This window comes from Mytilus californianus, unplaced genomic scaffold (genome assembly GCF_021869535.1).
Source record: "Mytilus californianus isolate M0D057914Y unplaced genomic scaffold, xbMytCali1.0.p SCAF_33, whole genome shotgun sequence".
Taxonomy (NCBI): Eukaryota; Metazoa; Mollusca; class Bivalvia; order Mytilida; family Mytilidae; genus Mytilus; species Mytilus californianus.
The window spans coordinates 2,299,718-2,371,806 of record NW_026262683.1 but is presented as its reverse complement, the minus strand read 5'-3'; the positions used below and the strand labels follow the sequence as shown (position 1 = coordinate 2,371,806).

Here is a 72,089-nt window from a genome sequence, read left to right as displayed (position 1 = left end):
AACAGTAAGCAAATCAATAAAACTAAAAATCAATATAAAAATCAACATACTAATGAAATCATAGCGTTTCTTTGTTTACATTGAAAATGACGTCACAACTAAAATCCCTAACAACAGGACCAACATCGGAAACGTTTTCGTATTTCCGTTTCCTTTTTAACAGATTCTGGAGTTAAAATATGCTTTAAGGTAGATTCATGGTATACCGCCATCTTGGATTGTACAATCGCAGTACACAATCGGTCTAGTTATTTGCCCAAATCTGCAAATTAGGAGACAGATTTGCAATTTATTTGTCACACTGTTTATTTATTTAAAGAAAACTTGGTGATTTATTGTATTATTCAAAATATTCCAACAAATAAAATAAAATAAATTTTGTGTTTTGGAATCATTTTTTTCAACTAAGCCATTTAAGGGGAGATAACTCTTTTAGTAAAAATTACACTGGCTTGATAGGGAAATTTTTAATTTTTACTATTAGCAAGAAAACAAGTTCGGTGACACCATTTTTTCTTTTTATTTTCTTAAAACATGTTATAAAACCTATCTTCTCACAATTTATTTCAAAATTCTATCTCATAGATTTCTTTTTATGCATACAAATGAGTTTTTTCATGAACAATCTAAATAGATTTAGGCAAGTTTCAACGACTCATAGCTTGAAAAATAGCACGGTGACCCATACTTTTTATTATATTTTTGAAAAAAGCATAGTAAAATCTTCATTTTGGCAAAGTATAAGAAAATTCTATCTCAAAAAATATATACCGATGATCTACCTTAAGGTAGATAGGGTGTCTTCCTCCATCTTGGATTTTGTAATACATGAAAACAATCGGTCTAGATCTTTAATAGAATGTGCAAATTTTTAGAGTAGTAGGTAATTCATGTGTAAGAATTTTCATTTCAATATAGAAAATGACATGTTTTATCATATTTATGGTTGTATTTTACAAAAAACAGAAAACTTTTGTTTTCATTCAATTTTCCCAACTTTGCCACATAAGGGGAGGCAACTCAAATGTAAGGGCAGATAATTCAGATAAGGGTACTTTTACAAAAGAATGTGTTAGGAATTTACCTATTTTATTATGTAGCAAGAAAACGGGTCCGGTGACCCCATTTTTTCTTTTTCTTATCTGAAAGCATACTATTAAAGCTATCTTCTCATATTTTATCTCAAAATTCTATGGTGTAGTTTTCGTTTTATGGCAGAAAATTGGGTTTTCCATGCATAATCTATACAAAATCTGTTAATTTTGAACAACCTGTAGCGTGAAAATAAGCCCCAACTAAAATGCCTAACAACAGCATCAACATCGGAAACGTTTCCGTTTTTCTGTTTCTTTTTCAACAGATTCTGAAGTTAAAATAAGCTAGGCTGGGTTCCAGCTATGTATAATCACCTTGTTCTATAAAATTGAGAATGGAAATACATATATATGTTACAGTGAATTAGTATAATCAGGGATTCTGTAGAATCCCTAAAATTGTCAGGGATTATGTAGAATCACTGGTTAGTTTAGGGATTATATATAATCACTAAAATTTTCAGGGATTATGTATAAACACTAGAAAAAACGTTAGGAATTAAACATAATAACTGAAATTGAGAAACAAATTTGTTTATAAAGAAAATGAATAAAAGTTAAATAATTTATTCTATAAAATCATATCAAAACATCATTATAAACATAAATTGTAAAATTTTAAGCACAATACATGTGTTAATTAAAATGTTAGGCACAATCTGTTCAAATTTTAAGCCCAATATATAAAAATGATAACCTTAATATATTAAAAATTAAAATGTAAGGCACAATATATTAAAATGTTGAGCACAATATATTAAAATGTTACACAAAATATTAAAATAATAAGCGCAATATATTAAAATAAATTAAATAACCTCAATATGTTAAAATGTTAGGCACAATACGTTAAAATGTTAAGCACAATATATTAAAATGATAAACATATATATCAAAATATTTGGCAAAAGATATTAAAATATTACACAATATTTTAAAATGTTAATCACAATATTTTAATAAATCATTTTTTTTACAAACTAAATTTGGAGAGCATCGACTATTGCACATTTGCCCTGATAGTTTAAAGCAGGAGTACTGTCTTCTTTACTTTATTCTTTCGTCATCAAAGTAACAATGTCATTGTAATTGTTCCTTGTCCATATCTTGCATTTTGTTTTTTCCTCTGCAATTTGCAATAACTGTTGAGCATACGTTTGATCCAACCAAAGCAGCATCTGTTTCTGTGTCATACTGATTTGTTTGTGAAATAATGTGGTTCACATGTTAAATAAAATATAACTATACAAACTGTTCGTAAGAAAAACAAATAATAATTTGTCTATATTTGATTTTTTTTTATTATTGATATTCCCTGAAATCATATTAGGGAATTTGTAAAATAATTAGTAAAATGTTCAGTGATTATATAAAATCACTGGTCATTTTCAGGGATTATATATAATCACTAATGATTTTAGTGATTCTACATAATCCCTGAAAAATCGGGGATTCTACACAATCCCTGATTATACAAATTCACTGTAACATATATATATATATATATGAAATATGTAATATGAACATTTATCTAGACAGGAGAACCAGTCTAAACATATGCTTGAATTCAACAACAAAAAATGTATATGGACTTCGTCGATCCCCTTTCACAGGTAACACCTTCCTCATATCATCTTAGAACACAGTTGATCAACATTAAAAGATTGATATCCGTACATGTTCAAATGATCATACACGCTAAAAAAAAATAGGAAAATTCTTATTAATAGACTTATTGATGCTTTGTCCCTTAGTCCGATCCCCACGTGTCCCTCTAACTTTAGTGTAAGTTGGTTACATGTGTCTCATTAATGTCGCGGAAGTAAGACACAGCGAGCCTTTATCCCGTTGTCGATCGGTGGTGACGTCGGCGTCATCAATATTTAGGTTCAGTCTGTGGTTAAAGATTTTTTAGACATCAATGATTTTCTCAAATCTTTATGGAATTTTATGTTTGGACAGTAGCTTTTTTTATAAGGAATAGACAGTAGGCCTATCCAGAAAAAAACATTTGAAAATATTTATTTTTATTCTTCCATATTGAATTGAGTAATGACTTACATGTTAGTTTTTTGCAACAAAAAGATACAATCCTAAAGTTTGTTTCACATCAATAACTCTGTCAAACCTTTTATGAAACTTTGGCAGAAACTTTTTTTATGATAAAGAAATAGACGTCTGAACCAAATTTTGAACAAAACTTTTTTTCTCATTTTTTAGTATTTTACTGATAGATGGACTTAGTCCCAAGTCAGGAGCCTGTAATTCAGGGGTTGTCATTTGTTGCTGTAAATTATATTTGTGCGATGTTTATTGTTTTGTGCATAAACCAGACAGTTAGTTTTCTCATTTGAATTTTAACATTTGTCATTTCGGTGCCTTTTATAGCTAACTATGCGGTGTTGGTTTTGCGCATTGTTGAAGGCCGTACGGCGACATATAGTTGTTAACATCTAAGTCATTTTGGTGTCTGTTGAAGAGAAATCGTACCACGATTTTTTATTTTTATATTAGCTTGCAGTAAACATTTACCAAATCATACTTTTTTGACGTGATAAAATTTGTAAACCTTCATGGATTGTTATAAAATTTGGACATGTTGGACAGAAGCTAATCTTCAAGATCAAGAAAACGCATCTAATGAAAAAGTTGGGGTTTTCTAAGTTATTTTTTTTACTGATAAATGGACTTTTTATAGTTAACAATACCCTTTAACTAAAACAGCAGCAATCGCAGTCGAAACACAGGTTTCCTTTACGAATTTTTTACTATAATATTATTTCCATTTGAGAGCTATGGGGGAAAAAAGGCGGGCCAAGAGGTGAGCGGATATCCCCCTATGTCCGAAATATTGTTATTTTTAGTACTTTTCTCATTTTGTATGCCGGACGGTCCCCCATAATGTACGCATGCTAGGCGCTCTTAGTCCCCTTTTCATATCAAATAACTTTGGACAGTAACTCGAACTCTAATTTGAACTATAACTCGATGGAGAGATACACTCGTCCGAGGCACATAAAACAAACGACATGGAAATCGGTTTAAAAATATATCTATTTTTCCAAATTGTATATGTGATAACCACATCAAATGCTGGAACGAACATATCGTGTAGTGTAAAATTGTCACATTTTGAAAAATCTTTTATTTCATGTAATGTTAAAGCCATACAAAAAGAATTGACAAATCATTATTACGAAATAACAAAACCACATCATGTAATGAAACAACTACAGAACGTTAACCACCATACACATCAAGTAATGTTAAAACCACATTGTAAGTTATATCAAAACATCATTTCAAGTTATAACTGAATGCGGTTGGATATTATAGTTTTTCAACATAATATTGTGGTATTGTTTATGTTTTAAGAAATGTTAAGATCCGCTCTTTCAGTCGGAAAGCAAGCCCTTAGAAACGACCGTTGTTGCTACTTTCTTAAGACAACAATGGGACTGATATTAAAACCCGCCATTCTGAAATTGCGTTAATTTCGCGGAAAAAATAATTTGGCGCCAATTTGGAATTTTTTCTTTTTTCTGTTTCTTACTTGCCATTAGGGTCAGAAATAGATTTCTTTCGATTTTTCAAGCATAGTTCTTATTATCAAAGAAAATAATACTTAAACATGTTATAAATTGTCCGTCTTTTAAAAATAACGTAATGCCTTTGATCGTCGTTTAAGAAGTATGCGAAATTGTCTGGTTTTTTTTCTTTTTTTTCCAGATAAACAAAGAATATACAAACTATATCAAAAATTAGTAATAAGTATCTCACAGTTAAAACAAAAATCAACAGCGTATTTGTTAGTGCTAAACCAGTTTAAGTTTAATAAACTTTCAATTTGTTGGTGAAAACCAGTTTGAAACTAGTTTGGAACCTAACGTTCTATCACCCCTTAGGAAACCCCGTTCGAATTAAATTCCAAACGAAAGACATTTTTTGACATTGTAGTTTTTTTTTATCTTACACATCGATGTCAACTTGCATCTTTACACAATGTACACACATTTAGTGTGTTTGTTTGAAAAAGCAATGGCGAGTTCAGCTGTGGATAGTTGACTGGATTAATTATTCTCTTTAAGTCAGTGAATTGTTTGACTTAACTAAAACAAGGTAAGGAAATCGTATACTGTCTTTACACAACTTTAACCAAAACTCATTCATCGTTTAAAATATTATAAAAAAATTTGTGATGAAGTAATCCTGCAAAACTGCCAAAGGCAAAGGTAAATGAAAAAGTCTTGTCCTAAATAGTAAATATGAACTTAAAACAATCTCTTTCAGACTAGCATTTTAATCATTCTTATTCAAAGCATGTTCATACTGACATGAAGTGTGAATTACTTATGACTTGTGATCTAAAACATAATATTGTTGACTTAGCACTCAGAATCTGCTCTGAAATACTTTTGTTATATAAATATAAAAATGCATAATTGTTAAAAAAAAATTAAATAGAAGAAGAAAAATATTAGACCCAGTCTTTTTTGTTCTTATCTATTTTCAAGTTCATGATTAGAACCATGTAGATCTATTTATTGGTTTAGTGTTTTTTTTATAATTTGAGTCCATTCATTAGAATCTGCATGGAATCAGTGAGACAAAATTTATTGTTATATTTAGTTTGTTCATACAAGAACTGCAAACTAATTTCCTTTTATTTCAAATAATGAAGAATTTACATTCAGAATACTTTCATTATGGTCTCGTTTAAGTTTAAATGAAAAAGGTAGGATCAGGTATCAGTAATGAAAAGGAGTTCCTGTATTTGATCATTTTAATCCTGTCTTGATCCATTATTCATGAATATTTTGGCTACCCCTTGTATGATTAAAGTAGAAATTTATTTCTGTGTTGAAATAATTTGGTTACAGCAGTATAAATACTTACCAAAATATAAATATTAAATTAACTCTTGGAATAATAATATTATGGCACATACTGACATAGGGCCTATTTGAGTATTTCACTGAGACTTGAGTTCTGAAAAGTGATAAAATGTGTTTCGCTAATTTTTTTGCACATGTCTTTAGTATCAAAATATATTCAATAAAATAATATCCTCATGTAAATAACAGCATATGGTGCTTAATATAATAATAGTTTGATCATGAGAGTGTCAAACAAAGGGACGTAACTCGTAAATTACTATCGGCCCCGCTTCGTCAGAAATATCGACACATCGAAGTGGCACATTTGCGTATTACAGCGTATTAAGTGGCACAAATTTGACATATCATAGTCAAAGTTATGTTACATAACATAATTTAAATTCAGCATAGCTTCCCGAGAAGTTAAGAAAGAAAATTACGATTTTAATACACCTTATCGCTATTTGTCCGCCATTACTGGACATCACAGAAGTTCCCGTAAAATTATGACGTCATAATAGAAAATATCTGACGCCACAATGGAAAAGTGATTGTTGTATGACGTCAAAAGTTCGAGCGGGACTGATTCTCGGGTCATGCGGGATTAGCGATAAGGTGTATTTCCAGTGACCGATTTTTTTGGTCAGCACCTAGACTTTGAAGACACATTTTGAGATAAAAACTAGTTTAATCCATAATTGAGTGGATCAATATATTTCTTATATACTCAAGAATGTTCACTTAAAAGCAAATTAGTTTTAATTCATGCAAAAAACTACAAATTCCAAAAAACGGGCTTCACTTTTTTTGGTAAAAAAATGCCCATATATGGTAATCACATGACTTCCATTGTTGCTTTAAGAAATGGGGTCAAACCGGGGTCAGCTTTCCGACTGTTTCTGTAAATTATAAACGATTTGTCCTTTTTGGTATTAAGGATGAATGAGTGTCCTATATACTTCCTAGTTCATGTTGGCCACAGCTTACAACAAGTTAGGATACTCTTCAGTGGCGGATCCAAGAGTGGTGTGTGTACATGTAGAGGGCATACGCCCCCATTAAGTAAATAAAAAATAATAATCTTCGGCGGTTTATGTACAGTTTTTTAAAAAATTACGCCCCCTTTCGAAAATCCTAGATTCGCCCATGCTCTTTTACTTCATTTAAGGTAGCACAGCAGTCGTATTCAGCCGGTAAAATGGAAAAGGGGGAAAAAGCTATGCCTGTCTTTAACCCATTGTATGCCAGAGGGCCGATTTTGGCCGATCTGTACATACTACGTTCAGTGCCAGAGGGCCGATGTTAGGCCGATGTTATTTTAGCGACGTTACCAACGCCGTCATCAATACAGAATTGTGACGTCAATCTCCCGCCACCTAAGAGCGCACTTGCCACTTCCACTTGGCGTTGCATTTCAAAAATAGCGTATGGCTAATTTTTGGTTCAGATATTATTTGTTTGTCTCGAAAATTACCTCACTGTTTCTCACTATTCAATGAAGACTTGTAAGTGGTCCCGCTGGATGGGTGTTTGTCTTTTTGACACATTCCCCATTTCCATTCAATTTCCTATTCTTTAGAAACATTTTTGTCTATCGATAGTCTATTTGTTTCTTTTACTTGCATGATATTATTTACGACTCAAATGTTTTGAACAGCTTTGCAATAAGTTTCAATTGGTGTTTGGATTTTTTTTCTTTCGCACATAGTGCAGACAGATTCTGTTTTTGTTTTGGATTTTTTTTTTGTGTGTGGGTGGGTTGGGGGGGGGGGGAGTAAGTCATTAGCATATACATGGCGAATAAATAGATAGATTTCACAATTTTAGATATATTCATTATTCTTCCACACATACATGATTATGTTTGCATTTTTTATGAAGTCAATTTCCACATCTAACACAAACAGTTCTCGTTCTCTTTCTCCCATTCCACCCGTTTCTGTCTGAACAACCGCTACAATCTTTTTCTTTTCCGTCGGGGACCTTACGGAGTCGTATGCGCGCATTATTTAGTTCACGATTAGGGAGTCTTTGCTGACGTGATAAAAGATGCTCTTGTGCGAGATCCTTAATTATACTTTGCAGAAATGATAACCTCGAGAGACGTGGTGCATCACTATTTTGTTTATAAAGTATATAAGCATTTGTTACCATTCTTTGTAGTAGATTGAATACAATTTTTTTCCATACTTTCATAGTTTTTCTATCATCGACATATGCGCTGACAAGCTGATCAGCTAGATCTACTCCTCCCATTTTTGTGTTGTAATATTCAATCATTTTTGGTTTCCCGTTATTATTAAGTTCGGCTCTACATGCAGTGGATAACAGACGGACAGGTTTCCTACGCCTAGCTTCCTTATACGCACATAGCAATAACTGTCCTTGTCTTAAAAACTTAGCTTCGTTTTCATCTATTGTCGGGTTTTTATAGAGCTTGGCATGGCACGATTTTTACGTAAAGTTCCAGTCATAAATGTCCCTTTCCGCAGTAGTTCTTTTGCTAAATCAAGTGACGCGAAAAAGCTGTCTGTGACAACGTGGTAGTATTTATTAAAAAAATTGCACGAGTCTAAAAGTGAATTTACTACGTAACTTCCCTGTAACATTCCGGCAGGGGTTGGGTCATAACGCTTTCCTTTATACACATTAAGATGAACAATGTATCCCGTTATTGATTCAGCAAGCACCCATAATTTAACACCGAATTTCGCTGCCTTTGAGGGTATATATTGAATCATTATTGACCTGCCCCGTGTTCCTATTAAACTTTCGTCTATGCTTAAGGATTGATTTGGTGTATAATATTGTTTAGATTTGGCATTAAACAAATCAATGAAGCATTGAAATTTTCCGGTCGGGGAATACTGTGGAACATCACGTTTAGGAATCATATCATTGTTAGTTATATGAAAAAACTTCAAAATCAATTGGAACCGGTTCCTTGAAAACGTGTCTCTAAACCATTTTCTTGATTGACTAGCAAACTTTGTATTCCAATATTCGGTTATAACCGGTTTCTTAATGATACCCATATTGAGAATAACCGCTAAAAACGCTTTCAGATCTCTCAATGTTAAAACCCCAACTTTGAACCAGTCATGCAGGCGCGAGAATCGTTGAATTCTGTCTTTACTAGCAATATAGTCTGCTGCATACCTGCAAAGAAATAGGTTTTATAAGTTTTCCATCGAAAGTTACTTTTTCTCCATTGAAACTGTTTGTTTTTTAGAAGCAAGCGGTCATAATTTTCTCACGAAAATGTACCATATCTCCACGATGAGGTAGTGTCTCTTCGTACATGCATGCAGACTACACGAATGAATTTTATTTTTACAGGACATTCGGTCTGGTAAACAACCCAGCTTTACCAGACCGAATGAAATTTTACCAGACCAATTTTTTTACATATAATTGTATATTATCCGACAAAATACAACAAACTTATGACTTGTTGTGCCCTACTCCTCTCCAAAATGCACAAAAACAAAGTCATGTGACAAGAGTGTATATTTCGATGAAAGTTGTGCACAATTGCTTGAATGCATTTCAGTGATAAAGAAAAGTAATGTCACATTTTATTGGATTTTGACATGAAAATTATTTATTTACTAAAAATAATTTAGAGTTTCTGTATAAAATATTTCCTGTATCTTCTTTCTTTTGGTTTTCAATTCTAGTGTTTATATTTCATAGCTGTATTTTGTGAACCTGCTTGGATTTTTTATTTTTTTATTTATTGTATTTGATCGGCAAAACCCGGAATTGGCCTTATCCGTTCCCGGAATCTGATCCGGTATTGTCTACATTTCCGGTTGATGGCAGCCATTGTTGTTTTTGTCAGTCAGATATGTTTTTACTCGGATTTACACATTACTTGTTGGCGATTTTCGGCATAAAGCTAGCGGTTGAACAAAATAAACATCGTTGTCATGAATAATAAAGATGAAAATGAATTTCGAGATCGTTTGGGTATTTTGCTCCCAAAATTGGGAAAAATGTAGGGTTTTTAGAAAAATCCATGAAAAAAACAACACCGGACATTCGGACCGGAATTCAACAAAATTTTACCAGACCGATCCATTATTCACCGGATTTGTCCGACGGTCCGACGAATTTCGTGTAGTCTGGCATGTGTGTAAAATGAGCGTCTAGGGGCTCATTGTTTTAACCCCCGGGGGGGGGGGGGGGGGGGGGGTTACTGACTATCCTTTCGGGTATAACTGTGCCGACAGCACTTGCCATATCATACCCTGTTCTAACCAGAAAACATTGAAAAACATACCCTGTTCTAAACAGAAATATTGAAAAACATACCCTGTTCTAGACACGTTCAGAAAATGTATACCTGTTCTAGACACGCTCAGAAAATGCATACCTTGTTCTAGATAGAGACCCATATGTTCTAGACTAGTTCAGAAATTTATACCCTGTCACCAAACAATTCATTAATGTTAGATCCTGTTCTAGACAAATACTTTGTCTAAAAAAGACCCTGTTCTCACCAGCAGGGCATGAAAACGCGACCCTGTTCTAACCAGCAGGACATGAAAAAGGGACCCTGTTCTAACCAGCAGGGCATGAAAAAGCGACCCTGTTTTGCGGCACACTCGTATCACAAAAAATATAGGAAGTAACCCCCCTGGGGGTCTTAACTTCCGACTTATTTATAAAATGCCAAATAACTTTTTTAAAGCAAATAAGCAGCTCAAATGTTCGACTTATGTCCGGTTTAAAAATTATGAAAATGTTCTATGTTTATCAATTCCTTGGTGATGTATACATAAAGCATGGATCGATAAAATATGTACATGATGGTACCTGTTGGTTTCTGTAACTATTTGTCTTAAGAAATCCATTGTCATAAACAGGAAAAAATAAGATATAGGTCTTGAATTCCTTGCGGTTATCTTATGAAACGAAAAAGTTAAGTATGTCTTTCCAAAGGATAGAAATGTCAAAGAAACCGAAATTTCCAGTAAATTTCAAAAATTTCGACCCCATTTATTTCTAAAAGAAGCACATGGAGGTATATTTTTTATAACATATGTATTTGAAATGACTAGGTGAAAAATAGCTTGCATGCAAACTTTCGTCAAAAATTCACCGTGGGATCAAAACTGTATCGTTTAAGGTCATACGATACAGTTTTGATCTCGTAATGAAATTTTGATGAAAATTTGCATATAGGTCATTTTTAACCTGGTCAAATCAAAGATGCAATAAAAAATATACCATCATGTGCTACTTTTTGAGTAAATTGAGGTTGAAATTTCAGATATTTCCTCAAAATTCGGATTTGTGGACGTATTTTTCCTTTCGACAGAAATACATAACTTTTTTGTTTTAAAAGATAAACACAAGCTGTTTTTTGTTAAATTATTTGTAATTTCTGTTTTATATAAATGATCTATAAATTTGTACATTTTAATTTTACAAATAACTCATATTTATCAAATGTTCATGAATGTAGAAAAAAACGTCATTTTTTGCTGTATACATGTATTTATCAAATATAAAATAATTGCACTATTGACTTTTTCATGAAAATTGGTACACATAATCTTCATACGTAATCAAACCAAATGTCATTTTAAAAAAGAAGGATCCATGAACTCGTTTTCAAGTTAAATCAGTTTGAATGATAAAAATCAGTCGAAAACTGCATCTTTTCCCGATAAGTCACAGTTTGACGTCGCGAAAATAACAATTTACGTTAGCAACGTCATTATCTCCCCTGTAACTGTATCGTATGCCCTTAAGGCGAAGTATACGTAATTGCACGCCTCTAGCGGAATTCGGGAAATAAAACGTGCGTCGTTAGCTACGCGAGTTATAACCCTTACTCCACGAAATGAAAGATGGACGCACAACCGAGAAATAACTATGGGCAATTTATTAGAAACAGGTATACATGTGCAGTTTCAAAAATCAAAAGAAAAAATCGTATTGACTTAGACCAGAACTCTGAGATTGCTTCTGACAGTGGACCTGACCCCGTTAGAAATGACACTGCATCGGACATACCGGAGAGCCCTTATCCCGATGACTGGACAGCTGGAAGAAGGGTTGTTGAACTTTCACATTTGGCAGAGCAAATGAAATCTTGTAAACATTGTCTTTCCCCACTGCTATTACACATGATCTGTGGTGAAAAAAGATGTGGGTTGGGAAGTTTTCTTTACATCCAGTGTGTGAATTGCCCATACGTTAACACAATAAACGTATTTACACTTTTGGTATTTAGCTATATTTTGCCTCCGAATGACCTTAGATCTACTCCGAATAACCTTTTGACGTCAGGCAACAATCACTTTTTAATTGTGACGTCAAATGTTTTGAATTATGATGTCAAAGTTTACGGGAACCTGTGTGATTTTACGTAATGGCGGACAAATTTGCATACAAGTGTAAATACGTCTATTACAACAGGGAAACAACATCGACAGACAGGGAAAGATGTTGGCATGTTAGTGTTTGATATCAACACAAAGCTGAGTTTAGGTATATATAAAAAAATGTAATATTATATGTATGCAATTATTATGAATTTAAACACATGTTTCATATTACTGTTAAATTGTAAAATGCCAAGCCAAGAAGAACGATATACGACGCCACTCAGAAAATAACAAAGACGACAAAAAAAGTATACAAAATACTACACATTAACTAAAGATTAAACACAAAAGAAAAAGCCCACTCTTATATGGCATGGTATTGGTTGCAAAAATTTGATATTTTTCATTTAAATGCAATATTTCTTATTTAATTGGTATATTTCTTCATTTAAATGCAATATTTTTTTATTTGAATGGTATATTTTTTCATTTAAATGCAATATTTTTTATTCAAATGGTATAATTTTTCATTCAAATGGTATAATTTTTCATTCAAATGGTATAATTTTCATTCAAATGCAATATTTTTTATTCAAATGGGTATAATTTTTCATTCAAATGCAATATTTTTTTATTTAAATGGTATAATTTTTCATTCAAATGGTATAATTTTTCATTCAAATGGTATAATTTTCATTCAAATGCAATATTTTTTATTCAAATGGTATAATTTTCATTCAAATGCAATATTTTTTATTCAAATGATATAATTTTTCATTCAAATGGTATAATTCTTCATTCAAATGGTATAATTTTCAATTAAATCCAATAGTTTTTATTCAATTGGTTTAAAATGTCATTTGAATGCAATATTTTTATTCAATTGGTATAATAGTAGTTTTTTATTTATATGCAATAGTTGCATTATGGGAAATTCTTTGACGTCATAAGGTCAAATTTGCAACACCGTTTGTGATTGGTCGGAAATTGTTTGGATTTCTCCCCTTTCTTTCTAAACATGGGTGACCAAGAATTAAAAAAACGCGTCAGAATATCGCCCCTCTAATTAAATCTAAGTAAACGTTCGTGCGAGTCCTGCACTGGCTGTTAAAATCTTGTGGTCATAACTAGTATTTCTATTGCAAAATTTCGATGGTCAAAACGTTCGGTCCACTTTTCAAAAATCGTTTCATTGTATATGGATTTATATGCAAGTATATCAGTTTTTTTAAATAGATAAGACACCGTTGGTTTTCCCGTTTGAATGGTTTTACACTTAGTCTACTAATTTTTTGGGGGCCCTTTATAGCTTGCTGTTCGGTGTGAGCCAAGGCTCCGTGTTGAAGACCGTACGTTGACCTTTAATGGTTTACATTTACAAATTATGACTTGGATGGAGAGTTGTCTCATCGGCACTCATACCACATCTTCTTATATCTATATACAACGTAAACCAGACGTTTCTCGGACTGTTTTCTTTTTTTAATAAATCCTTTGTCGTGCGTTGTGTACTGATTGATAACTCAGTCTGGGAGAACAAAATTTATTTCAGTACCAGTTGTAATTAGGTTTGAGCAAACTTCCAGTAATTGCAAATACTCTTATGTCGGTGCTTTGTGTCTATTGTCTTAATGTTAGCTTTTTTGTGTGTCTCGTACCGATCTTTTGAGTTAATTTGCTGATTTGTGCAGGTTGTTATTTTATTGTACTGTTACACCACTGTCCCAGCTTCGGGATGGGTTGCTCACAAACATGTTGTTGTACTGTTACACCGCTGTCCCAGATTAGGGGGAGGATTGGGATCCCGCTAACATGTTTAACCCTGCCACATTCTGTATGTATGTGCTTGTCCCAAGTCAGGAGCCTGTAATTCAGTGGTTGCCGTTTGTTGCTTTGTTATACATATTTTTTTTTTGTTCATTTTTTTGTACATTAATTCGGCCGTTAGTTTTCTCGATTGAATTGTTTTACATTTTTTATTTCGGGGCCTTTTATAGCTGACTATGCGGTGTAGGCTTTGCTTATTGTCGAAGGCCGTACGGAGACTTATAGCTGTTGATTTCTGTGTCATTTGATCTTTTGTGGAGAGTTGTCTCATTTGCAATCATACCACGTCTTCGTTTTTATATCCACCCTGCCATATTCTTTATTTGCCTGTCCCAGGGATGGAGCCTGTAGTTTAGTGGTTGTCGTTGGTTCCTGTCTCGACTCATATTTGATATTTTGTAAATTGTTTTGTTATGTATAATTAGGCTGTTAGTTTTTTCGTTTGAATTGTTCACACTTTTCATGTCGGGCCTTTTATAGACGACTTTACAGTATCAGGTTTTTGTCATTGTTGAAGGCTTACGATTGTCTACAAAAAGCATTTGTCTACATGACGGCAAAAAGCTCTACAGAGCTTATGTTTGTAGTATTTCATGTAACCCGACTTAAAATAAATTTTTCTTATCTTATCTTATCTTATCTATAATTGCTTACATCCACTTCATATTTGAACTCCGGTGGATAGTTGCCTTATTAGCAATCATATTCCATCTCTTCATTTTTATATTATATACGTGACTTCTAAACTCGTGTTTTCCTGAACAAGCATGAAATAATTTTCACTGGGCGTTAAAATTAGCAACAAACAATCAATCAATTTAAACTTGTGTTAAATAAGAGGAAAACCATTTGATATTTATTTATTTGTTGGGGTGGGGGACAGAAGGATTTCATATATGAATATGGTTGCCTGGTAAGAGCTGAAAAATAGGCATGATTAACGACAGATTGAAATGAATAATAATGCCCTCTCTTCCCTTCCCTTCCCCATCCTTCATCTATAAATTTAAACTGACCACCACGGAATAGCCCAATAGTGTTGAAAGTAGCGTTAAACACCAATCAATCAAAATCCCTTCCCTAGAATATCAAATAATCGTCCCTTAACTGTTATTGTCCGTGTAGTTCTTATATTTATCCAGCTTATATATGAATTAAGTTTTTTTTATCCTACATTGAACTTTTGATGTCGTCCCGAATGTGCAAAAAAATAGATAAGGGGCGGGACCAAACCTATAGATAACATAATAAAGAAATGATGAAATATACAGAATATGTTGATTGACTTTTGGTTGCCTTATGTCCAGTGGCAAATATGTCACGCATGTTTAGGACAAATGCAATAGAGATCAAAGGATAAAGAATAGAGTGAAATGGTAAAAACTAAAAGATATAGAATTATAGAAATATAGAAATGATCTTTGATCTGAAACCCCTACCCTCACACACAAGCCATAACCATTACTGCCAATACTCGCATATATACATCTCTATACAAATATCTAAATTTGAACCTATTCCCCTAGCCATTATTGGCATTAACAGCCAGTGCACGAACTCGCACGAACGCCAAATTTAGTTAGAGGGGCGATATTCTGACGCGTTTTTTAATTCTTGGTCACTCAAGTTGAGAAAGAAAGGGGAGAAATACAAACAATTACCGACCAATCACAAACGTTGTTGCAAATTTGACCTTATGACGTCAAAGAATTTCCCATAATGCAATCATTGCATATAAATAATCAAAGCACTGTAAGCGCTGTAGGCAGTTAACCAAAAACCAAGGCAAACATACTTATGAAAACTGTGGCTATGTTGCTTCATTTTTTTTAAGATTTAAAAGAACAAACATTAAACATTCATATATTGTGCATTTATGTTCATTTAATGAATTTATTATTAAGGCAAATAATTCATATTTTATCAAGGTTTTCAAAAGCAACGCATATATCAAGTATATTTTTAATGGTCATGTGTCTGCAGTGGTACAAGTTCGAAATGATTGCAGTTGTTCTAGTTGATAGTTAACGTTGGTATTAGTTGACTGTTAGTAGTTCAAGTTGACTTAGTACGAGCTTGTAATAGTATGCATGGACTTGCTTCCCTGGAAAGAAAACTGAGTTTGTGTTCTACAGTGCAAAAGTTATGAGACACAAATCAGACAAATGTTTACTACTACGGGGATCAAAGGTGAGGTCTGACTGACCTGCCCATAGTAAATGTAAATGACCCCCGCCTTCACCCCAAGTCCATGATGTATAAGTTTGGAATAAAATGACAGGTGATTATAATAAAGTTGGTCAAACACTCTTGGGCTTGAAAGATATGTTTTCTTTAAAATGAGCCATATTAAAATGAAATTTTTTATAGAACCAGAAATTATTCAAAATATAATTAAGGTAAATTCTTTAAACCTACTCATTTTTTGCATCAATAAAATTTTATAATAAACAAGAAATAATTGTAACAGAATGCTGTTACGAAGTCTCCCAAACAAAGCTGCCATAATTATTCATTCCCATGGTCACCTGACATTGGGCAAAGTCTAGTACACATTGATTAGGTCTAGTAAAGTGATATACATATGTGATGCCTATGAGATTGACCTTGTATGTCATTCAAATCTGTTTGAAATGACGAACAGGAATGAATATGGTTTAGGAGTTGGTATCTCAAACTTTTACAAGTTCTTAAAACACACACAAGAGGGGATGGGGTGACCTTAGGGACTAACCCTATATTTCGTTTGATTTTTTATGTTGTCCCATACATGAATATATATATGGTTTAGGGGTGGGGATCTCGACCGTTATCAAGTTTTCAAACAGGATGGGGTGGGGTGACCCCAGTGACTTCCCCTATATTTCATTTGATTTGTTATATTGCCAAATACATGAGTATATATGGTTTAGGGGTGGGGATCTCATCTGTTTCCAAGTTATCAAACAGGAGGGGGTAGGGTGAACCTTAGGACTCTCCCTATATTTCATTTGATAAGTTCTGCTGTCCCATACATGAATATATATGGTTTAATTTAGAGGTCGGGATCTCGACTGTTTCCAAGTTCTCAAACAGGAGGGGTGGGGTGACTGCAGGGACTCCCCTATATTTCATTTGATTTGTTATATAGTCCCATACATGAGTATATATGGTTTCGGGGTGAGGATCTCGACCGTTTCCAAGTTCTCAAACAGGATGGTTTACAGTGACCATAGGAGCTGCCCCTATATTTCATTTGATTTGTTATATTGTCCCATACATGAATATATATGGTTTAGGGTGGGGATCTCGACCGTTTTCAAATTCTCAAACAGGAAGGGGTAGAGTGGCCCCAAGCACTCAACCTATATTTCATATGATTTGTTATATTGTCCCATACATGAATATAAATGGTTAAGGGGTGGATCTCGACCGTTTCCAAGTTCTCAAACAGGAGGGGTGGGGTGACCCCAAGGACTCCCCCTATATTTCATTTCATTTGTTATATTGTCACATACATGAATATGTATGGTTTATGGGATCATTATTTTTTTGTATGCTCCAATGAACAAATTATGTCTTTAAGAGAAAGATATATACTTACATATTACACACAAAATCCTTCCCAATTGAAACTTACTGGTCTATTATCACACTGTAACGTGCCACTGCTAACAAAAGTGTGCATGTTTCTAAGACATATTGAAAAAATATTTTCATAATACAAAGCATGTTACAATAACTTCATATCCACGTTGCAATTAAGAATTTTGCAAACAAATCAACCAACTATGGTTTATTTCAATTTTATTGTATGATATCACTTATTTATTTATTGTGTGTCTTGCTTGTAAATGTATAAGTATATATGTAATTGTTAATGTATAATTGTTATCCTCTTGTAGCACCATACGTGTGCTTAAGTTTAAATAAATTGTCTTGTCTTGTCTTGGGATCTTGACCGTTTCCAAATTCTCAAACAGGAGGGGTGGGGTGACCACAGGGACTCCCTCTATATTTCATTTGATTTATTATATTGTCCCATACATGAATATATTTGGTTTAGGGGTGGGGATCTCGACCATTTCAAAGTTCCCAAACAGGAGGGTTGGGGTGACCCCAGGGACTCCCCTGTATTTCATTTGATTAGTTATATTGTCCCATACATGAATATATATGGTTTAGGGGTGGGGATCTCGACTGTTTCCAAGTTCTCAAACAGGAGGGGTGGGGTAACCCTAGGGACTTGCCCCTATATTTCATTTGATTAGTTATATAGTCCCATACATGAATATATATGGTTTAGGGGTGGGGATCTCATCCGTTTCAAAGTTATCAAACAGGAGGGGGTAGAGTGACCCAAAGGATTCCACCTACATATCATATGATTTGCTTACATTCAGGTATCATATAATCTAGTTGCACTATTTGCGAAAACAAAGTAAGAAACTTCCAGCTATGTTAACTGACCCTTCAAAATTGAGAAAAAAATTGCAGTAATATGTTTACACTTTAAAAGCATCTTACATGCATTATCAACATTTATCACTGATAAAGAAGATTTATACTGTCACCAGGAACATATATATTGTTAGATATACTGTTCCCAGCTGTCACATTGTATTGGATTTTGACATTTTCCCCCTCAGCCCCCTTATTTAAAAAACTTGGGTGGATGACAGTTGACAATAGAATAAAATACCACAAATATTTACTTCTATATAAATGTATGCATATGGAAGCACCAATGTACCTAGTTCAAAAGTTTAAACTGAAATCAGATAAAAATCCTTACTCCCTGAGAGGCGTCACTCAAGGTAATCTGATAGTTCCTAAGCCAAAAGCTGAGCTATTTAAGAAATCTTTTGTTTATTCTGGATCAGTGTTATGGAATGGACTACCACACAAAATGCGTAAAGCTCAAAACACTTATACTTTTAAACAAAGTATCAAGAAGTACTTAACACAGTCCTGATAAGATTATATTTTCTACAATGTATTTGTATATTCTTTTATTTTTATTTGTATTTGATTTTTTGACTACATGTACATCTTGAACAGCCTTATATCTTATCATGTTAGTAATATTACATTGAACTAATTGACTGTAAATTAACTTTGTGTAAATATCTGTTTTTGATTGTATTGTAATTTGTATGTGAGGGCCTCAGGGAAGATTAGTTTATTGTAACTAACTGAGTTTACCCTCTTTAAATAAAGAATTTATTATTATTATTATTATTATTAAAATTTGTCAAAAAGTAATTTTGAGTTTCTGTATCAAATATTTTTTGCTTTTTCTTTCTATTACATATATCTTTTGGTTTCCATTTCTAGTGTTTATATTTATTTACCATGCATAGATGTATTTTGTCACCTGCCTGAAATTTTTTTTTGTAGTTGATCTCCAAAACCCGGAATTACCCTTATCCGCTTCCGGAATCGGACCCGATATTGTAATTGTCTACACGGCATCCATTGTTTTTCAATGTTGTTTTTGTCAGTCAGATACGATTTTACTCGAATTTACACATTACTTGTAGGCGATTGTCTGTATAAAGCTAGCGGTTGAACAAAATGAACATCGCTGTCATGAATAATAAAGATGAAAATACGTTTTGAGATCGTTTATTTAGAGACTTTGGTAAAAAGGTTTGCAAAGTTATTTTCAATTTTCTTTCAAGTGAAAGGTCCGTCGGGCGTAGCTAGTAACCAAGTCGAGAGTCCGATTGCAAAAGTGGAAGGTCTCGGACCTCGGACCACCGCTAATTTGAACCCCTGCCTCCAAATTGAAAAGATACGAAAATTTCGTCTTCTAATTTGAAATTGCCGCCAACAGCATGAACAGTGGAACTTATTAATAGACTACTGACGTAGTTGTAACACGTATTGACGACAAACAATATTCCTACGACTTTTGCCATTTGGGAAATCTAAACTACTTGTCTTTAAAGATTTTCGGCGATTAAATATTTCATACAATTGTTCTTTGACATCTTAGCCAAAAGCACAGGGGATAATAAACTACATAAGGATTCCTAATGTGCTCTACTTCCTATGTGCAACTTCAAAACTTTTGGGTGGTTCGACGATCATTTAAGGTTTTTTCTGGTCATATTTTTGTAATCCAGAATTAAAAGTATGAAAAAACTATTCAATTAGTTATAAATAACATTATATCCAGCTAGATAATAACAATGGCACGTATTTCAGCATTTATTGGGTAGAACACAAATCTAGGGTGCTCGCATAAGGCAGCTTAACTGCCTAAAAAAACTATTATACCAATTGAATAAAAAATATTGCATTCAAACAGAGACATATAATACAAGAGATTCGCAACTCTAGTAGAGTCTATATAACAGCCAATGAAATGACGTGGCCACCGGAAAGCCGATTATTCCGATGGATTCATGGGTAAAAATCCGCTATTGTTGTGAAAAAGGTTCTACGCCTCACGATTTTTCTAATGGATAATGCCGATACCTTTCACAGCTAAAGCATGCAAGTACATTTAAAAGTTACAAAAAACTAATTCTAATAATTTGTTATTGATAAAATGTGTTCTAATGATGAGATTAATCAAATACAGACAAAGTTAAAACTCGGCCCATTTTACTTCACCTATTGCCGTAGAAACCATTTGATCTCCCAATTTTTTTCTTAAAACTTGGAAATATGCTAATAAATATATAATTTTATTGGGCAATAATACTCCCAAATGTTGTTTCGTGAAAATAAGACTTCATTTTATCTCGTAAAACTTGGAAATGTGCGAATAAATATTCAATTTTATGGGGCTATATTACTCTCAGAAGTTATGTCGTGAAAATAAGACCAGTTTCGTAAAATTTGATCCAACAGTTATTTCTAAAAATATCAACAAAGGTGACTATTATTTTGTTATTTATACACAAAGCCAGCTATGCTAATTTTATTAATCTGTTTCGTCAAAACTAGAAATTTACAAATAAATATGTCATATTATTGGGATATATATTATTCCCAATTTTTTTTTTCTTTTCTTTTTTTTTTTATTAAACTGGCTAAATATTGAAATTGTTCATGGACAAATTTCCCTAATTCAGTCCTTCATTTTTGTGCACTATGAAATTTATAGCCTGCATTTTGTTAAGACAATTTATTCATTTTTCATTCTGTTTATGGCAAAGTTGTTTATTTTCTCCTATTCTGAAATCATTGTTTTTTTCTTCTTTTTATGGTGCCAAAGATGAACGAATGCAGTAAATTTACAAAAGGAGTAAAATTTCCTAGTAAAGGAAACCTTCTGCTGGTCGTAATATTGTGAATGAGCTTCATGCATCTGTTGTCGTTTCAGACTACGCTTCTCATTTAAAACATGAACCTTATTCATTTTTAAATTAAAATCGTATTGACATTTCAATGGTGACTGCAAAAGATATATATATTTGATAATAAAAGATTTTATTTACACCAAGGATTTGTATATGTATACACATTCACAATCTTACTTTTAGACTGCCAAGGCCGTAACTACCATTGAGGCAAGTGAGGCAATTGCCTCACTAAAATTTCGACACTGCATTTTGTTTTGTGTATTTATTTATGGGCATTAAATACGAAATATAGTCATTTGTTTTTCCTGTCTGATTATCCATTTCCCTATTTTCCCCAACTTTATTCGTTCTCTTTACAGATAAACAAGATATAAATATATGAAACCTGCAGGGATTAGTTTTTGTCCATGTTTCTTTTACCTTAACATTTGAAAGAACATCCCGTAATCCAATTTTGACATTATTGAGGGAAGGTAGGGCCTTTAAAACGGGATTTCATATTTCTTAATTCGGGACTATGGGTTTTCGTGACTTTAATTCGAGATTTCGGGATCGGACCCCTTCCTACCCCTTCATTATTCGATTGTCGACCTACTGACTATTTCCAGAAATAATCTGAAATCACGGACCAACATGTAAACGGCGAAAACTCCAGTCCAATTTCCCCGTATCCATAAAAAAAAACCTAAAAATCAATATTCCTAGAACAACATTAAACGATATACTAGTTATATCCAATTTGCCGTATCCATAACATTAAAAGGTAGCATGTGGCAAAAAGAAAAAAACGAAAAATAATATTCCTAAAATAACACGAAATGGCATAAGGGGTACCCCCATACCTCAGTGAATTCAGATGAAAAAGATATTATGATTATCCGATATTATATGACGTGTTCTTCTGCTTTTACTAACTCTCCCAGTGACAAGTGTTTGCTTTGAACGTTCCTTTTCTGCCTTGAGACGACCGAAAAGTTGGGAAAGAGCATGCATGCATGAGTGTAGTCCAAATAATTATGATGTCTTGAAAGGCTATTATATTTTTTTCTGGGACGAAGGCGTCCCAGAAAAAAACCCAAAATAGCCTTTCAAGACGTCATAATTATTTGGACTAGCATGAGTGATGAGAGACTGTGCGGTCTCGCCATGCTTCATGTTCATCGCAATAAGGATGTCAGCAGACCAAATATTCTGAAACCGGCCATATAGAAAAATTGGTAAAATCCAATTTGAATAACAATTGCTACTGAGTCGATGTTTGTTCTGTGTTCTGGCGGCAGACTCAAATTGATATTTGAATGTTTATCCGACATATAAATTTAGATAAAGTTGTTAAAAATTTGGTGTTAGTACATGTCTTAAAATATGAAAAATATATAAAAAGTGTCCAAAAATAAAAAATCCGGACAGCTTGTTTCAACGATGTCAAGCTCTCTGGAAATGCCCAGAATGCAGGATTTTACACCATTTATCCTAGACCCCTGTCGAAATTTTTCGCCTCGCTACGCTCGGCTCTATTTTTTCACTTCGCTCTGCTCGGCGATCAGTTCTGCCTCACTAAAACATATGCCTAGTTACGGCCTTGACTGCAATCTCTTTACCCCCGAATAAAAAGACAAAAACCACTACAAATGATTGTCTCGTGGAAATAAGGTTATAAAATACTTTTAAATAGTGTCTTCCATGTTGCTTTGATGTATGACCTCGGCTCCCACTTCAATGTTGTGTTTTTTATAGATTTTTTGTTGCTTCGAGGACACACATATCCATCTATGTATGCAGTATTGTCAATTGTTTTTGTTGGTGGGTCTCTCGCTTATGTTTTCGTCCTTTTCACTATCATCAAAGAGTTCGTTATCAGTTTATTCAAATAGAAGTATATCTAAGTCGTAACTATTAAGATTGTCATCCCACGAAATAAAATCGGAATTTTCCATATTGCGTGCACATGAATGAAGCTTTATTCAAATGAGAAATTAATTGTAATTTTCTTAAATATTAATTCTCAATACACACTTCGAACATGAAGAAACCATAAATTTACCGACAATCATTTAAAAAACAACTCAATTGCAAGCCTATGATGAAACTGTCAAACAACACTTAGAAATCAAACATTTACCGACAATCCTACAGAAAAAACTGAATACATGCCCAATAAATGATGAATATAAAAATAAATAAAATTTTAATAATTTATAAATATCAATAATAAAAAACAAAGCCTATCATGATTAACAATTAATTAACAAATAAATTAAGTTTTTTTTCCACATTAATTAATTTTATATTTTGTGAATTGTATTTTTGGAAAGAGTGTGGACACCTGTGGTGTAACAACTTCTTGTTTACAAGGTGTCAATTAAAACTCATTATTTATAACATGTTCGTGATTTACCTGGTCATCGAATAATTCAAACCTAATATACATGTCACACTGTGAAATTATGTCTCCGAGACAGGTGTATATTCAATAGACACCCATTATGTAACTATCAAATAAAATGAACTCTGACACAATTTATCAAGTCTTAATTATTTAATATCATTTTTTTTTAATACAATATCAAATTATGTCTCTTTTTCAATAATACAAATCTAAAATCAAAATTACATTAAAATAAATTATTATATATGTACTCAAATTATCTAATTAATTATGATAAATTTAACACTGAAACAGTTTATGTTATGCTTAAACATTCGTCCTTACTTCGAGTACTTTTAATACTTTTATTAATGACTTTATTACCTAAGGAGATCTCGCGAGGTTTAACTAGTGGCCGCGTGTTATTACGGGATTTCGCCGAGTTGCGAATCTCTTGTATTATATGTCTCTGATTCAAATGACATTTTATACCAATTGAATAAAAAATATTTCATTTGAACGAAAATTATACCATTTGAATGAAAAATTATACCATCTGAATAAAAAATATTGCATTTAAATGAAAAAATATACCATTCAAATAAAAAAATATTGCATTTAAATGAAGAAATATACCAATTAAATAACAAAATATTGCATTTAAATGAAAAATATCAAATTTTTGCAACCAATACCATGCCATACTCTTATATGTATCGTGTGTATAGTAGATTAGTAAAATCTACATTTAAAGTTGACTCAACAGCGAACGATGGGTATTTGTTTATGCAGAAACTATGTGTCTTCTATTCCGTCCGCAATTTCTTGGGAAAGTCAAATCTAAATTTAGATTCCTGGATAAAACTGAAACTACACCTGTTTGATAAAAAAAGAATATGACATTTCTTGTTTGATGATTATTTTTTAAATTCAAATTTCGAAGCGGTAGCGAAAGAGTTTTCTTTTGTTTTGCATTGTGTATAATTAAAGATGATTACTTAGAAGAAAAAAAAGTAATCTGACACGTCTACCGCAATGTTTACCCTTTCCGGGTTATGGAGAGTTGGCCATTCGAAATAGTGAGAAGTAAAGCAGTGAGAAATAAAATAAGATTCTTACATTTTCGTATCTTTTAAAGACCTAAACAAAAAATCTAAAAAAAAATCTTATTTTTATAAATTCTGCAAGACTAGCTACTACCAAATTTACACAATTATATTCCTATGGTAATTTTTAACGTACACAAATGATAAGTAATGTTATCGCATTACACTAAATATTCAGTCTGAATTCAGTATTCAGAGTGATTCATTTGCATTATAATTTATATGCATGTTCACTTCTTATGGCACAACACTAGGTACATGCGTATAGCATTACAGTATGAACAGTATCTACATGTATATATGCATTACACTAGGTACATTCTTATAGCACTACACTAGGTACATTCTTATAGCACTACACTAGGTACATTCTTATAGCACTACACTAGGTACATTCTTATAGCACTACACTAGGTACATTCTTATAGCACTACACTAGGTACATTCTTATAGCACTACACTAGGTACATTCTTATAGCACTACACTAGGTACATTCTTATAGCACTACACTATAGGTACATTCGTAAAGGTTTAAGCCTCACATTGGATTCGTGTACATAGTGTAGCACCTCACTTGGTACATCCATTTAATACTAAACTGGTCATATTTTATAGAATCACACTGAGTTCATTCGTATATCCCATCACTGGGAACTTTCGTGTGGCATCACACTGAGTGAATTTTTATAACATCACACGCAGTGCATTCGCATGAAAAGCATCAAATTCACATGGAGAACATCGATTACTTTCGATTTGTATAGCATCACACTAAGTACATTCTTATAGCATTACACCAGGGACTTTCGATACTAGTTAGAATAGAAAGTCCCTGATTACCCTTAGGTTTATATATAGCATTACACTTTACACATTCATAGCTTTACACTTTACACCAATTTTAAAGCATAACATCAGGAATAACCTTGTAGTACTTAACACAGTAATAACTAGCTGCGTCGATATTATAAAATTGAGAATGAAAATGGGGAGTGTGTCAAAGAGACAACAACCCGACCAAAGAGCAGACAACAGCCGAAGGCCACCAATGGGTCTTCAATGCAGCGATCAACTCCCGCACCCGGAAGTGTGCTTCAGGTGGCCCCTAAACAAAAATGTATACTAGTACTAGTTCAGTGATAATGGACGTCATACTAAACTCTGAAATAAACACAAGAAACTAAATGATTAAAAATAATACAAGACTTACAAAGGCAAGGGGCTCCTGACTTGGGACAGGCACTAAAATGCGGTGGGGTTAAACATGTGTCTTGAGAACACACCCCCTCCCCCATACCTCTAGCCAATGTAGAAAAAAAACAAGCACACAACAATACGCACAGAAAAACTCAGTTCAAAAGAAGTCCGAGTCCGATGTCAGAATAGGTAACAAAAGAAACTAAACAAAATGACAATGATACATAAATTAACAAAGGACTTCTAGCAGTAAATACTGACATGCCAGCTCCAGACCTGAATTAAACTTATTGAAAGATTATGCCTTCATCATATATAGTCTGAAATACTGTATGCATAAAATATGTGAGACAAATATAAACTTTTATCTTACCTCCTATACATTTCTAAGAATATGATTGGTCAAAAGTAACCACGTGGAGACCGTGTATATTCCATATTAGGTTAGTAGGGAGGCGGGGCTTATTTCAATACACGGTTAGTAGTGGTGTTACGACCCTTTATAAAAACAACACGGTGTTGAGGAAAAATCTTTAAAGGTCTCAACAGACAATGCAATCATGATGGTGAACGATTGAAATAAATTAATAAATAGATATTATAGGAAGATGTGGTAAGAGTGCCAATGAGACAACTCGATCTCCATCCAAGTAACAATTTATAAAAGTAAACCATTATAGTTCAAGGTACGGCCTTCAACACGGAGCCTTGGTTCACACCGAACAGCAAGCTATATAGGGCCCCAAAAATTACTAGTGTAAAACGTTTCAAACGGGAAAACCAACGGTCTAATCTATATAAAAACGAGAAACGAGAAACACTAATGAACCACATAAACAGACGACAACCACTGAACATCATATTCCTGACTTAGGACAGGTGCAAACAATTGCAGCGGGATTAAACGTTTTAATGGTACCAAACCTTCTCCCTTTTCTGAAACAATAGTAAAACATCACAACATAGAAAGACACACTATAAAATATCAATTGGAAGGCTTAACTCAATGAAAAAACGTAGTAACACAAATTAACACACAACGATAGAATAAATTTGATCTGTAATAAAACACATTTAAATCTAACAAGTTGTTATTGTTGGCATTTGTTTTTGTATAGACCAATGGAAGTATGTTAAGATAGTCGGTAAGATAAATTCGTTACATAGTGTGCTAGTGACCTAATACGATATACAGGGGGTCAGTTATTTCCATATAGGGATTCGAGTTTCGCTCTCACCCCATATGGTTAACTATGATCAAACCTAGTGCATAGTGAAGTCAATTCACACACAGAAGGATACGGCATATTTTGACATAAAAAATGACGGTTTAAATGATATCTTGTGTTTTGTCGTGCTTCTTTTAGTTTCATATAACTGTCAGAATTGGGTTTCTGGGTAGTATGCTTGGAATTGGTCTTGTACCAACGGGGTCTACACCTTGACGACTTATGATGTCTGGAGCCAAGGCCTGAAACAATATTCAATAAAACTTGATATAGTTTTATGTCTTTATTACCAAAGAGCGCATGTAAAAGTCTAATTATAATAGCAATTATAATATAAAATGACAAACAATATTCATAAGTATAAATCAATATAATAATGCAAGTATAATGCCAATAGATAATGCAATAGACCTATCATAACTAAATATTTCATAAATATTCTGAAACATGAACATAATGCATATCGCAATACTTAATGTATGAGCAACATCTCATGTCTTTTGCATAAATATTCTAAACATTCAAATATAAACATGGTAGAGCATTTTAAGGTATTTGGATAAACTTTATTCTAAATACTGAGAATTAAATAAAGGAATAATATAAACATCTTTCTTATGAAACTCCAATTCAGACAATGAGGTTACTTATCTAACCATTTCTCTGTTAAGGGGGATAACTCTTGTTTAATCTGTAAAGGGGGATAACTCATTACACAATAAAAAGGGGGGAACAATTGCAGAATAGAAACTTTCTATCATGAAATCATGTTACGCAATGAAAATTATATAATATTTTGTTGTGGGGAACTAGCTATGGAATATATGCCTTACATGTATACTTGCCAAAAATAAGTTTACTAAATAACGTGTTATTTATAGAAAAATAACAAACAATGTGTTTGCTGACAATAACATGTCAAATAAATTGCACATCAAGAAATCATACCTAAAAAGGCTTTTGAATAATAAGACCTTACCATTGGAAACATTATAACTTCAATGCAATAGTAACTTTAAGGTGAATTATTATTTCTTGTCAGTGCGACAAAACAGGCGGATGTTATAAATAACTATAAAAACAGATAAAATAAGTATACCAATTTTCCGATCAGAAACAAAGACTTTTCTTATAAAAAACATAATTTACAACTATTTACAATTATAGCATAAAGAAAATATCTTTATAATTAACTCCTTTATAAGATAATAAAAGATGAAAACTCTTATTAAATAAAATAACTATGAAAATGCTAAACATGAAGATTTTACAAAAAGGAAAATTAAATTCTATTTCTCTACAAAAAGAATAAAGCATGAGCAAATTAATAACTTTATCAGAAGTTACTTTTAGGTAATGAAAACCTTTAAACTGAATGCTTTAAATCATATTTAACAAAATTAAATTAACTTTGCTTACCTGAAACAATATTCAATAAAACTTGAAATAGTTTTATGTCTTTATTACCAAAGAGCGCATGTAAAAGTGACGCTTTTTGGAATTAACTTTTTAGATTCGAATTTGGGGACTGTTTCAGGTTGTCCAATCAAAATTATCATTTAATCAAAAACCATGACAACTTTAGTCTAATTGACAGAAAATAGGTGGGGTCATAGGTGACGTGTATGACTAAAAAATATCTTAATTACTTATGTAATCTTGCTATCAATGTTTACTCTATACCATATTTGAGCCGGACATTAACAATAGAAATAATCCGAAATACATCTTATTACATGTCGGCTTCACTTTAAAAATCATATCTGTCAACACATTCTGACCATTGTCCGATAACTTCTTACGTAATCTATATACAACAAATAAGGCTTACTAAAAGGAAATATGTTTGTGTGAAAACCAAACTAAAGCTATTAAAATGTCTGTCCAAAATTGCAATAAAATATTGAACTAAAAATAATTTGCTTTAAACTTAGAACTTTTCTAATTTTTACTGAAATTAAGAATTTCACAAAAATAATAAAATCTGATCAAAATGATACCATGACAACTCCCCCTTACTTCAGCTGATTTCGACCCGAAATCTTGACAATAGTTCCTGTAAAACACTAAGTAAAGTAGGGGTTAGTCATATACATATACATGATAATAAGTATTGTTCCATATATACAAAAGTAAACATACAAAATTTATATACATACATATATATACAATAATTGATCATAAACACAGGTCCTGAGTTACAAGGTCTTTTAAAACAATAAATGCATCAAACTTTGTCTGAAAAATGTTATCTAAAAAAATAATACTTTATCACTTAAAACAATTGGGAAAATATTCAAGAGGTTGAGAGTTCAGCACTACTTATGGAATATAACTAATTATTATGAAATGAAGTATAAAATGATTAGTCAAAAATTACTGCAAAAATACAGTTTATTTTTAAATGTTAAAATTTTCTAATAGAATCTAATAGTTGATTGAATAAAACACACAAACGATTCAGAGAAATCACGATTTTTAATTTTTCTTTTCTTTTTAGCTTATCTCGATGCAGGTATGGGACCCGTTCAAACTGTTAATTTTGTAACAGCTTTAAACGTACCATGCATCAGTCCAAATAATCTCAAATCAAGGGAGAGAGAGATTGGGAAAACAATAGAAGAATATGCACGTACATCTTGCAAGAAGGCTCTAGAGGAGGAATATCTAATGAACAGGTAACTATAACATAGCCCGTTGTTCTAATTAGCCCTATACTATTGTTCTCAAGTTAAGAAAAAAACACCCCAGTGATATAGCTATGCAATAAATGCCAAAACAGATACAAACACGTACCGGAAATTGTATGTGTCTTTTTATCAGGCCTTCAAACACGGTAAGTGTATTTGCTCATTCTCGAAGGCCGTTCTGTGACCAGTCCTATAGATGTTAATTTCTGTGTCATTTGGTCTCTTGTGAAGAGTTGTCTCCTTGGGAATCATACCACATCTTTTTTATATTGATTTGAACAATCCGGGGATTGAAATTACAACATGCGTTATTCTAAGCAAGATTATTACCGCAAGACCAACGAGTCGAACCCCCATATTTATCACAGCTCTACCAGAAATAATGTGTGTTACATAAATACATCTTACAGTTATTATTTGGTAGAAACCTAGATTATTCTAATTCTAAAGTAAGACTGGTGACCAAAAGGTCGTATGGTGCATGTATTTAACATTTGATTGAGTGTTGGTTGCTTAACGTCCAGTGGCAAATATTTCATGCATATTCATGACGATGTTATATTTGACGTTTATTTTGCAAATGACACGAAAAATCACACCCTCTGTTGATTTTTTTTTTCAGAAATGACAGAACGAACGAAGAAGATACCCAATTGAACAAATCCCTGGATGTTTCTTTTGATGGAGGTTGGCAAAAGAGAGGCAGTGGAAGAAGCTATAACAGCACAACTGGTAATCTATATGTTTTAAAGGATGAAATTTGTCTGTTGTTTCTCGTACATGGTCTCTCTCTCTAACCTAGGACTATTATACTATTATTACTATAATAGTCCCAGCTCTAACCATGGTCTTGCACGCTTTGACACTAACCATGCTAACACAACTGTCTAACACAAGTAAATAATGATCAGAGTGCTGATAATAGTTTTTTTTTAATAAAACACTACAACTATCGCATTCATACAAATTTTTTGAAACTATTCTTCCGTGCAGTTGCATTTGTAAAACAAATATTATGATTGTAAGCAACTTATTTTACGACACCCAAACCTATGAAGGTTAGTAAAGCGATCAGAAATATATTAATCAAAACGCATTTCTTCCAGTGGCGGATCCAGAGGGGGGCTGCGGGAGTTGGAACCCCCCTTTTTTTGACGATCAATGCATTTGAATGGGGACAAATAGTTGGAACCCGCCCCCGCATAGAACTACATAGCTATAATTTCATTCCAGGACATGCTACAGTCATTGGTAACGTGTCTGGAAAGTGTCTACACTTTGGATTAAAATCCACTGATTGCCGGAAGTGCAATTATATCGATGAAAAGGGTGATGCCAGAGAAGAACATGACTGCCGACAAAATTATTTTGGAAGCTCGAAGGCAATGGAACCAGCATTAGCTGTTGAAATGGTAGGAACTTTTTAAATATTTTATACTTTTTACTCATCGTCGTAACATCATCGATATCGATATCGTCGTCTTCGTCGCAGGGTATATATCACTTTGAAATAAAGTTTAAATCAACGATCCCATTATCAAATTGTCGGAGGTATGACAGTTAGTCCTTATTTGTTATCATTCCGGCCGAAAAAAAAACAACACACATGATTGTTTAGGCACTAATTGTAGTTAATCGTTAAAAAAGTATCTGTTGTCCTCATATCGCCAAGGTGAAAGATACGATAGAAACAAATTCTATAAACCTAACGTATACTACTAGAATTTTTTGTTTGGTCATGAAAAATTAAAAAAAATTCAGGTATTCGTAGGAACTGATGTTCTGATGTTTTTAGTTTTATTATTCAACATTCTCTTCTGCAGGTTAAGGACATAGAGGAAATGGGATACATGGTAAATTCATTGACAATGGACGATGACACCACTACAATGGCAAGGCTGCGCCAAGAAGTTGACCATGATGTCATTAAACGCAGTGATTCCAACCATTTTCGTAAAAACTTTACAGGAGATCTCCTACAGTTGCACCAAAAACACAAAAGAAACATATCTACATCTGTAACAGATTATTTTGTAAAGGACATGCTGTACGTAATTAAACAAAATAAAGGGGATGTTGAAAATTTAAAGTTTACCATTGATGCCATTGTACCACACGCATTTGGAGACCACAGTCTGTGTTCCAGTTGGTGTGGTTACATCAAAGATCCGATCGGATACAGGCATAAAAGTTTGCCACATGGCAAGGATTTAAAAGGAGAAGAATTGCAACAAGATATTCAAACTGTATTTTCAAAATACAGTGATAATACTAACAAATTGGCCAATCTTGGTAGTTCCCAAAGCAACGAATCACTGAACTACATCATTTCAACAAAAGCCCCAAAGTCGAAGCATTTCGGTGGAAGTCAATCGCTGGGATATCGAGTGGCTTCAGCTATATCTCAAAAGAATGAGGGCCGTAACTATGTCGTTGAGGTATGCATTATGTTCAGTATGAAATAACAAAAATTATAAATGTATAATGTTGAATATTACTCAAAATTGTCTAGCAGTCTCGGTATAAAATACAATACACTGAAATCTGAATTTTTTGTTAATAACAGATTACAATGTAGTTCAAGTAAAGGATAAATATATAATATATATTTTTAATTTCATGTTTCTCGCGATTCATATCATTTTTTTGAAATAAAATATTCCAACAACTTGTTTCGACTCGCTCCGCTCGGCGGTATTTATTAGATTTTCTAGAATTACGCCACTCAAAATCTTGCCTTAGTCCCTGATTCTTGTTTTCTGTGACTTGATAACTCGGCTTCATTCATAAATTATCTATTATCTAGTATATTCTTATCTAACAACAGGTCAACAAAACTCACAGCCTATCTCCTGGTAAATTAACATCTCAACAACGGGAACGTTTGAATAGAAAGATAAAGAGAGAAAAGGCAAAAGCTGCTACCCCAGCATTTAAGAGAAAGCGGAGGGACAAAAAAGGAAGCAGAGTAAGATCCGTTAGGTCGAAGGAAATCAGAGAAGGCGAGAGTTATAGGTCGGCTATTTCAAGCATAGAGGAAGAGAGTCCAGATATTGAAGAGATCCCTTCACCAGCTGCCGAAAATGATGACATTAATCTACACTTAGGCAATACGGCGACTGTTTTCTTTGATTTGGAAACCACTGGTCTAGGTCAGTTTTATTCTAATGCCTTTTATGCACATAATGCAACAACACTCCGACCCTATATCATAGATTTCAGATTAATACACCAAAAAAAATACTATTTTAAATTTAATTCACTGCCGCAAGTTGTCTTTATTAATGAAATAATGAGATTTAGTATAATTGCCAATGAGACCAGTGTCTACAAACTTATGTGGGGACAGACCATGGATGTAAATAGTTTCAAGTTACTTCGTACGGTAATATGAGAAAACCAACGGCCTTGTTTTAACTACAGATATGAACAAATATGGTTACTATATAACAAGTTTTCTGCTTTGGACAGGCACCTGAAAACTGGAGTGAAAAGGGGAGTCAATTATTGTGAGAACTCAACCCTCCCCTTAACGTTACATCATAACACAAAACACAAGAACAAACTGTAACAAATCTGATTGATTCATTGCATAAAAACAAATAAACAAAAGACAAGTCAGTTAAAAATCCAAGTTCGAGACTAATAGATAACAGTAAAAAGTATATATCCGACTGATTCAAATTACTAGTATGTTTATATGTAGATAAACGAAATCGTTGGTATAAAAAAATAAATGTGCATCCGTGTAAAAGGCCGTACCTTGACCCATAATGGTTTACTTTTATAAATTGTAACTTGGATGGAGAGTTGTCTCATTTGCACTCATACCACATCTTCCTATATCTATAAACCTTTATTATTACAGGCATATCTTGTGACATTACACAGATCGCTGCTGTATTTAGGACGAAAAAATTTAGCCAATACGTTATGCCGCTACAGCCTATTACCACAGGAGCGTCAAAGGTAACAGGTTTAACAAGAATAGGGAATGTACTTTACAGGAATGGTATACCAGTACCACACCAAAACAGAAAAGAATGTTTGATAGAGTTAATCACTTGGTTACCAGAAAATGCTGTGTTGTTTGGACATAACGTTAAATCTTTTGATTCAAAAATTATCATTAAAGCTCTGACGAATGAAAACTTGATTAATGATTTCAAAGCCAAGTGCAACGGATTCGTAGATACATTACATGTGTTTCGAGCTGCATACCCCGAAAGAAAGTCAGAGAGAAAAAGCTTCAAGCAGGAAGAACTGGTAAAGGATTTCCTCGGCGAAAACTTCACTTACGATGCACATAACGCATTGGGAGATGTCTTGGCTTTACAGGAACTATTCAGAAAGCCAGGATTTTCTCTTGTTCGTGTACAACCCCATATTTTTTCTATTGATTTTGCTTATCAGGCTTTGATAAATGTTGAAGTGTCCAATAAGAACTATGAATCGCTGAAAGTGCTGCCGATCTCAGAGGGTATGACTAAAAAAATGGCTAGATCCGGACTTAACATTCAGCATTTAAAACAGGCTTTTAGACGAGGAGGAGTAGATGGTGTATATAATGTCATGTCAGAAGAAATCAACGGGAAGGTCAGAGTAACAAAGAACTGTTTGTTCAATAATTTATTAAACACAAACCACTTCAAAAGGATGAGTAGGGATTGGATAAACTGTTGTGTAACAAATTAACTAAATATGCTGATGTCCATATAGAAACTTTTGTTGAAATTTTATATTTTGTTTCAGAAATAAAACTTAGTACATTGTATTAGGTAAAAAAGTTTGAAAATACTTTTTGTGAGCGCAGATTCTCAAAATATGAGTATGACACTGGTCAATTTTTAATTGCTGATGTATTTCATATTAAGATTTGCATTTGTATAATGAATCGGAGTGCATTAATAAACCATTTTGTTTTAGAATCTTGGGTTCTAATATACATCTTTGTCCAGGAATTTAACCATAAAACAATAAATAGGTGTACTGTTTTACATTTTGTCAAGTCTGGGACTTTTGTCACCGGGGAAACTGGGTGACTTGTGAGGTTGTGTAACAAAAGCCTGACTGAATGGCCTCTTGTTACTGAAACTGTGTGATGCACCTGATCACAGAATGAACGATTGCTCTGAATAGCAATGACACTTCTGAGACTGAAATTCTGGTGAAAACTGACTCTTGAGACTCTGGAACTAGCGATGAATAAATCAATAATTCAGCATGGATACTTTTATTACAGATGGACTGTGTTCAGTGTAAAGTCCTGAGTCCAAATCTTGCTTATAAAAATTATAAACAAGTATTTATACACAATTGAATTGACAAGTATAGACATAACAAATAACAATTAATTTGAGTAATATTGTTTACTGACAAGGATTAAACTATTTTTAGAACTTGAAGAATAAAGTTAATTTACTAATCTGATTATGATATTTAAAAATATATAATAATGAAAAAGGTAAAATGTCATTAATTAGCTAATAGAATAAAACATGTCACTCAATGTCCAAACTGAGAATTAAATTGCATATCAAAGCATGTTGATTTTGTAAATAGAAACGAAAATATAAAATTAAATGAATTTTAAAACACATAAAAATAAAGTCTAAATTATCAAAATTGAGAATTTTATATTAAAGTCCAAAATATTAAACTGAAGCTGCATTTTCCCTGGTCACACTTTTATGGATTTCTATACATTTTTTCCTTATTGTTGAAGGCCAATTGCAAACGGCGCACCCTATATACAGTGACCTACAACAACGTCCTTTGGTCTTCGTTTGATATTTGTGTCCTTGGAAAACCATACATATACATTTCATTCTTTTATATATATATATATATATATATATAAACGCCTAAAAAGTGTACACAACAACACCAATAACAAAAAAAGGAACTATAAATGTAATTATTTATAAATATTTCGGATAACAGATATCCTTCATCAGTAAATATGATTGTGATGTTGAATGAATCATATATCAGTCTAATTAGATTAAACTATACAAATCTTGAAATTTATACAATAAAAATGTCAAACCGAACATCAGGTAAGACGCTTGCACAATTCTAAATATGTGTTAAACACGACATAGGTTATATGACTAATTACAACAGAGAGTTCAAATATATGCTTTAAATAAAAATAATAATGTGCGATATGAACTAGCACAATTCTAAAGCTTTAACGGTGACGACAGTTATGGTGTTGCAAGAACGATTGCGTCAATAAGAATTCCAAATAAACAGCACTGAACGATCTAAATTTGTAAATATTTCAAATTTGACAACGGTAGAGTAGTTGCAACAGAGTCTGTGTATTTAAACATCGCAAACAAACGGCCGTTAAAATATAATAATAAATTTTGACTAAGGTTAACTAGTTGAACGTGGCTTGGTACTTTTACATCCCTCAAAAAATTAAGCAATTTAAATTGGTATATTCAACAGATTTATTTTAGAGATGAGTAAGGTAAAGAAATAGAAACAGAGACTGTAATAAAAAGTAATACAACCCAAATGTGAAGCACTGCATGGAGTCGAACTACATCTTTTCATTTATCCCATTTGGTGCCAAAGTTGTTAATTTTCTTATCCAAAATCTTTCCCGAGTGAGTCTATCCTCCCTAGACCAAGCAGACTTGTGGTCAATGATTGTAATGGTCAGTCGATTGAGATCTGCCTTAGTGTGGCCAGGGGATCTCAAATGTCGACTGAGAGGGAGGTCTGGCTTGCATTGGTAGTCGCTACGATGACCGTTCATTCGTTTGTGAAACGGCTGTTCTGACTCGCCAACATACTGTTTACCACATTTACACTGTAGGAGATACACAACATTTGTAGTCTTGCAATTAACATTGCAAAATATGGTGTATTCTGTACCAGTGGAGTGACTGTTAAAAGTCTGGGTAACCAGTATTTGTTTGCAAGTCAGACATCGTTTGTTTCCGCAACCCTTGCAAGAGCCCACAGACGAAGAGCCTGCTTGAGAGGATAAATCAGCTCTCACCAGCAAGTCTTTAAGGCTTTTGGGCCTACGGAAAGCCAGTACAGGTGGCTCGGGAAAGATTTTGGATAGTTTAGGATGTTTTTATATATATATATAACGTTTTTCTTCAAAGGAAAATTGACCCTTGAAACTCTTTAACATCATAATAGCTGATTTTCCCTCCTTAGTATCCGTCAAGGGTGGACTTTCAACACTCTTTCTAGTCTGTTCCGTCCCACACTCGCCAGGTAAGTCAAATGATTGTTATTTTCAATATTTACTAAATGTCTCCACTGTAATAATGCAATGTGTGTGTGATCTTTAAAATATGTGAGTGTGGGTGTGATCTTAAAAATATGTGAGTGTGTGTATGTGATCTTTTAAAAACATAAATGTTATAACAATTTGGTAGCAATTAATCATGTTATACTATAGTATTAGATTATAGACCAATAAAAATATGTATGTAAGGTATATGTTGTCAATTTCATTTTCTGATATTGAGTTTATCAATTAATTCTCAAATTATTTGCATTTTATACACGGGTTCTTACATTGACCTGGTTTATTGCAACCATGAACACTCACAAGATGTTATGCAATTTTCTTATTCTTAGCCAGCTGTTCTTGCATATACTGAACAAATAATGATTGAAGAAAATGGTTCTTCAACTCTGTTGAACCGTAAAAAAAAAAACAGTTTTCGTGCTTTTATCAAGGAACAAGGCTAAATTTCTATGCTGGAAATTTGGTAATTTTGTATGTAGGTCTGGGTAGTGTTCAAAAAGTGCATCATAAAAAAATAAAGAATAGAAATAAAGGGGGGATATAGAATAGAGAATTATGGGGTGCTAATTAAAAAAGATAGAGAAAAATGAGCGAAATCAGAATAGAGAAAATAGTCTAACATTTAAAGAAAAAGAAAAAGGAGGACCCCCATCTAGAACCTGTTGTAACGCGTGAATGTGATTACAAGTAAAAAAATGTATTTGTCGGAAAACCTTATTGCGCTAAATATCTCGCATTTATAGACCCGAATATTGTAAAGATGAAGAGATGCAGAAGATTAGGCTTACTTTCATGTCTAAATAAAACAAACATGTAGAAAACAATAAATAAACGATTTGCGACATTATTATCCACCTCGGCTATTAAAGATGGCGGAGGTGTGATTGCGTACATACGAAATAGTGTATGTCACCAGAGAAGAATCGATTTAGAAATAGGTAGTATTGAATCTTTATGGATTGAAATTATTTTTCCAAACACAAACTCTATTTTAATAGGCATTTTTTATCGTCCACCGAGTTCATTGCAATCTTGGATTGATTCAGTTGAAAAAGAAATAGAAAAAGCGTCAGCAGAAAATAAAGAAATTATACTTTTAGGAGATTTCAATATAAACTATTCACATATAGATCATACAGTTGTCGGAAATCAAAAATGGAAGGACTGTATTAATTTGTATGGTTTACAACAAATTGTACATAAACCCACAAGAGTAACAGATAAATGTGTAACTACTATAGACCATATTTATACTACCGATGTAGACCATATTACAGAAGTAAATGTGCCTAGTTATGCTGTCAGTGATCATTATCCTGTTTGCGTAACAAGAAAACTTAACCCAAAAATATCAAAAATGGAGCATTTGTCCATAGAATATAGATCATTCAAACAATTTGATAAAAATAAATTTATTGAAAATTTAACAAATACTCCTTTTCATCTCATTGAATCGATTGGAGATGTTGATGAAGCAGCTAATTATTGGTATAATCTATTTCTGAGCACCCTAGACAAGCATGCTCCTAAGAAAATTAAAAGGGTGAAAAATACTCAACAACCAGAGTGGTGGACTTCTGATATAAATAGCGCTAGACACCAAAGAGATTATTTTCATAGAATTGGGGATATATATAATTATAAAATTTGGCGTAATAAGGTCACATTTTTAGTAGAACAGGCAAAGAAAAATTATTTCCAAAATGCTATCTCAAATTGTAAAGATAGTAAAACTATCTGGAAGTATGTCAAAAGTCTAAATCCAAAAAAATTACATAATAATATCACGCATTTAAAATATAAAAATAGTGTAATTCAAAATAATGTTGATATAGCAAATACATTTAATGTGCATTTCACAAATATTGCTCAAGGTATAGTTGATAACAAATTATGTAATAATGATGAAGGTCCAAGTTTCGATGTACTCAACAAATTTGTAAAATCAAAGTTACAAAGGGGTAGTGAAAAATTCATTATACCAGAAATGAGTATTTTAGATGTAAAAATGTATTTAAAAAAACTTGACAAGTCTAAAGCAACTGGTTTAGATGATGTTGGACCAAATATTTTGAGTATGTGCAGCGATGTCATTGCACCAGCTTTAACATATTTATTTAATCTAAGCATCAAATGTGGTAAATTTCCAAGTATTTTTAAAACTGCAAGAGTTTGCCCAATTTTTAAAAGTGGCTTGTAATCCTGATAATTATAGACCAATAGCAGTATTGCCTTGTCTCTCCAAAATCATAGAACGACATATAGCTGATAGTTTGTATATATATTTAAATAGTAATGACCTTCTTAATACTACACAGTCAGGTTTCAGACCTAAACATTCGTGCACAACTGCACTTACTAAATTAGTAGATGAATGGTTAGCAAATATAGATAATGGAGAAATAAACGGAGTTATATTTTTAGATTTAAAGAAAGCTTTTGATCTGGTTAATCATATTATTTTATTAAAAAAGCTTGAATATTATAATGTTTCAAACTGTACACTAGACTGGTTTAAGTCATACTTGTTTGAACGAAGTCAACAAGTTAATGTCAATAACGTCATGTCTAATACTAAATGCATAAAAACTGGTGTACCACAAGGCTCTATCCTTGGCCCTTTGTTATTTATTTTATATATCAATGATTTACCACTGAACATAAAAAATTCATTAATAGATTTATATGCAGATGATTCTACATTACATAGTAAAGGTAATAATGTACTTCAGTTAACTGCTAACCTTCAAAATGATATTCATGTAATTGAAAACTGGTGTTCGCAAAATTGTATGAAACTAAATGCCAAAAAGTGTAAATCAATGATTATTGGTTCAAAACAGAGGCTTTATTCAACTGGGAACAGTTTGGATATCAAAATTTCAGATGAACAAATAGAGAATGTAGATTGTGAAAAACTTCTCGGTTTATATATCGACAAAAACCTAAATTGGAATGAGCAAATAGATAAAATGTCATGTACAATATCAAATAGAATCAATTTATTAAAAAAGATAAGAAAATTTTTAACTATGCATATACGTATTATTTATTTTAATGCTTATATTCTGCCATTGTTTGATTATTGTTGCAATATATGGGGAAGTTGCTATGAAAGTGGAATAAATAAACTTAATAAGTTATTAAAGAAATCTGCTAGGGTTATAGTAGAAGCTGACATAATGACATCATCCAGTTTGTTGTTTAATAGTTTAAACTGGTTAAATGTGGAAAAACGCATTCAATATCAAAAGGCAATACTTGTATTTAAATCATTAAATGATATGGTTCCTAACTATTTACAAGAAAACTTTCATTTTATTGGTAATCAGAATTATAATTTACGTTCGGCTGATGAACAACTATTAAATCTTCCGAAACCAAAAACAAACTTTTTAAAGAAAACATTTACATATTCAGGTTCTCAAATATGGAACAGTTTACCAAATGAAATAAAAATGAGTAATACACTTATATCTTTTAAAACAAAATGTTACAAATTTTTCATCAATTGTGCAAATTAATATGCTTTTTCATTATTATCTACATACAATTGTATATTGTGTATAATACATTTGTATATCATTATAATATTGTATGTACTTATAAATATGTTATTATTATTTTGAGGACTCTCAGGAAGATTAGTTTTAACTAATGGGATTATCCTCTTGAAATAAAGATTATTTATTTATTTATTTATTTATTTAAATCTAGTACGGTTGAACTATGTATAGCGTCGAAATCGTTGCGGCGACGTCAATAACGTCGTCGTAATTTTTTTCATTTTTTACACTGAAGATTCAACTTTAACAGGATATAACTTGAAAAGTAGCACGGTTGCTAAGGACTTTCTTTGCACCAATCGATTCGTCATTCATTTTCGAATCGTATATTAACTTTTTTAAAAATTCTGTGGACTAATAAAATAGAAAATCTTGAAAATGTAACAATTCCTGCCGAATTTCACGGTTTTCCCCTATATAACCTTTGTATTTTCGGCGCATCATGCCGTTAACTTCAACAGCTCTTATCTCAAAAACGAAAACGGTAACCCCCTTTTTTATTTCATTTTCTGATGTATTTTTACAAGCAGAATACACATGTAAAATTTAAAAAAATTCTGTGGAATAGTTAATTACGTACACTTCGCCTTAAAGAGTTTTTTGACGTTACGTTCATAGTTAACTACGTTTTTATGACAATGACGTTATACCTCAATAAGCCTGAAATATCCATCTTTGCTATAGCCACGGGTTACAATCCAGTCCCTTACTATTTACAAGAAGAGTAAGGGACCGGATCGTAACCATTGGCTAGCAAAGATGGGAATTGTCGTGGCGGGTCACATATTGAGAGGAAGATTACTATTGATTTTGAGGTCATCAAACTACATTTGAAGGTCAAAGTTAATAAAAATAGACCGGGATTTGTGCAAAGATGTGGTTTCCGGATGCTACCTCAATTTTTACGAATACTACACATGGGACTACACACTTTTTTGGAGGTATAATGATGGACTTTAAAAACGCGACACTAGATTTCAATTTTTAATTTTCTTTTTCAAATATGAAATACATAAATAAATATATAAATAAAAATGTCATTCACTACTTTATTGTCTAGATAAAGTTTGCAATTCGAAAGTTGAATTGATTACGTCAAGTTTTATGTTCAAATTATGTGGTATGCACCGAAACCCTGGTTTTTCTCCTTATCAATGGATGTGTCCACGTCGAAAGCAGTGACCGCTTGAAGGATCTTGAAACAAACGCTTAAACGATTGACAGAAAACTCAACCAATTCTGTTGTTATGTTTTGAGTTCTGTTTTGACCCTTTGGATTTGACCTCAGCCTTACCCATAACAGTCTGTTTTGTCCTTAAAATATTTTATTGCGGTCGATTCTATGGCATTTCAGTATATTGGAAAAATTTATGGGGTGAATCTGTCTGCAATGACATCCGAAAACTTAATTTTGTTATCAGTTGACGTTGCAATCGTAAACTTGTCTGCGTTGCGTAATGACATTTTATTGACGTGAGTTATCACTTCATGTTGATCTGGTCATGACAGGTCATTAACAAATCCCGTCTGTACATGTCTTCAGTTTTCAATGTGAATTCCCTCTCCATCGATTCTTTTTTGGGGCAGGCACATAAAGAATGTGGCGTAGTTAAACATTTTTGTGAGAGCTATCTATTCCTCCTCTTACACTTGTTGGTTTTCTCGTTTTAATTATTTCACATTTTGTCATACTTGGGCCTATTACAACTGTATAGCTGATTATACGGTATCGTTTTGATTATTGTTGAAAGCTGCACGATGACCTGTACATTGTAGTTGCTTACATCAACATCATTTATACTCTGCTGCATACTTGTCCCATTGGCGATCGGATCACATCTCCTTATTTTTCTATACTGCCAAAGAAACCCATACTAACTCTGAAATATGTGCACTGTTTTTTATATGACAAAAAAATAAAGTTAAAAAATCCATGTATTATACAAGATTTATGTCAACTACATACATGTAGCACAAACGGTCAACTATGTAACTATAGCAATCCTTTAGGAGGTGACCATTATGACGCATCCGCACATTAAATTGACATGTTTTTATCTTACCAACATTTCGACGAAATCAAACACATATTGTTTTTCTTGTAGATAAGTCAAAATCGAGTGTTATAACCAAATATGGACGTCATATTTCGTAGTCTTCTTAACAAATTTTCCCGTTACCAAATGGGCAAGTTGAAAAATACGGGGCTACCTCTACTTTCTTAAACGCCAATAATGGTGCTAGCGATTTTGAGAGTTTTCTGTTCATGCATCAATTACTTTTATGGTATGCAAAGTTGGCTATATAGTGTTTAGACAATTCCTTGGAAACAATGGATGTCAGAAATTGTAAATTAGCAATTAAATTCGTTTTCGTTATCAAGGTGACGTAGTTGACAAAACATTAAGGACAACTAAAGGAATCAAATTTAATATACAAATGATATAAGACATAGATGACTAATTTTTATTTATTTAGTATATTATTCTACAGTGTATATTGTCTGTCTTCTGCCGAACAATCACATGATTTTTACCATTGTATAAATTTCTATTGTGATACGATAATCGGTATTTGTTTGGTTGGGACATTCAATTTCGTTTCTCTTGAGGGCTTTGAACGTGATTTTCCGCCATTGTTCACGAACCTCTTTCTTGCTTTTTTCTGCAAGAAGAAGAACTTACATTGCAATATGCAGTGTACCCAAATTTAAAACATAATACCGTAAATCTGTATTTATCTTATAGGTCAGTCTGACAAGAATACTGTCAAATTTAAAAAAAAACGTTTGAAAATATGCATTTTCTCTCGATTATTTTAGCAATTTACGAAAATTAGCAATGATCACTTATCATAAATACATCTTTCATTAATTCTTTTAATACAAGAGAATATCGATACTACTGTAAATCTGATAAAGAAAAAAATTTAAAAACTTTTTGCAAGGACATGAAACATACAGTACAATTGAGAATTTTGTAAGTGCAAGTTATTACGTCACTGAGAAGTTGTAGTATAGCATGTACAGGCTGGCTCCTCCCCTTACACATCTTTACGATTTGTCGAACAGATATTTTTATAGACAAACGCTTGAAACCATGACACAAGATAGTTAAACTTCCTTAATTCGGTATTGAGATTAAAATAGATTATTTCGGGAAAAGCGTTCAATTGCATGATAGTCACTGCAGCTGTTGTTAATAGTCAATAAATAGAATGCAGAGCTAAGCACAACACTCAGTACAACCTTTTTGACTTATTTGGTTAAAAATAGACAGCCAGTAATAATATTGAGAATAATGTTGCGTTTAGTATTGACTATGCAAAGTAGTAGCCTTTGTTTACATGTCTACCACCATGTCTTCACCCTTTGCTACTATTTACGCAAAGCCAATGCTCAACACGATTTTGGTATTTTATAAGTAAAGGGGTCAGAGGGTTATCGAGTGCCGCGGTCCTATTTCAAAACAGCAATTTATGGTATGCATTTCATTTGTTTGTAACTTAAGACGTTTAATCATTTCCTTCAAGAAACATGGCAGGTGCATTTACATTTAGCTTTGTTATATAAATATTTTGTTCTCGGTCGATTCAGATTGTCCTTCAGTTCAGTGTTGCTTTCATAAATGCTCTATCAATAATACTGAAACTTAACCGGTCTATTAATTACAAATGAAAAAAAAAAAAACATATCAAAACTGATCTGACATGTAAGGTTCTGAAAGCGGAAAATTAAAAAAAAAATCGTAATTCAAGGTTATTTTTAAGAATTTCATACAAGCGCCGCAAAATATATCAGACATGTATGATTTAAAGGCATGTCCGAGCGTACAGTAATCGACATAATGAAATTTAACATAAACACGAGGAATATTCGTAACATTATAGAATATTGGATTTGAACTGTACATTTATATGTTTTTGATGGTTGTATTATATAATTGTCGAAATAAACCGAAGAATTGCAACAACTAAAATGTTATCGGGTTTTTAGACTTGAAAGCTGTTCTATAATTTACACCAAAATGATACAACAGTTTCAAAAACAATAATACGAGAGAAAAACAATTGTTTTAAATCCAGTCGATCAATTTCTTTTCCAAGGATTTTTTTCATTGGATCTGTGGCTTTGGGTTTACCATGACGATAATGATGTTTCTGGGCAACATGGTAATTAAAACTTTTCTACAACAGCAGTAAAGAGACAACTGTAGTTAAATATACAAAGTATCTGCTCCTTTTTGATAGTGATGGTTTTAAAATGAATATATAAGAAACAAAAACAGAAAAACATAAATCGTGTAAGTTTAGTCATAAAAATTACGTAACTGAAATCACACAAAATCCGTTAAGTACAAAGTACGTCGCTATGGGGAAAAATCATACATTTCAGACGATAAAAAGTTTTACTACTTTAAATACGTTTTGTTGCTAACGAAGATGATTTTCAATTGTGAAAAAAATGTGTCTACTGAAACTAAACTATTTTGAAAGATGGTAATTACAATACTTTATTTCGTGTTAACTTTCACCCCCCCCCCCCCCCCCCCCGATTTACATAACGTTGCATGAAATACTTCTTTTCATTAAGATAGATGGGGTTTAAATGGGGAAAGGTAGACTTTTTTTAATACCTACCAAAATAGTTTATATCATAAACTTTTTTCAAAAATGTTATAAAAATATGGGTCATGCAGCTTTTTTCGAGCTACACGCTGTTCAAATCGTCAGATTTTATAAAGATTATGCATGGAAAAAATGTATAATGTGCTTTCAGAAAATATGTGTAAAAAAAGCAACGTCTTAATTTTCTTCATTTAGATGGTATGTCTACAAATGAACTGCATTTCTGTCCAAAAATAAATGAACTTATTAATAGAGGAAGCATGTGTGGTAAATAAACGCATTATTACTTGATGAGGTATTGCAACAATGGATTCCACTTCGTATATATTGAGAGAATCAAAAAATGGAACTCCAAAACAGGAAGTTGTGGAAACTCGATAATTAGCGTGTAAGATAAGGAATACGATGTTTTTTGTTGTAGATGATCTTTTAATGAAACTAGAATAACAATTAATCTAGAGACTTAATGCAGCTTCATATTGCAACGCTGATACTATGGCCATCAAATACACTTTACTGTACTAGTCTTTTGACCAAAGATTGGAATAGGTTATTCCCCAAGCATGGGGAGAGGACGACTTTTGTTTTTTTTTCTACTTGTAATAAAAGGTATAAATTAAGGCAACAATGTATTACCGATGTTAACATTTTGTAAATCGATAAAGAAGCGACAAGTCAAGACAACAAACAAAAACTGAGGAAATCGTATGAACTCCAAGAGGAACGAGACCGGATGCGTCGACAAGGTAAGCGTCTCCTACGAATCCAGACTCTGTCAAAATGTCAAAATCCGGAATAGGACACAATCAGTAAAAGTACATATCGACGACTATTCTAAAGATCTAAGACTGCAAACACATATCGCTAATGAGTTGAGACACAGACACATTATATCGGTCGACCAATTCGTGGTGGATACCCTAAAACTAAATAAAATGTAATTATTCCTCATAGCTCTGTCGGAGCAGTTATCGTGTAAGAAGTAATAAGCTACTGATCAATGTATATACATTTTGTATACAAGCAATATTTAAATACAAAATATCCAAGCAACCTAAAAACTATTGACACTAACTGTCTTACTGTGTCTTTTAAAAAAGTACTAGTATTAGAATGAAATTGTGACAAATAGCTAATAAATGCCAAAGACAATGTAAATTTGGGTGGTCGCACATATATAAAGATATATATAAATTTTACATGATTCAACATATATGTACACATATCATATATAATTCCAAAAACTTTATAAAAAAAAAGTACTCTTCGAGCTAAGTACTATGAAACAAAAAGTAAATTTTACCAAGAAAAGTTCGACATCTTAGACTGAGGCTGTCGGGCTGAAGACTACTATGGAAATAAAAGACCGCGATAACAAATTTGAAGTAAAAAGTAAAATCACAAAAATACTGAACTCCGAGGAAAATTCAAAAAGGAAAGTCCCCAATCAAATGGCAAAATCAAAAGTTCAAACACATCAAACGAATGGATAACAACTGTCATATTCCTGACTTGGTACAGGCCTAGGCATTTTCTTATGTAGAAAATGGTGGATTGAACCTGGTTTTATAGCTAGCTAAACCTCTCACTTGTATCACAGTCGCATCAAATTCCATTATATTGACAACGATGCGTGAACAAAACAAACAGACACAATAGGTAAAAATGTCAAAAATAGGGGTACAGCAGTCAACATTGTGTTATCATCTTAATCACTATAAAAACAAACAAATGTAACGAAGAAGCACAAAAAGGCATACATCAAATTTAACATCCTCATTTTGCTTATATTATACGATTTTTTTTATCTATGTAAAATCCACCCATAAAGGATGGAAGTAAACCAATCTTACGTTCCCTATGCTGCATAATAAAGATCAAACAACTAGTAGTAAGTAATGCCATGCTAATGCGCTGCCTATTTAAGGGCATACGATACAGTTACAGGGGAGATAATGACGTTGCCAACGTAAAATGTTATTTTTCGCGACGTCAAACTGTGATACATCGGGAATAGATGCATTTTTCGGCTGATTTTAATAATTAGCATGAAAACGAGTACATGGACCCCACTTTTTCAAAAAATCATTTGACTTGATTATGAATGTAGATTATTTGTACCAATTTTTATGAACAAATCACCGATGTATTTTTTTAAAATTAAATAAAAATAAAAATTGCCGTTTTTTCTAAAAATCATGAACAATTAATTAAAATGAATTATTTACAAAGAACTGTGACATAAATTTTAAGTATACTTATATAAAGAAGATATTCCAGATGTTTTTACAAAAATCCGTTTGTGTTTATATCTTTTGAAACAAAAAAGGTAGGTAAGTTTATCCAAAGGATAGAAATTTCCAAGAAAATGAAATTTTGACCAAATGTCTAAAATTTCGACCCCATTTATCTCTAAAAGTAGCACATGAAGGTATAATTTTTATTACATATTTGAATTCACTAGGTAAAAATAGCGAGCCTGTTGTTCAGTGGTTGTCGTTTGTTGATGCGGTTCATAAGTGTTTCTCGTTTCTCGTTTTTTATATAAATTAGACCGTTGGTTTTCTGTTTGAATTGTTTTACACTAGTCATTTTGGGGCCCTTTTTAGCTTGCTGTTTGGTGTGAGTCAAGGCTCCGTGTTGAAAGCCGTATTTTAACCTATAATTGTTTACTTTTTACACATTTTGACTTGAATGGAGAGTTGTCTCATTGGCACTCATACCACATCTTCTTATTTATATGTATGCAAATTGTCGTCAAAAAATCACCGTGGGATCAAAACTGTATCGTATGCCCTTAAACGCACGACATTGCAATTGTAATGTGTTATTCTTTTATTGTTACAAATGAAACAACGTAATTTAGCACAAAAAGTTTTGAAAGAATTAAAACAAATCCTTCTTTTGAAATTCTGTTTTAATTTCTTTTTTAAAAGGTCATATAACAGAAACTTCAGACAGTATCCCACCAAACACAGAACATTTTAGAAACGTTTTTTAAAGGTTTCAAATAAGTTAGTGTCGAAAAAACGTTTAAGAAATGTTTTTAAAAGGTTTAATTGAAACGTTTTCTGTAACTATAGTAGAAATGTTTCTGCAAACATTTTTTAAACGTAAAAAAAACATTTTTTCAAAAATGTTTTTGATGAACATAAATAATACATTTTAAAACAACGTTTTTAATTTTGTTTTTTAATAATGTTTCAAAAATGTTTTTTAATAAGTAAAGAAAAACTTTATAAATCATGTTTCCCATATCACCGCAATATTTTTGTTTTTAATAATAACTTTTAATTTTTAATTTACAAAAAGTCATCTTCGATCTGTCGATATGATGGTATGTTATGTCAAAAAAAAAAATCTTGTATTCTAATAACTGGTTTCTTTTCTGTAGAAGCGGGAACCAGTTGTAACTTATTAGTTAGTTTCGTATTTTATTTCTATATTTCCATTTATCGCATCTCTAAAGTATTATCATATTCGAAGATAGACATTTTAATTGAGAAAATGTATTATTTACGACAATAATTTGTATTAAAGCAGAATTCTTCATTAGATAAAATTTGTTCGAAACTTCCGGATACTCCCACCGCCTTTTTTAAATTGGGAAAACAACGACACTAGACATGCTAGAAGAGCAGTTCTACAGAATAGCGTTCAGTCTATGAGGTATGTATAAAATCAATAAACATTCGATGTATTTTGTAGAAATTGAGACAAATTACTGCATTATTTTCTCCATGACATTCGTATGATTTGCATGAGTCTATTTACATGATTAACTACTATAGTACAGGCATAAATTCACATTGACCACTGCATGATGCCATCACGTGTTAATTTGTCATGCCTCGTGGGCTACTGGTCTGACTTTTACACGAGTTAAATAAAAACAAGCCTCCGAAGACAGCATAATTAATCATTTAAACTACCCAGAGCGTAGTCAAATAATGAAGACGTTTTGTAAGGCTTATTTGACAAAAAAAAAATGTGGACGCCCTCCTCCAACTTCGTAGCAACAGCAAAAATCAAAAATATCCTTTCAAGACGTCATATTTTTTTTGGACTACCCATAGCCGTGCTGCCAGTGCTGGGCCTCATTTTACAAAATATCTTGTATGATTATGTCTGACTAAAATTAATTGTAACTTGCCAGTCATGACCAATTCAGTATTACCACAAAATGTAACTATAAGATAAGATAAGAAAACTTTATTTTGATTCGGCATAAGTTAAAAGACACAACACAAGCTCTAAGGAGCTTTTGACCGAATAAACTTCATTTGATACGTTACACGATAGAAACATATTGATAATAGTTAAAAAGTAATCATAATCAAATGTTATAGTAAATAAAAATATTACGCAAGGGCACCTGACGAGGATGAACGGCCTTGGTCGAACATGACCTGAATGATATCCGAAACACCAGGTGTAATATCATCAATTAAAGAAATTGATATACGACCAGTGTTGATTACCACAGATCATTTACGTTGGGAAAATCCTTTCAAATAAATAGATGTGTAAAAGTTTATAATGTAACACCAGAACAATCTACCGAGAAAAGGTCAAATCAGATTTTAACAGTTAAAGATAATATATATTAATTTAAAGTAAATATATATAAGCGAAACATGCTATATATATGAATAAAAAAAATCATGCATTAATAGAATAAACCTGTAATTGAAGACAAACATTCAAATGCATATAAAATTGCATATAACATATACACAGCGATACATGGAAAATCATTATAGAAACTCGATACGGACAAGAAATAAAATAATAATATTAGTAGGTTTTGCTAAGATTGGTTCATGGACACGATTATTAATAAAACAAATATTTGATTTCACGAAAAATAAATAACAACGGGACTAAATTGTAATTTTGTAGGTCCAGTATTTGGTGTCACAGGGTGGTCACAGCCCTTCAAACTGTATAGGAAGGATGATGAAGAAGTGTGGCACTAATCAGTTATGGACCAAATACAGTCTGAAGGGGCAAAAGGGAAAAGAGGCATTCACAGGTCACCCTTTGTGCAGGATAATCATGAGTAAGTTGATTAAGAAAATATGTCGAACATTTAAAAGCAAGTGCCATTAATATAGATTGGATTTTTTATCTGACTTTAATCTCAAAAAGAATTCATATGATGAATATGAATATAATGTTTCTCACTTATTATTTTAGGTAGAAACAGAGTGCAAAGTTACATAAAGTTATTATATATATATATATAAAAGTTTAAAGAAGTTAAAAATAATAATGAAAAATATCTTTTTAATTCTGTAATACTTTTTCAGAATGTTGTACAAGAGTGTTCCCAAAATCCAAGGTTTCCGATATGGAGGGAGTCTTAATTGACTTCCTAAAATAGGCCCCACACAAGCCAGGAGGACCAAAATATAAGGTATTTTTCAATTGAATAAAATATCTTAATATACGTTTAAGTGGAAGGTTTTATTTATTTAAAAGTTTATTTTTGCAATTTGAATATCTTTACACAAATTTCTGAGCCACTTATAGCAATATAACATTTGCCAACCACGCAGAACTTCTGTTTATTTAGAGACATTAGAATAATACATTGTTATGTTCTTGACGATGGAATTATTGTCTTTATCCTGCAAGTAAAACATTGAGATTTACATTTGTAGCAATTGCTTTTGACATGTAAAATATTATTTATGTTTTTTGCCTATTTTAATATTTACTTGGATTGCAAAAAATAGCATAATTTCCCCTTTATAGATTTAATGAAATAGCTTGATTAAAAGGGAGTACAACAACTAACTGGGGTTAAGAGTTATATGCTAAACAGTGTACTTGGGCGTACTGATCTCGTTAACAAATTGCTTTTGATCATTTCAGAAACCTGTAAGAAAAGGACAGACGATTGCGCAAGAAGAATTGGAGTCTGAACAAATAAATCTGTTTAAAAGTACATTGATTCTACTGATTTTAGTCCTGTCAATACTGTTTTTTTTTGTTGCAAAGTGATTAAAGATGTTTATAAAACTATATTCCAATTTCTGCAACAATTGAAGCTTTGGTTATAAACTAGATCATTGATTGAAGTTATTATGATAATATGTCAAATTCTCGGTTTAAGAGATATGTTATCTCCTTGTCAATGCAAGAACCTTATTGAATTGATTTTCAAGGTCACAGGACCAAGTTTAAACAGTTAGAGGTTGACAAGCTTTGCTTTGGCATAGTTTTTTTTATAAAGAATATCTTCCTTTAGAGCTTTGGTGTAATGGTCAGTGTCGTCGCCTCAAGTGCGGAGGTTGTGGGTTGGAACTTCGGCCGGGCCAAACCAATGACAATAAAATTATTATTTGTTGCTTCTCCCCAAAATGAGTTAGAGCAAAGACTTCTTGGCCTGTAGTCAGAATAATGTGACATGTCATCCTGCAAACTTGCCTTGTGGGCTAGAACCAAAAAATCTGGCACAACATATTGGTGTATTACAAGACAGGGTATTAATTTTTAATATTCATGTTCTCATCCAGAATATGCATCTGACTTGCCACTGGTCGTTATACAACCAACCATCCATCCAAGCTTATGGAGATGTTGCTTTTTCTTCAATTAAACACGTGCACAATCAATTATATATTTTTAAACCAAAGTAATGGTGGTCGCACTAATGCATCATTGTTACACAAATGTATTGAAAATGTTTGTTGGAGGTTGACAGAAACGTTTTTCATAAAACCTTATTTCAACGTTTTCTGAATGTTCCAAAATAACGTTTCTTCAAAATGTTTTTGAAACATTTATAAGAGTCTACAAATTTTGGTTTTTAAAACGTTTTAATAAAACATTCTAGAAACCAAAACAAAACATTTTTAAAACGTTTTTAAAATGTTGAATTGTTTGCTGGGATAGGGCTTACTTTCAATCTATTTAAATGAATATTTTTTTTTGTGTTATTTAAAAGCACAAATATATTTTTGGCTATTATTTCCAGTGTACAAAGGGATATCAACTGGACGTTTGTTGGTAAATGTTGATGACGTTCTCTCGCACATTTGAATGCAATTTAACTATCTTTCACGAGGCTTTGAAAATTTGTGCCACTCAATTCCAAACTGTTTTCCAATAATTTTTAAGCACAGGCAATTATGTTAGGTTTTGAATCGTAATATTTCTAGATTCAAATTGGAACCAACAAAACCAGTAGTCAACAAATTGTCAGTACAACAAACACAAACGCAATTTAGGAATTTTGTATGCATGGCATAATACAGAAAAATATTCTTTGGTTGTTTTCTCTATATAGGCTTCATTTCATAAAGAAAAGTCTATCAATCTTAATAGACGACAACATGTCACAAAAGCTTCTATTTCAGAACATAAAAATATCAAATATACCAGGCTACGACTCAGTGAGTGTAACGACTCAAATATTAAATGCTTATATTGGAGGACATCAGGCCAGCGTTTTTTCTACGTGAAACTTGTCAATGGGACTCGATTCGGAACAGTTAGATTGCCCGATAAATAACGAACTTAAACAGCATGGACAAAAAATCTTAAAACGTTGTGACAAATTTTGTTTAGACTTATTATTCCTCGGGAAAAAATCCTAGTGTTTTCTGAGAGATTTAAGAACAGTAAATTATAGAAAATGGTCGTATGAATGGTTTTTAATGTCAACACAAAAGTGTTGAGTACTTAGCAGATGATAACCTCGGTCCAGTGCTCTTTTCATACTCCTGAAAAATGAGAGGTGAAATACACCAAAGGGAATAAGTCGAAAACAAACTGACAATGCCATGGCAAAAATAAAAACGATCAAAACACAAAACACAACAGAAAACTAAAGACTGAGCAATACGAATCCCACAAAATACCGGGGTTGATCTCATGTGCTCTGGAAGGGTAAGCAGATCGACACGTGGCATCCGTCGTGTTGCTCATGTAAGTACAAACCTGATAGCGAGTCCAATTCGGTAAGTCACATTCGAGGAAAATAGGACGGAATTATGGTTACGAAAATTGAAACATATATGGCGTCATTTGTAAAACAGATATTCCATTACGGTCAGCCAACTCATGATGGTGTCCGTAAAATTTTCCAAGGGATGATTGATTTCAACTTCACCAAATGGAACTCTTGTTTTAATAGTTTTGTAAGCAGTATGATGAATGTCACCTGGATGTCCGGGAGTCACCATTTCGGTTTCTAGGCAAAATCTGTTGAGCCATCAAGAATATCTTTACCAAACTTGGCATGATAATGCCTTATGGAGAGAGGAATATTCCTATTAATATTGGTTCAATTAGACAAGGTCATAGCAGCTATTAAAAGATTTCGATGTTGGCGAAGAAAAAATACTTTCCTGGGGTTATCTTCTGAAACATGTGTCCATATTTTACTAATATTGGCTTGATAATCCCCATATTAATTTTGGGTCAACAAATAATGGTCGAGGTTACAGCAGCAGCTATCGATAGACTGAAATTTTAGTTTCTTGATGTTATATTTTGCCCTCCCTTTTGTTTGAGAGAAACCTCTAAAAAATTAAGAGTCAATACGAATATATGGACAGCATGTACAAACTACATTTATTGCAAGATCGTTTGGATAATAGCAAGGGAACACAATATAATGGAAAATAAGTTGGAATTATTACACGTATTAAATAAACTTTACTAAAAAAAATCTTTAAAATTGAAAATATTGAAAGAACAAGGAAGGTTCATGACCCAAGACTCTGTGAGTTCAATTTAAGGTCCTCTTCGCGGTCCAGGTTCAAACTATGCCAATTTCTTTAATAAAAAATCGAATTCAATGGTTGGAAGGTAAAAAGAATACGTTTTTAGAGCGTAAATTTCAAATTGCAGGATAAAATAATATGCGATAACGGAAGGAAAATATATAATATATTAAAATTTTGTACTCGTTGCGAAACAGGAGAAAAGCTTAACGAGCCTCGCTTTTCTTTCTGTCTCTCAAGTTTGTATATATAAATTGTATATATTCCTACAATGTACGACTATTGTACTATTATAGTATATTCTTGTCTTAAACTAACCTAACATGTCTTCATTTTTATACACAATTAATTTAACGTTTATCAATCTCTTCAAACTTCGGTCCCAGTTTTGACTACTTTGCGTTTTTCAAAGAACGAACACAATTTCAGCGACATCAGAAGCAAAAATCTATGATTTTTTATAGTAAAAATGCTTGTTTTCGTTAAAAATCAGAAGCAAAAATCTATGATTTTTTATAGTAAAAATGCTTGTTTTCGTTAAAAATGCTTGTTTCCGTTAAAACCAACGATAAAAAATGTTAATATTTTAGAGTACGAATGTTGTGATTACCCGAAGTCCTTTTTTCGAAATCCGTATAAGATACATCAAATCTGATAAGAAACACAGGTACAATGTAAGGAATTTAACCCCCCGCCTAAATGTCTTCATTTTTATACACAATTAATTTAACGTTTATCAATCTCTTCAAACTTCGGTCCCAGTTTTGACTACTTTGCGTTTTTCAAAGAACGAACAAAATTTAAGACCAAAGTTTGAAGAGATTGATAAACGTTAAATTAATTGTGTATAAAAATGAAGACATTTCTGGATGGGGCGGGGGGTTAAATTCCTTACCTGTGTTTCTTATCAGATTTGATGTATCTTATACGGATTTCGAAAAAAGGACTTCGAGTAATCACAACATTCGTACAATATTAACATTTTTTATCGTTGAATCGCCCATAAATTACCTTTCATTATAGTTTTTTCGCTATCTAGTGTAGTTCTTACCATTTCTGAAATATGATGAGTTAGTTCCAGCAGGTTACTGTGTCCAACTTGTCACTCTATCAAGTACATTATTAGTAGATTAGTTAATTGTATCTTCAAAGAATTTGCAGAAATCAAACTGCCGGATAATCAGCAGCTTTCTTTTTATTCGGGACTATAAAAAGAACCAAAGAGGCTAAAAGCTGAAATCTGTAATTTAAATTTATTCCGTTGGTTTTTTTTATTGGGGGTGGGATGGGGCGGGGGTTAAATTCCTTACCTGTGTTTCTTATCAGGTCCGAGTACACAGTTATTTCGTAGTGCATTTCTTTTAGACAATAAATGAAAATAAAAAAAATCCCACCTGCGCTTTCTCAATAATATTTTTACAGTGTGTTGTACTACTTTTGGAACAAATTATATCAAAATTATAGAAAACTTCATCGGCTCTAACTCAAAATATGGACAATTCTATGTTAAGGGGGTCTTGAAATCTTTTGACAGCTTCCGAAGTGCTAATTTTTAACCTTTTTCAGCTGGACCAAATCACTACTTTACTTTACAATTCATGACCCAAATTTTTTTACAGTGTAATTTCATCCCCCTACTTGCTATTTGAGGCATAAAACATGAAGGAATACATTTGGAAGGGGTACTAAAAAAATTGGCAAGCAACACACTGTCCACACTAGGGACTTTATTTATCAAAGGACGATAACTGTGTACTCGGACCTAATAGGATAGAAAAATTTGACCAATCTTAATAAAACTTGGTATGACTAAAGCTTAATAAATTATGAGACTTCTGACAAAGTTTCATGGCAATAGGATATATATTATAGACAATATGATAAATTCTATATTCAACTTCGCGTGTTAAATTTTGACGTTTAAATTGAAAAATTTCAACTATCGACATTTGGGGCTTTAAAAATTAAAATATTGCAAAAAATTACATTTTAAAGGGCTTTATATATGACATATTATGTATTTAAAGCAATAGAATACTCATTTGATTTATCAGACTTATCACAATTATTTAAAAGTCAAATTTATATGAGCCTGTGCCAAAAAATGGAGGTTTTCCAATGAAGGGGGGCCTTACATGAAGATGTATTATTTTCCAGCAATTTTAAATTTGTGGAGTTTTTTGGTTATAAATAATCCTTACATATGTATTAAATGTACTTTAAATGGAAAGAAAAATTACAAATAGCATACCATATTAGTATAAAAGGGTCTTAAGCCAAGTAAGACTGAAAATAATTTAGGGTCAATTTAGGCCGTAGCACATATTTACATTTAAAAATGCATACTGAAGCTATAGGAAATAAAAATTTGTGTCTCTTTTATAATTTCTATACTCAGGTTACATGATACAATAAATCTGAGCATAAAGGGACTCTTGCATTCTACTTTTTTTGCAGACAGTATGGTCTGATACAAAGATTTTTCACTTTTTAGTGAAAAACTCGCATGCAATTTTAGCCTCAGCAGGCTTATAATTGAACCACTTGCCATTTAACATAAGAAAAGAAAGATACTATGTGAAATGAAACAGGTACAAACGACATTGTGAAGTGCTTTTAATACAAATTTAGTGAAATCTTTATTATGGACTTCAACTTTTATGTACCTAGGTCCTCACATTTAACTTGATCCAAACAGGCCGTTACACGAGGGTCATTTATACAACACATTTTGCACATATTGTCTGAGATAATCTTATTTTCTGTAGATTCAGAGTTCACAAATGAGTAATACAACTGGGTTAAAGCATAGAAACACAAATATTGACACAGGAAAACCTGTCACATAGAAAGTCAGAATGCCACTTATGCATCAAAATTGAAAAAGCTTTGAAATGCTTATTTTGACCATATAATGCCAAAATGGGTAATTTTTGCAGAATTTCTATCAAATAAAAGTTTAAATCCTTTAGTTTCATGCTATCTGACAAATTGACACCATTAAATCATTCAGGGAAGTTGCCAAAGTACAGATTCTATATTTACTGATTTCGCCTAATAGGATAGAAAAATTTGACCAATCTTAATAAAACTTGGTATGACTAAAGCTTAATAAATTATGAGACTTCTGACAAAGTTTCATGGCAATAGGATATATATTATAGACAATATGATAAATTCTATATTCAACTTCGCGTGTTAAATTTTGACGTTTAAATTGAAAAATTTCAACTATCGACATTTGGGGCTTTAAAAATTAAAATATTGCAAAAAATTACATTTTAAAGGGCTTTATATATGACATATTATGTATTTAAAGCAATAGAATACTCATTTGATTTATCAGACTTATCACAATTATTTAAAAGTCAAATTTATATGAGCCTGTGCCAAAAAATGGAGGTTTTCCAATGAAGGGGGGCCTTACATGAAGATGTATTATTTTCCAGCAATTTTAAATTTGTGGAGTTTTTTGGTTATAAATAATCCTTACATATGTATTAAATGTACTTTAAATGGAAAGAAAAATTACAAATAGCATACCATATTAGTATAAAAGGGTCTTAAGCCAAGTAAGACTGAAAATAATTTAGGGTCAATTTAGGCCGTAGCACATATTTACATTTAAAAATGCATACTGAAGCTATAGGAAATAAAAATTTGTGTCTCTTTTATAATTTCTATACTCAGGTTACATGATACAATAAATCTGAGCATAAAGGGACTCTTGCATTCTACTTTTTTTGCAGACAGTATGGTCTGATACAAAGATTTTTCACTTTTTAGTGAAAAACTCGCATGCAATTTTAGCCTCAGCAGGCTTATATTTGAACCACTTGCCATTTAACATAAGAAAAGAAAGATACTATGTGAAATGAAACAGGTACAAAAGACATTGTGAAGTGCTTTTAATACAAATTTAGTGAAATCTTTATTATGGACTTCAACTTTTATGTACCTAGGTCCTCACATTTAACTTGATCCAAACAGGCCGTTACACGAGGGTCATTTATACAACACATTTTGCACATATTGTCTGAGATAATCTTATTTTCTGTAGATTCAGAGTTCACAAATGAGTAATACAACTGGGTTAAAGCATAGAAACACAAATATTGACACAGGAAAACCTGTCACATAGAAAGTCAGAATGCCACTTATGCATCAAAATTGAAAAAGCTTTGAAATGCTTATTTTGACCATATAATGCCAAAATGGGTAATTTTTGCAGAATTTCTATCAAATAAAAGTTTAAATCCTTTAGTTTCATGCTATCTGACAAATTGACACCATTAAATCATTCAGGGAAGTTGCCAAAGTACAGATTCTATATTTACTGATTTCGCCTCTTATAATAGGATAGAAAAATTTGACCAATCTTAATAAAACTTGGTATGACTAAAGCTTAATAAATTATGAGACTTCTGACAAAGTTTCATGGCAATAGGATATATATTATAGACAATATGATAAATTCTATATTCAACTTCACGTGTTAAATTTTGACGTTTAAATTGAAAAATTTCAACTATCGACATTTGGGGCTTTAAAAATTAAAATATTGCAAAAAATTACATTTTAAAGGGCTTTATATATGACATATTATGTATTTAAAGCAATAGAATACTCATTTGATTTATCAGACTTATCACAATTATTTAAAAGTCAAATTTATATGAGCCTGTGCCAAAAAATGGAGGTTTTCCAATGAAGGGGGGCCTTACATGAAGATGTATTATTTTCCAGCAATTTTAAATTTGTGGAGTTTTTTGGTTATAAATAATCCTTACATATGTATTAAATGTACTTTAAATGGAAAGAAAAATTACAAATAGCATACCATATTAGTATAAAAGGGTCTTAAGCCAAGTAAGACTGAAAATAATTTAGGGTCAATTTAGGCCGTAGCACATATTTACATTTAAAAATGCATACTGAAGCTATAGGAAATAAAAATTTGTGTCTCTTTTATAATTTCTATACTCAGGTTACATGATACAATAAATCTGAGCATAAAGGGACTCTTGCATTCTACTTTTTTTGCAGACAGTATGGTCTGATACAAAGATTTTTCACTTTTTAGTGAAAAACTCGCATGCAATTTTAGCCTCAGCAGGCTTATATTTGAACCACTTGCCATTTAACATAAGAAAAGAAAGATACTATGTGAAATGAAACAGGTACAAAAGACATTGTGAAGTGCTTTTAATACAAATTTAGTGAAATCTTTATTATGGACTTCAACTTTTATGTACCTAGGTCCTCACATTTAACTTGATCCAAACAGGCCGTTACACGAGGGTCATTTATACAACACATTTTGCACATATTGTCTGAGATAATCTTATTTTCTGTAGATTCAGAGTTCACAAATGAGTAATACAACTGGGTTAAAGCATAGAAACACAAATATTGACACAGGAAAACCTGTCACATAGAAAGTCAGAATGCCACTTATGCATCAAAATTGAAAAAGCTTTGAAATGCTTATTTTGACCATATAATGCCAAAATGGGTAATTTTTGCAGAATTTCTATCAAATAAAAGTTTAAATCCTTTAGTTTCATGCTATCTGACAAATTGACACCATTAAATCATTCAGGGAAGTTGCCAAAGTACAGATTCTATATTTACTGATTTCGCCTCTTATAATAGGATAGAAAAATTTGACCAATCTTAATAAAACTTGGTATGACTAAAGCTTAATAAATTATGAGACTTCTGACAAAGTTTCATGGCAATAGGATATATATTATAGACAATATGATAAATTCTATATTCAACTTCACGTGTTAAATTTTGACGTTTAAATTGAAAAATTTCAACTATCGACATTTGGGGCTTTAAAAATTAAAATATTGCAAAAAATTACATTTTAAAGGGCTTTATATATGACATATTATGTATTTAAAGCAATAGAATACTCATTTGATTTATCAGACTTATCACAATTATTTAAAAGTCAAATTTATATGAGCCTGTGCCAAAAAATGGAGGTTTTCCAATGAAGGGGGGCCTTACATGAAGATGTATTATTTTCCAGCAATTTTAAATTTGTGGAGTTTTTTGGTTATAAATAATCCTTACATATGTATTAAATGTACTTTAAATGGAAAGAAAAATTACAAATAGCATACCATATTAGTATAAAAGGGTCTTAAGCCAAGTACAAAAATGTGTAAGACTGAAAATAATTTAGGGTCAATTTAGGCCGTAGCACATATTTACATTTAAAAATGCATACTGAAGCTATAGGAAATAAAAATTTGTGTCTCTTTTATAATTTCTATACTCAGGTTACATGATACAATAAATCTGAGCATAAAGGGACTCTTGCATTCTACTTTTTTTGCAGACAGTATGGTCTGATACAAAGATTTTTCACTTTTTAGTGAAAAACTCGCATGCAATTTTAGCCTCAGCAGGCTTATATTTGAACCACTTGCCATTTAACATAAGAAAAGAAAGATACTATGTGAAATGAAACAGGTACAAAAGACATTGTGAAGTGCTTTTAATACAAATTTAGTGAAATCTTTATTATGGACTTTAACTTTTATGTACCTAGGTCCTCACATTTAACTTGATCCAAACAGGCCGTTACACGAGGGTCATTTATACAACACATTTTGCACATATTGTCTGAGATAATCTTATTTTCTGTAGATTCAGAGTTCACAAATGAGTAATACAACTGGGTTAAAGCATAGAAACACAAATATTGACACAGGAAAACCTGTCACATAGAAAGTCAGAATGCCACTTATGCATCAAAATTGAAAAAGCTTTGAAATGCTTATTTTGACCATATAATGCCAAAATGGGTAATTTTTGCAGAATTTCTATCAAATAAAAGTTTAAATCCTTTAGTTTCATGCTATCTGACAAATTGACACCATTAAATCATTCAGGGAAGTTGCCAAAGTACAGATTCTATATTTACTGATTTCGCCTCTTAGGTCCGAGTACACAGTTATTTCGTAGTGCATTTCTTTTAGACAATAAATGAAAATAAAAAAAATCCCACCTGCGCTTTCTCAATAATATTTTTACAGTGTGTTGTACTACTTTTGGGACAAATTATATCAAAATTATAGAAAACGTCATCGGCTCTAACTCAAAATATGGACAATTCTATGTTAAGGGGGTCTTGAAATCTTTTGACAGCTTCCGAAGTGCTAATTTTTAACCTTTTTCAGCTGGACCAAATCACTACTTTACTTTACAATTCATGACCCAAATTTTTTTACAGTGTAATTTCATCCCCCTACTTGCTATTTGAGGCATAAAACATGAAGGAATACATTTGGAAGGGGTACTAAAAAAATTGGCAAGCAACACACTGTCCACACTAGGGACTTTATTTGTGGACAACGAAAATCAAAGGACGATAACTGTGTACTCGGACCTAATAGGATAGAAAAATTTGACCAATCTTAATAAAACTTGGTATGACTAAAGCTTAATAAATTATGAGACTTCTGACAAAGTTTCATGGCAATAGGATATATATTATAGACAATATGATAAATTCTATATTCAACTTCACGTGTTAAATTTTGACGTTTAAATTGAAAAATTTCAACTATCGACATTTGGGGCTTTAAAAATTAAAATATTGCAAAAAATTACATTTTAAAGGGCTTTATATATGACATATTATGTATTTAAAGCAATAGAATACTCATTTGATTTATCAGACTTATCACAATTATTTAAAAGTCAAATTTATATGAGCCTGTGCCAAAAAATGGAGGTTTTCCAATGAAGGGGGGCCTTACATGAAGATGTATTATTTTCCAGCAATTTTAAATTTGTGGAGTTTTTTGGTTATAAATAATCCTTACATATGTATTAAATGTACTTTAAATGGAAAGAAAAATTACAAATAGCATACCATATTAGTATAAAAGGGTCTTAAGCCAAGTAAGACTGAAAATAATTTAGGGTCAATTTAGGCCGTAGCACATATTTACATTTAAAAATGCATACTGAAGCTATAGGAAATAAAAATTTGTGTCTCTTTTATAATTTCTATACTCAGGTTACATGATACAATAAATCTGAGCATAAAGGGACTCTTGCATTCTACTTTTTTTGCAGACAGTATGGTCTGATACAAAGATTTTTCACTTTTTAGTGAAAAACTCGCATGCAATTTTAGCCTCAGCAGGCTTATATTTGAACCACTTGCCATTTAACATAAGAAAAGAAAGATACTATGTGAAATGAAACAGGTACAAAAGACATTGTGAAGTGCTTTTAATACAAATTTAGTGAAATCTTTATTATGGACTTCAACTTTTATGTACCTAGGTCCTCACATTTAACTTGATCCAAACAGGCCGTTACACGAGGGTCATTTATACAACACATTTTGCACATATTGTCTGAGATAATCTTATTTTCTGTAGATTCAGAGTTCACAAATGAGTAATACAACTGGGTTAAAGCATAGAAACACAAATATTGACACAGGAAAACCTGTCACATAGAAAGTCAGAATGCCACTTATGCATCAAAATTGAAAAAGCTTTGAAATGCTTATTTTGACCATATAATGCCAAAATGGGTAATTTTTGCAGAATTTCTATCAAATAAAAGTTTAAATCCTTTAGTGTCATGCTATCTGACAAATTGACACCATTAAATCATTCAGGGAAGTTGCCAAAGTACAGATTCTATATTTACTGATTTCGCCTAATAGGATAGAAAAATTTGACCAATCTTAATAAAACTTGGTATGACTAAAGCTTAATAAATTATGAGACTTCTGACAAAGTTTCATGGCAATAGGATATATATTATAGACAATATGATAAATTCTATATTCAACTTCACGTGTTAAATTTTGACGTTTAAATTGAAAAATTTCAACTATCGACATTTGGGGCTTTAAAAATTAAAATATTGCAAAAAATTACATTTTAAAGGGCTTTATATATGACATATTATGTATTTAAAGCAATAGAATACTCATTTGATTTATCAGACTTATCACAATTATTTAAAAGTCAAATTTATATGAGCCTGTGCCAAAAAATGGAGGTTTTCCAATGAAGGGGGGCCTTACATGAAGATGTATTATTTTCCAGCAATTTTAAATTTGTGGAGTTTTTTGGTTATAAATAATCCTTACATATGTATTAAATGTACTTTAAATGGAAAGAAAAATTACAAATAGCATACCATATTAGTATAAAAGGGTCTTAAGCCAAGTACAAAAATGTGTAAGACTGAAAATAATTTAGGGTCAATTTAGGCCGTAGCACATATTTACATTTAAAAATGCATACTGAAGCTATAGGAAATAAAAATTTGTGTCTCTTTTATAATTTCTATACTCAGGTTACATGATACAATAAATCTGAGCATAAAGGGACTCTTGCATTCTACTTTTTTTGCAGACAGTATGGTCTGATACAAAGATTTTTCACTTTTTAGTGAAAAACTCGCATGCAATTTTAGCCTCAGCAGGCTTATATTTGAACCACTTGCCATTTAACATAAGAAAAGAAAGATACTATGTGAAATGAAACAGGTACAAAAGACATTGTGAAGTGCTTTTAATACAAATTTAGTGAAATCTTTATTATGGACTTCAACTTTTATGTACCTAGGTCCTCACATTTAACTTGATCCAAACAGGCCGTTACACGAGGGTCATTTATACAACACATTTTGCACATATTGTCTGAGATAATCTTATTTTCTGTAGATTCAGAGTTCACAAATGAGTAATACAACTGGGTTAAAGCATAGAAACACAAATATTGACACAGGAAAACCTGTCACATAGAAAGTCAGAATGCCACTTATGCATCAAAATTGAAAAAGCTTTGAAATGCTTATTTTGACCATATACGGTAATGCCAAAATGGGTAATTTTTGCAGAATTTCTATCAAATAAAAGTTTAAATCCTTTAGTTTCATGCTATCTGACAAATTGACACCATTAAATCATTCAGGGAAGTTGCCAAAGTACAGATTCTATATTTACTGATTTCGCCTAATAGGATAGAAAAATTTGACCAATCTTAATAAAACTTGGTATGACTAAAGCTTAATAAATTATGAGACTTCTGACAAAGTTTCATGGCAATAGGATATATATTATAGACAATATGATAAATTCTATATTCAACTTCGCGTGTTAAATTTTGACGTTTAAATTGAAAAATTTCAACTATCGACATTTGGGGCTTTAAAAATTAAAATATTGCAAAAAATTACATTTTAAAGGGCTTTATATATGACATATTATGTATTTAAAGCAATAGAATACTCATTTGATTTATCAGACTTATCACAATTATTTAAAAGTCAAATTTATATGAGCCTGTGCCAAAAAATGGAGGTTTTCCAATGAAGGGGGGCCTTACATGAAGATGTATTATTTTCCAGCAATTTTAAATTTGTGGAGTTTTTTGGTTATAAATAATCCTTACATATGTATTAAATGTACTTTAAATGGAAAGAAAAATTACAAATAGCATACCATATTAGTATAAAAGGGTCTTAAGCCAAGTACAAAAATGTGTAAGACTGAAAATAATTTAGGGTCAATTTAGGCCGTAGCACATATTTACATTTAAAAATGCATACTGAAGCTATAGGAAATAAAAATTTGTGTCTCTTTTATAATTTCTATACTCAGGTTACATGATACAATAAATCTGAGCATAAAGGGACTCTTGCATTCTACTTTTTTTGCAGACAGTATGGTCTGATACAAAGATTTTTCACTTTTTAGTGAAAAACTCGCATGCAATTTTAGCCTCAGCAGGCTTATATTTGAACCACTTGCCATTTAACATAAGAAAAGAAAGATACTATGTGAAATGAAACAGGTACAAAAGACATTGTGAAGTGCTTTTAATACAAATTTAGTGAAATCTTTATTATGGACTTCAACTTTTATGTACCTAGGTCCTCACATTTAACTTGATCCAAACAGGCCGTTACACGAGGGTCATTTATACAACACATTTTGCACATATTGTCTGAGATAATCTTATTTTCTGTAGATTCAGAGTTCACAAATGAGTAATACAACTGGGTTAAAGCATAGAAACACAAATATTGACACAGGAAAACCTGTCACATAGAAAGTCAGAATGCCACTTATGCATCAAAATTGAAAAAGCTTTGAAATGCTTATTTTGACCATATAATGCCAAAATGGGTAATTTTTGCAGAATTTCTATCAAATAAAAGTTTAAATCCTTTAGTTTCATGCTATCTGACAAATTGACACCATTAAATCATTCAGGGAAGTTGCCAAAGTACAGATTCTATATTTACTGATTTCGCCTCTTAGGTCCGAGTACACAGTTATTTCGTAGTGCATTTCTTTTAGACAATAAATGAAAATAAAAAAAATCCCACCTGCGCTTTCTCAATAATATTTTTACAGTGTGTTGTACTACTTTTGGGACAAATTATATCAAAATTATAGAAAACGTCATCGGCTCTAACTCAAAATATGGACAATTCTATGTTAAGGGGGTCTTGAAATCTTTTGACAGCTTCCGAAGTGCTAATTTTTAACCTTTTTCAGCTGGACCAAATCACTACTTTACTTTACAATTCATGACCCAAATTTTTTTACAGTGTAATTTCATCCCCCTACTTGCTATTTGAGGCATAAAACATGAAGGAATACATTTGGAAGGGGTACTAAAAAAATTGGCAAGCAACACACTGTCCACACTAGGGACTTTATTTGTGGACAACGAAAATCAAAGGACGATAACTGTGTACTCGGACCTAATAGGATAGAAAAATTTGACCAATCTTAATAAAACTTGGTATGACTAAAGCTTAATAAATTATGAGACTTCTGACAAAGTTTCATGGCAATAGGATATATATTATAGACAATATGATAAATTCTATATTCAACTTCGCGTGTTAAATTTTGACGTTTAAATTGAAAAATTTCAACTATCGACATTTGGGGCTTTAAAAATTAAAATATTGCAAAAAATTACATTTTAAAGGGCTTTATATATGACATATTATGTATTTAAAGCAATAGAATACTCATTTGATTTATCAGACTTATCACAATTATTTAAAAGTCAAATTTATATGAGCCTGTGCCAAAAAATGGAGGTTTTCCAATGAAGGGGGGCCTTACATGAAGATGTATTATTTTCCAGCAATTTTAAATTTGTGGAGTTTTTTGGTTATAAATAATCCTTACATATGTATTAAATGTACTTTAAATGGAAAGAAAAATTACAAATAGCATACCATATTAGTATAAAAGGGTCTTAAGCCAAGTACAAAAATGTGTAAGACTGAAAATAATTTAGGGTCAATTTAGGCCGTAGCACATATTTACATTTAAAAATGCATACTGAAGCTATAGGAAATAAAAATTTGTGTCTCTTTTATAATTTCTATACTCAGGTTACATGATACAATAAATCTGAGCATAAAGGGACTCTTGCATTCTACTTTTTTTGCAGACAGTATGGTCTGATACAAAGATTTTTCACTTTTTAGTGAAAAACTCGCATGCAATTTTAGCCTCAGCAGGCTTATATTTGAACCACTTGCCATTTAACATAAGAAAAGAAAGATACTATGTGAAATGAAACAGGTACAAAAGACATTGTGAAGTGCTTTTAATACAAATTTAGTGAAATCTTTATTATGGACTTCAACTTTTATGTACCTAGGTCCTCACATTTAACTTGATCCAAACAGGCCGTTACACGAGGGTCATTTATACAACACATTTTGCACATATTGTCTGAGATAATCTTATTTTCTGTAGATTCAGAGTTCACAAATGAGTAATACAACTGGGTTAAAGCATAGAAACACAAATATTGACAAAGGAAAACCTGTCACATAGAAAGTCAGAATGCCACTTATGCATCAAAATTGAAAAAGCTTTGAAATGCTTATTTTGACCATATAATGCCAAAATGGGTAATTTTTGCAGAATTTCTATCAAATAAAAGTTTAAATCCTTTAGTTTCATGCTATCTGACAAATTGACACCATTAAATCATTCAGGGAAGTTGCCAAAGTACAGATTCTATATTTACTGATTTCGCCTCTTAGGTCCGAGTACACAGTTATTTCGTAGTGCATTTCTTTTAGACAATAAATGAAAATAAAAAAAATCCCACCTGCGCTTTCTCAATAATATTTTTACAGTGTGTTGTACTACTTTTGGGACAAATTATATCAAAATTATAGAAAACGTCATCGGCTCTAACTCAAAATATGGACAATTCTATGTTAAGGGGGTCTTGAAATCTTTTGACAGCTTCCGAAGTGCTAATTTTTAACCTTTTTCAGCTGGACCAAATCACTACTTTACTTTACAATTCATGACCCAAATTTTTTTACAGTGTAATTTCATCCCCCTACTTGCTATTTGAGGCATAAAACATGAAGGAATAAATTTGGAAGGGGTACTAAAAAAATTGGCAAGCAACACACTGTCCACACTAGGGACTTTATTTGTGGACAACGAAAATCAAAGGACGATAACTGTGTACTCGGACCTAATAGGATAGAAAAATTTGACCAATCTTAATAAAACTTGGTATGACTAAAGCTTAATAAATTATGAGACTTCTGACAAAGTTTCATGGCAATAGGATATATATTATAGACAATATGATAAATTCTATATTCAACTTCGCGTGTTAAATTTTGACGTTTAAATTGAAAAATTTCAACTATCGACATTTGGGGCTTTAAAAATTAAAATATTGCAAAAAATTACATTTTAAAGGGCTTTATATATGACATATTATGTATTTAAAGCAATAGAATACTCATTTGATTTATCAGACTTATCACAATTATTTAAAAGTCAAATTTATATGAGCCTGTGCCAAAAAATGGAGGTTTTCCAATGAAGGGGGGCCTTACATGAAGATGTATTATTTTCCAGCAATTTTAAATTTGTGGAGTTTTTTGGTTATAAATAATCCTTACATATGTATTAAATGTACTTTAAATGGAAAGAAAAATTACAAATAGCATACCATATTAGTATAAAAGGGTCTTAAGCCAAGTAAGACTGAAAATAATTTAGGGTCAATTTAGGCCGTAGCACATATTTACATTTAAAAATGCATACTGAAGCTATAGGAAATAAAAATTTGTGTCTCTTTTATAATTTCTATACTCAGGTTACATGATACAATAAATCTGAGCATAAAGGGACTCTTGCATTCTACTTTTTTTGCAGACAGTATGGTCTGATACAAAGATTTTTCACTTTTTAGTGAAAAACTCGCATGCAATTTTAGCCTCAGCAGGCTTATAATTGAACCACTTGCCATTTAACATAAGAAAAGAAAGATACTATGTGAAATGAAACAGGTACAAACGACATTGTGAAGTGCTTTTAATACAAATTTAGTGAAATCTTTATTATGGACTTCAACTTTTATGTACCTAGGTCCTCACATTTAACTTGATCCAAACAGGCCGTTACACGAGGGTCATTTATACAACACATTTTGCACATATTGTCTGAGATAATCTTATTTTCTGTAGATTCAGAGTTCACAAATGAGTAATACAACTGGGTTAAAGCATAGAAACACAAATATTGACACAGGAAAACCTGTCACATAGAAAGTCAGAATGCCACTTATGCATCAAAATTGAAAAAGCTTTGAAATGCTTATTTTGACCATATAATGCCAAAATGGGTAATTTTTGCAGAATTTCTATCAAATAAAAGTTTAAATCCTTTAGTTTCATGCTATCTGACAAATTGACACCATTAAATCATTCAGGGAAGTTGCCAAAGTACAGATTCTATATTTACTGATTTCGCCTAATAGGATAGAAAAATTTGACCAATCTTAATAAAACTTGGTATGACTAAAGCTTAATAAATTATGAGACTTCTGACAAAGTTTCATGGCAATAGGATATATATTATAGACAATATGATAAATTCTATATTCAACTTCGCGTGTTAAATTTTGACGTTTAAATTGAAAAATTTCAACTATCGACATTTGGGGCTTTAAAAATTAAAATATTGCAAAAAATTACATTTTAAAGGGCTTTATATATGACATATTATGTATTTAAAGCAATAGAATACTCATTTGATTTATCAGACTTATCACAATTATTTAAAAGTCAAATTTATATGAGCCTGTGCCAAAAAATGGAGGTTTTCCAATGAAGGGGGGCCTTACATGAAGATGTATTATTTTCCAGCAATTTTAAATTTGTGGAGTTTTTTGGTTATAAATAATCCTTACATATGTATTAAATGTACTTTAAATGGAAAGAAAAATTACAAATAGCATACCATATTAGTATAAAAGGGTCTTAAGCCAAGTAAGACTGAAAATAATTTAGGGTCAATTTAGGCCGTAGCACATATTTACATTTAAAAATGCATACTGAAGCTATAGGAAATAAAAATTTGTGTCTCTTTTATAATTTCTATACTCAGGTTACATGATACAATAAATCTGAGCATAAAGGGACTCTTGCATTCTACTTTTTTTGCAGACATTATGGTCTGATACAAAGATTTTTCACTTTTTAGTGAAAAACTCGCATGCAATTTTAGCCTCAGCAGGCTTATATTTGAACCACTTGCCATTTAACATAAGAAAAGAAAGATACTATGTGAAATGAAACAGGTACAAAAGACATTGTGAAGTGCTTTTAATACAAATTTAGTGAAATCTTTATTATGGACTTCAACTTTTATGTACCTAGGTCCTCACATTTAACTTGATCCAAACAGGCCGTTACACGAGGGTCATTTATACAACACATTTTGCACATATTGTCTGAGATAATCTTATTTTCTGTAGATTCAGAGTTCACAAATGAGTAATACAACTGGGTTAAAGCATAGAAACACAAATATTGACACAGGAAAACCTGTCACATAGAAAGTCAGAATGCCACTTATGCATCAAAATTGAAAAAGCTTTGAAATGCTTATTTTGACCATATAATGCCAAAATGGGTAATTTTTGCAGAATTTCTATCAAATAAAAGTTTAAATCCTTTAGTTTCATGCTATCTGACAAATTGACACCATTAAATCATTCAGGGAAGTTGCCAAAGTACAGATTCTATATTTACTGATTTCGCCTCTTATAATAGGATAGAAAAATTTGACCAATCTTAATAAAACTTGGTATGACTAAAGCTTAATAAATTATGAGACTTCTGACAAAGTTTCATGGCAATAGGATATATATTATAGACAATATGATAAATTCTATATTCAACTTCACGTGTTAAATTTTGACGTTTAAATTGAAAAATTTCAACTATCGACATTTGGGGCTTTAAAAATTAAAATATTGCAAAAAATTACATTTTAAAGGGCTTTATATATGACATATTATGTATTTAAAGCAATAGAATACTCATTTGATTTATCAGACTTATCACAATTATTTAAAAGTCAAATTTATATGAGCCTGTGCCAAAAAATGGAGGTTTTCCAATGAAGGGGGGCCTTACATGAAGATGTATTATTTTCCAGCAATTTTAAATTTGTGGAGTTTTTTGGTTATAAATAATCCTTACATATGTATTAAATGTACTTTAAATGGAAAGAAAAATTACAAATAGCATACCATATTAGTATAAAAGGGTCTTAAGCCAAGTAAGACTGAAAATAATTTAGGGTCAATTTAGGCCGTAGCACATATTTACATTTAAAAATGCATACTGAAGCTATAGGAAATAAAAATTTGTGTCTCTTTTATAATTTCTATACTCAGGTTACATGATACAATAAATCTGAGCATAAAGGGACTCTTGCATTCTACTTTTTTTGCAGACAGTATGGTCTGATACAAAGATTTTTCACTTTTTAGTGAAAAACTCGCATGCAATTTTAGCCTCAGCAGGCTTATATTTGAACCACTTGCCATTTAACATAAGAAAAGAAAGATACTATGTGAAATGAAACAGGTACAAAAGACATTGTGAAGTGCTTTTAATACAAATTTAGTGAAATCTTTATTATGGACTTCAACTTTTATGTACCTAGGTCCTCACATTTAACTTGATCCAAACAGGCCGTTACACGAGGGTCATTTATACAACACATTTTGCACATATTGTCTGAGATAATCTTATTTTCTGTAGATTCAGAGTTCACAAATGAGTAATACAACTGGGTTAAAGCATAGAAACACAAATATTGACACAGGAAAACCTGTCACATAGAAAGTCAGAATGCCACTTATGCATCAAAATTGAAAAAGCTTTGAAATGCTTATTTTGACCATATAATGCCAAAATGGGTAATTTTTGCAGAATTTCTATCAAATAAAAGTTTAAATCCTTTAGTTTCATGCTATCTGACAAATTGACACCATTAAATCATTCAGGGAAGTTGCCAAAGTACAGATTCTATATTTACTGATTTCGCCTCTTATAATAGGATAGAAAAATTTGACCAATCTTAATAAAACTTGGTATGACTAAAGCTTAATAAATTATGAGACTTCTGACAAAGTTTCATGGCAATAGGATATATATTATAGACAATATGATAAATTCTATATTCAACTTCACGTGTTAAATTTTGACGTTTAAATTGAAAAATTTCAACTATCGACATTTGGGGCTTTAAAAATTAAAATATTGCAAAAAATTACATTTTAAAGGGCTTTATATATGACATATTATGTATTTAAAGCAATAGAATACTCATTTGATTTATCAGACTTATCACAATTATTTAAAAGTCAAATTTATATGAGCCTGTGCCAAAAAATGGAGGTTTTCCAATGAAGGGGGGCCTTACATGAAGATGTATTATTTTCCAGCAATTTTAAATTTGTGGAGTTTTTTGGTTATAAATA

General features: G+C 31.9%; 1 protein-coding gene and 1 long non-coding RNA gene across 2 annotated transcripts; both read left to right on the top strand.

Annotated features, from left to right (window-relative positions):
* Positions 1–29,794: 29,794 nt before the first annotated feature.
* Positions 29,795–35,290, top strand: LOC127736559 (uncharacterized). Its single transcript, XM_052247121.1, has 6 exons — positions 29,795–30,016; positions 30,651–30,760; positions 31,262–31,440; positions 31,852–32,466; positions 32,856–33,180; positions 35,271–35,290. The coding sequence occupies exons 1-6, from the start codon at positions 29,856–29,858 to the stop codon at positions 35,288–35,290; spliced, it is 1,410 nt and encodes a 469-aa protein (XP_052103081.1). The 5' UTR covers positions 29,795–29,855.
* A 13,780-nt stretch (positions 35,291–49,070) lies between these two features.
* LOC127736581 (uncharacterized) lies at positions 49,071–51,537 on the top strand. Its single transcript, XR_007999058.1, has 4 exons — positions 49,071–49,174; positions 50,408–50,567; positions 50,818–50,924; positions 51,386–51,537. It is a non-coding gene; the product is annotated as an uncharacterized LOC127736581 (long non-coding RNA).
* The last annotated feature ends 20,552 nt before the right edge of the window (positions 51,538–72,089 follow it).

Excerpts from the sequence above, each read along its gene's own strand:
- LOC127736559 (XM_052247121.1), top strand. The coding sequence starts at position 29,856 with ATGGGACCCGTTCAAACTGTTAATTTTGTAACAGCTTTAAACGTACCA. Across the intron at positions 30,017-30,650 it reads GAGGAATATCTAATGAACAG|AAATGACAGAACGAACGAAG; the intron begins GTAACTATAACA and ends TTTTTTTTTCAG. Across the intron at positions 31,441-31,851 it reads CAGCATTAGCTGTTGAAATG|GTTAAGGACATAGAGGAAAT; the intron begins GTAGGAACTTTT and ends TCTCTTCTGCAG.